Genomic DNA, 72,089 nt, shown 5'->3' with positions numbered 1-72,089 from the left:
ATAACTTTAGACAGATGAAGGTCGCTTATTCTTAAATTGTATTTTTAATTATATCTGTAAAACAACTTAAAATTCATACGAAAATAAATGCGGTTCCAGGGCTGATACTAATAGTAATGATGGAGTCAAATGTGAGTGAGTCACACACATGATTGTGATCAGTAAACATAAATGCTAAAATAATTAGAAAAATAAATTCCTGTTCTTAATAAAACAGAAAAAAGAAAAACCTTAATCACGTATGTTAAAATTAAGTAAATACATTTTTAATGGAGTGAAAAACAATTGACTAAAATAAAGTAGATAATAACAGTAAGAGAGTACGTCTGGTAGAGAAAGCAAGCAGATTTTAATTTATTTTTATTTATCTCTACTAAAGGTAGTGCACAAAGTATCCAACTTGTGTTTCTGATATCCGTGCTAAGGCTCCAAAACAAATACCTCAAGGCTTGGGATTGGGAATTTCTTGCTGCTTTATCTCCTGATTGTTCTAAACTTACATAAAATATGGCTTTAATTAATATTTGCTTATACTTTTTCTTTCTTTATATAGGAATTAGATATAGTGCTCCTGTCAGCTAATTTCTAAGTTATTATCTGCAAAAATACTAGCATTTTCAGGTGCCTAAGTAGCCCTGGAATCACAGTTAAAGTTGCCCCCCCCCCCATTACCAAAATCTGAAATGGCACTCCTGGTCTTTGGGAGCAAGTAATTAGTAGACAATGGGTCTCTCCCCAGGGCATAGCTTCATCAGGCCTTCCAAATACCTTCTAGAAAACCCACTTCACACATATTGTCCCAGGCAGTTCCTTGATGTTCTTAACATTTACATTAGTCACATTCCTAGAAAAGTTACCTACAATTCTACAATAATACATAAACAATTGCATTTTTAATACAATAGACCCCAAAGGTATTAAACCTAATTCAATAAGGTTTTAGTCCAAGAACATTAATCTTAATCCTGTAAGGTTATTGAGGGATATTGTCAGTCTGTCACAAGGAGTTATGGCTGCAGCCCCCAGTATCAATTTAGTAGTATGGGTGGACCACCGGACCTACATAAATGCAGGCCTGGGACTACCTGCATGAGTAACACCATCATTATTTATACGGTAGTAGGACCTAAAAGCCCCAGTCATAGACCAGGATCCCATTGTGCTAGGGGTTTGTAGGGATCCCTGTCAGTCTCAGAGGGAGGCCAGGCCCCCTCACTACCGCATAGCTATAAAGGAAAAGCTCAATGGGAAATTTGCAGTCTCAGGGCTCTGGCCCTCTGGGCAGGGCAGAGCATAAGAACATAAGAACATAAGAAAGGCCGTACTGGGTCAGACCAAAGGTCCATCTAGCCCAGTATCTGTCTACCGACAGTGGCCAATGCCAGGTGCCCCAGAGGGAGTGAACCTAACAGGCAATGATCAAGTGATCTCTCTCCTGCCATCCATCTCCATCCTCTGACGAACAGAGGCTAGGGACACCATTCTTACCCATCCTGGCTAATAGCCATTTATGGACTTAGCCACCATGAATTTATCCAGTCCCCTTTTAAACATTGTTATAGTCCTAGCCTTCACAACCTCCTCAGGTAAGGAGTTCCACAAGTTGACTGTGCGCTGCGTGAAGAAGAACTTCCTTTTATTTGTTTTAAACCTGCTGCCTATTAATTTCATTTGGTGACCCCTAGTTCTTGTATTATGGGAATAAGTAAATAACTTTTCCTTATCCACTTTCTCAACATCACTCATGATTTTATATACCTCTATCATGTCCCCCCTTAGTCTTCTCTTTTCCAAACTGAAGAGTCCTAGCCTCTTTAATCTTTCCTCATATGGGACCCTCTCTAAACCCTTAATCATTTTAGTTGCTCTTTTCTGAACCTTTTCTAGTGCTAGAATATCTTTTTTGAGGTGAGGAGACCACATCTGTACACAGTATTCGAGATGTGGGCGTACCATGGATTTATATAAGGGCAATAATATATTCTCAGTCTTATTCTCTATCCCCTTTTTAATGATTCCTAACATCCTGTTTGCTTTTTTGACCGCCTCTGCACACTGCGTGGACATCTTTAGAGAACTATCCACGATGACGCCAAGATCTTTTTCCTGACTCGTTGTAGCTAAATTAGCCCCCATCATGTTGTATGTATAGTTGGGGTTATTTTTTCCAATGTGCATTACTTTACATTTATCCACATTAAATTTCATTTGCCATTTTGTTGCCCAATCACTTAGTTTTGTGAGATCTTTTTGAAGTTCTTCACAATCTGCTTTGGTCTTAACTATCTTGAGTAGTTTAGTATCATCTGCAAACTTTGCCACCTCACTGTTTACCCCTTTCTCCAGATCATTTATGAATAAATTGAATAGGATAGGTCCTAGGACTGACCCTTGGGGAACACCACTAGTTACCCCTCTCCATTCTGAGAATTTACCATTAATTCCTACCCTTTGTTCCCTGTCCTTTAACCAGTTCTCAATCCATGAAAGGACCTTCCCTTTTATCCCATGACAGCTTAATTTACGTAAGAGCCTTTGGTGAGGGACCTTGTCAAAGGCTTTCTGGAAATCTAAGTACACTATGTCCACCGGATCCCCCTTGTCCACATGTTTGTTGACCCCTTCAAAGAACTCTAATAGATTAGTAAGACACGATTTCCCTTTACAGAAACCATGTTGACTATTGCTCAAGAGTTTATGTTTTTCTATGTGTCTGACAATTTTGTTCTTTACTATTGTTTCAACTAATTTGCCCGGTACCGACGTTAGACTTACCGGTCTGTAATTGCCGGGATCACCCCTAGAGCCCTTTTTAAATATTGGCGTTACATTAGCTAACTTCCAGTCATTGGGTACCGAAGCCGATTTAAAGGACAGGTTACAAACCTTAGTTAATAGTTCCGCAACTTCACATTTGAGTTCTTTCAGAACTCTTGGGTGAATGCCATCTGGTCCCGGTGACTTGTTAATGTTGAGTTTATCAATTAATTCCAAAACCTCCTCTAGTGATACTTCAATCTGTGACAGTTCCTCAGATTTGTCACCTACAAAAGCCAGCTCAGGTTTGGGAATCTCCCTAACATCCTCAGCCGTGAAGACTGAAGCAAAGAATCCATTTAGTTTCTCCGCAATGACTTTATCATCTTTAAGCGCTCCTTTTGTATTTTCATCGTCAAGGGGCCCCACTGGTTGTTTAGCAGGCTTCCTGCTTCTGATGTACTTAAAAAACATTTTGTTATTACCTTTGGAGTTTTTGGCTAGCCGTTCTTCAAACTCCTCTTTGGCTTTTCTTATTACACTCTTGCACTTAAGTTGGCAGTGTTTGTGCTCCTTTCTATTTGCCTCACTAGGATTTGACTTCCACTTTTTAAAGGAAGTCTTTTTATCTCTCACTGCTTCTTTTACATGGTTGTTAAGCCACGGTGGCTCTTTTTTAGTTCTTTTACTGTTTTTCTTAATTTGGGGTATACATTGAAGTTGAGCCTCTATTATGGTGTCTTTAAAAAGGGCTCACGCAACTTGCAGGGATTTCACTTTAGTCACTGAACCTTTTAACTGTTGTCTAACTAACCCCCTCATTTTTGTATAGTTCCCCCTTTTGAAATTAAAGGCCACAGTGTTGGGCAGTTGAGGTGTTCTTCCCACCACAGGGATCTTGAATGCTATTGTATTATGGTCACTATTTCCAAGCGGTCCCGCTATAGTTACCTCTTGGACCAGCTCCTGCGCTCCACTCAGGATTAAATCTAGAGTCGCCTCTCCCCTTGTGGGTTCCCATACCAGCTGCTCCATGAAGCAGTCATTTAAAGTATCGAGAAATTTTATCTCTGCATTTCGTCCTGAAGTGAAATGTTCCCAGTCAATATGGGGATAATTGAAATCCCCCACTATTATTGGGTTCTTAATTTTGATAGCCTCTCTAATTTCCCTTAGCATTTCATCATCACTATTACTGTCCTGGTCAGGTGGTCGATAATAGCAACAAGGAGTTTGAAGGGCTCTGGTCTTCTGGGCAGGGCAGAACAGTAAGCAGTCTGAGAGCTCTGACCTTCTGAGCAGGACAAAGCAATAAGAAGTCTATTGCCTAGCCTCCTGGCTCAGGCAGACAGCAGACAGATGAAGGCCTCTTGGCCTAAGGTGGGTAGGTAGCCACCCCAGGGGTGGGGCGGCCACAGGGGGTAGAGTAGGGTGTCCAGATGTCCCGATTTTATAGGGACAGTCCCAATTTTTGGGTCTTTTTCTTATATAGGCTCCTATTACCCCCTCCCCATCCTGATTTTTCACATTTGCTGTCTGGTCACCCTAGGGTAGAGGGACCCAGGCCCACCCTACTCCATCAGATCCCAGCCCAGGGCGCTAACAGTGGCGTATGGTTCCACCACTGGGTCAGCGGGGATCGCACCAATACACGCTGGCCAGAATTCTGGCAATACAACTGGACTATTGTGTGGTGTCCCTGGGCTACTTCCTACTACCCCTCTGTTTCCTGGTCATCCTACATCTGCCTGGGATACATGGCCAGCGGCAGTCCCAGTAGCTCCTCTGGGTACTGGTCAGTCAGCAGTCCCAGCACCTCCTCTGGCTCCTGGATGCTGTAGAGCTCCATCTTGGGCACAGAGCTTGGCAGTGAGCTACAGACATCTGCTTCCTTCTCTGGCTCTTGCACAACTGAGCTGCAGAGCCCGGCTTTTAAATTTCCTATTCCTCCCCTCTGCTTCTGGTAGGGGCGTGGCTTTTGTGGCTCCACCCACCAGGGGGTGGAGAGTGGTTCCTCCCCATGAGTCTCAGAGGGAGGCCACACCTCCTCCCTACAGAGTTCTACAAACCCAGAACAAAGTTACATGTGGCAGAATGTTGCTAGGTTGCTGGGGGTGTGATGATGAGGGGCATTATTATGACTTGGACATTAACTGAATGGCGAGAAGAACACTGAGGTTGGCATGATGGAAAAGAGCTACATTGTCTCAAATTACAATCTAAGTAGCTTTGTTGATACTATGCATGCTGGAGTAAAGGTGAATAAGGCAATTCCCTGGGATTTTTAAGTTTGCACTGATTCATGAGAAAGAGTAAAGACAAAATTCAAAATCAGTGTGATCTTAAAAAAAATCGCAACTGGGATTTTTTTAAAAAATTGGACTATATTAAATAATGTAAGTTACATCACCAAGTTTATGTGGGGCAGCTCTCTGTCTCCCTCTAATGGCTGGCCCACAGAGTTGTTCTGAGTCTACAGCCTTTGAGTTAACCGAGTTGTTGACTAATTCAAGCAGTACAGACTCATGCTTTTAGGTCCAGAGTTTCATCCCCACTGCTAACTTATCCAGAGGCCTCGCACTGCCTAAAACAGACACTATTAAATAAATCCTAACTGAACAAAAGATTTAAACTTGCTAAAAATATATTCAACTCTCAAAGTTGTGCAATGAGGTTGTTACATTTTCTGTCCACATAATCAACATTGTTTAGATCAGTACATTTAAAAAAACTCACCCCCCCCCACAAATCATAGGCTTGACAGTTCGAAGCTGGAATGTGAATGACATCTTCATTCAGGAGGCAGACTAATGACTCCATGCTGGAAAAACAAAGCTGTCAGTGAAATATTACTGAGAATATGTTGCCAAACCAAGCATCACATGCAGTGTATTGTACGGGCATATGAAATACTAATGTCCTACTGCTAAATATTTCTCTCTAACAGAACACTCTGGTTTAATGTTGGACGGGCCAGATACTCAGCTGATATAAACGGATGTAGCTCCATCTCTCTGTCTTTCCTGATGAAGCTGTTCCACTGTGTATAAATAATTAACTATTCATCAGAGCAAAGGACTTGAACTCAGCTCTGCTACATTACAGGTGCGGGGGCTTAACACCTGGACTACAGAGTCATTCTGATACATAGAGCCTGACCCAATGACTATTTATACACAGTGGATCAGCTTCTCCAGGCAAAATTGAAAGAGCTCCACATTAGATGACCCTATAGCTCAGTGGATAGAACCCTTGCACCAGATGTGGGGTCAAATCACTGTTCCACATCAGGCAAAGGCGGGAACGGAATCCCTCTCTCTCCCATACTTGGTGAGTGCTCTAACCACTGACTAAAGTTTATAAAAAGGGCTCCTCCTCTGGCAATTTTTTTCACAAGAAATAGCTTAGAGGCCTAACTCCAAGAGAAGGTTCACAGCTGTGAATCCCAAATGGAGATAGGCACCTAAGTCCCTTGAAGGGGCGGGGCCTAGGACCCCCCCCCCAGTATCTCCCATTGGCTTGCTTAGGCACCTCGCTTCCACCTGCCCTTAACGTGAGGAAGCCTGCTGGGGGTCACCTCTCCAACTCTTGTCAAAGGCAACAGAAGTACTGCCCTCATGAAGGCCCTGCTCTCTCTCAACTGGTTAGCAATAGGCACATTTCAACCCCCCAAGACCTCTGAGCATCCCCCGGGACGGGAGTGTCCAGCCCCTGATCCACTGGATATTCACAGTGTTCCCAGATTTGCTGCCCTCAAAGAAGCAGCACACCCCAACTTACCAGTTCCACCTCAGGTCACTGCTCCGCTTCACACACAGCACTTAGACACGTTTATAGTGAAAACAAGCTAAAGTTTATATAACCAAGAGAAGAGATTTCAATGGCAGCAAGTAGCAGTATTGGAAACGAATGGATGCATGTGTTATAAAATCATAACACACATTCTAGAACCTAGACTTATTTAACTGGACACTTCCTTGTCCTGTAGAGCAAAGCTCACCTCAAAGTCCTTCCAGCATTTCAGCCAGGCCTGGCTGTGATCTTCCATTAATGAGACAAATCGCACTGCCAACTTGCCTACTCGGTGAAAGATGCCAAATGTACCTCTCCACTCTCAGATATACCTCAGCAATCCATTGTCTTTACTCCTAAACAGGACCCCCGCCTGCTGTTTATTTTTTCCTGTACGTTTCCTCACGTGAAGAGTTTGCAATCTCTTGATTAGCATTCGGTTCAGTACACCAACAGGCATCCACTAGGAGAGCGAATGGCCAGTACACACATGACTAGAGAGAGAAATAAGTGTTTGTTACCTCTTGTTTGGAAGGGATCTGTCGGAGACACATTATACCTGCCTTAAGAACATCATTTTCAGTACAGACACATAACTCCTTAAATATTATCTGCACACACATTTCACAGTGATTGCGATGTCCAGTGAGCTACTGGCTCTTGGTAGAGACCTCACATGCCACCTTTTAGTGAATTATTAGGCATGTATCTGACCCAGGGGATCTCTGTAAAGCTCTGTGCATCCCCGGGCCCTCCACCAGCTGGCAACAAGGCATACCCAAGTCACACCTATCTCTCCCCTTGCATTATATAGGGGGCGAAGCATCTAACTCAGGGATGTGAATTTCATTAGGGGGCAGGGCACCTAACATTAGGTGCTGCAGTGCTCAATCTAAGTCCCCATTTGTAGGTCTAGCCCCTAATCACTCTGTGCCTTAGTTTTCCATCTGTAAAATGTGTATAAAAGTGCTGCCTTAACTCACAGTGGGGATTGGATGGGGCTAGAAGGACAAACACATTACAGAATGTGATGTGCTCCCATACGGTGGCAATAGAAGTACTTAACATAGAGGCAGACATAGCTTTCTTGCCTAGTGTCACACAGGAACTTTGTAGCAGAGCTACAAGTTGAACCCACATCTCTTGCCTTATAACCCAGAGTCTTTAACCACAGGACCACCCTTCCTCTCAAAGCACAGCACCTATTGTCAAATGTGACTAAAGCCAAAATAAGAAAGGACGACCTATTGTTAGCCCTCTGCGTTCCATTCATCAAATGTTCTGATCTCTTTGTGTTCTGGCAGTGCCCACAGTGCGTTGGGCACTCTCCACACACATATTCAGTCCAACTAAGACCCAGTCTGGCACTGGGCATGTTCAGCTTGCCAGGCTCACTCTGTGTTATCCCAAGAAAAGCAGGACAGAATGTTAATGAGAACAGGGGTTGTTTAAATCAGATTCTCTTCTGTTTATTAACATCCTAGAGGCTTAGTGGAGGCACGGAGGATATGCAGTGGTCCTTTAATTAATCTGTGTGCATAAAAAGGGAATTTATAAGTGATCAGCAGGCGTGGGTGGGTGTTTCGGAGACAATGCAGCAGCGTGAGTTGTGAATATGTGATTAATTAAGGGCACAGCAGGATGGACTATATGGCCCTGGGTTTTGGATTTGTCTTTGGTCCCACCAAACAAGGGAAATTACCTACAGGGTCCTGGCTGTGGAGAAAAAACTCCAGAGGGACTTTCCGAAGAGTGGCCTGGAAGCAGATGAGCCAGGGTAAAGAAGTGGAGGAAGAGACTTCGAGTCGGTAACCAGGGGAGAGCGGTAGGATTTGACAACTGAGTGGAAAAGAGTAAAGGGAATAAAGTGTTGAGTGGCAGGGAGCCAAGAGCCATGGATGGATTGGAGGTCACTGAAGCAACTGGGACATGGAGTGGTGGGGACGTACTGAAGATAAGGAGGTAGTTGTCAAAAAGAAGGAATGCAGAAAGGGGGGACTAGTGAGGAAGCAGTGGTTAGTGGAGTGAATGGTCATTTTGGTGAATGTGAGTGCTGATCCCAGGTTCAATGTCAAATAGGGAGGTGGGGATGATGATGAGGGGGGCAGCTGGTTATAAATGAATGCCATAACATCTGTACCACTATCAGCTCCTTTACTACTGAGAGGGGCTGAAGCTCAGGGTATTCAGACAAGGGGTGTTGCTTTGAACGATTATAGACATAAGGACCAGCTGCCAGGTTCGAATCAGATCCGAACTTTACCAAGGTGCAGGCGAGGATGGGGGCAGGATCTGAGATTTTGGTCTGGGCCCATCACTGCTTTCTCCCTCGGTGTGTGCCAAATGTCAAAGCGCTGTCTTATTTTTCCAATTCCCTTCCCCAAAGTCACCAGTCATAGTGTCGTTCAGAAAAGGGCAGGACGTGGCTCACTGGTCTAGGCTGGGGCTTATATTGTCCAGAAGTGTGACTAGAGAGCAATATGAGGCCATCCCAGACTGCCTACAGGAGTTGATGGTGCTGTATATACAGCACTCCCAGGTGCTGCTGGTCTAGGAACAAGGGAATTATGTGAGGTTTATATAGACATATATAAGGCCAAATCCTGATAGGTGATGTGATTATATGGGTAGGTGCACTATTGATAAAGCTATAGAATCATAGAATCATAGGACTGGAAGGGACCTTAAATGGTCATCTAGTCCAGTCCCTTGCACTCAAAGCAGAACTAAGTATTATCTAGACCGTCCCTGACAGGTGTCTGTTTATAGACATAGCCATGGAGATAGCACAAGCAACACCAATACTAAAAGTCCCCCCCTCCCCCGGCCCTGGGGGATCACATATGCAGTGGAGAGTCACCCAGTATTCATGCCCATTCAGTCCTTCCGCTGCTTTGATGAGACACCCAACTGGAGCGATATCGAGGTTCTTGTCCGTGGACTGAGTCTCATTTCCCATAATGACAGGTTTCAGAGTAGCAGCTGTGTTAGTCTGTATCCGCAAAAAGAACAGGAGTACTTGTGGCTGTAGCCCACGAAAACTTATGCTCAAATAAATGTGTTAGTCTCTAAGCTGCCACAAGTACTCCTGTTCATTTCCTATAGGCTGTGTTCAGAAGGCAATTGCAAAATGACCCCACCACACTCTCCCAGTCCTCACTTATCACCATGCTTGGGTGGATTTTAAGGTATCTAAAGACTATTTGGGGACAGGTGCTGAATAAACACAAGACAGTTATTAATCATTCTTATGGATACTAAGGATAACAAAACAACAAGACCCAGAGAAACCTTCTGAAAACTTCTTTCAGCGATAGCACCAGAAAAATATTAGATGATCACAAGTGTAGGCCTGTATGTATTTGTTTAGAAAGTAGCACCATGGACAGGGACAATCTTCTTGGTAGAATGGCCCAGCGTTCCCAGGAACTCCATTGTCATTATTAGCTTGCAGATTCGTATAAAAGATTAACACAACCTCGGACGTTAGGTTCTAGTGATGCTCTGTACTTACCTCACCCTTTATCTGAGGGTTTGAGTGATCTTTCAAAACCCTGGTGAGTATGGAGCCACAGTCCGGGAGGCGGGGCATGCTCATTACTATTTCACAAAGGAGGGACTTGAAATAAAGGCCCAGTCCTGCAAAATGCCAAAGTCGCTGGGAAATGAGCTCCCTCCATGAAGGATCAAGCCCCAAAAGGCTGTCACAGTGGCAGTGTAACAAAAGAACCCAGCAGTCACAATTCCCAGCCCACAGCTCTAACCACTCGATTACACCCTCCCTCCCCCACCATCCCACTACTCTGATTCTGTGACTGGAGTCGGGAAACAGGGTTTCAGGACCGGATCTATAGCTGGCGTAAATCAGCATAGCTCCATGGAAGGCCCTTTCCCAAGGTCACAGTGAGAAGCAGTGGTGCAGCTGGAAAGCAAACCCCAGGAGTCAGGCCAAGAGTTGGCTGAAATGGTTCAAAATTCTGATTAAAATGTGCATCAAAAACGTATTTTTTATAGCAAAAAAAATATCATGAGATGTTTTCTCCCGTGTTTCAACCAGCTTTTGTTATAACTCCCAGTCCCTAACTCTAACCACTAGATTATTATGCTCCTTTAAGTCCCATAAATCAGCCATTTGGTCATCTTTGATTTCTAATCAGAAGGCCCCATTTTGCTAATTAGTCCTGCCAAACAGATGGATGGAGGACTCTGTCCCTGCTTGTATTTTGCACAGGAAATATCCTCTGTCTCTCTATGCACACATAGATTGACCACCCCCATGACAATTAGTCTTTTATCTCTAGCCCAATGGCTCTTTATCTTCTTAATGCAACCAAGATCTTTAAAGAGCCCAGGTCATGCACAGAGCTATTTCTGCTAATGGAAACTGCATTCATTTATATGATGATTAATATGAACTTCTGTGGGTTACTTAAGATAATGCAGGTTTTACAGTTCTGCCAGCTGATTAAAGTTTCCTTTGCACTGGGAAGTTTATAGGGTTTTTTTGGGGGGGGGGGGAGTTTCTGATAGTTTAAGAAACAGGGGGGTGAAATTTAAAGAGAAGTCTAAGTAACTCTTTAAGAAAATGTACTAGTGTAAAAAGGCATTGACATACTAGAGACTGAAATACAATTTCTCTGGGGTACTTATTTGGCTGTTATTACCATAGTATCTGAGTACCTCAGACCACCCCTGTGAGGTACAGCAGTGCTACTGTTGCTGTTTTACAGATGGGAAACTGAGGCATAGAGCAACTAGCCTAATGTTACAAGGAAAATCCACAGGAGAAGACAGGCATGAACCAGTCTCCCACATCCCAGGCTAACACCCTAACCACTGGGCCAATGCTTTCCAGCTGCCTCTAATCAATATTCTGGATCTGGGTTCCAAAGATTAATGTCCTTGTCACGTGGGAGAGCCCAAGCCAATATTTACTTCCTCCTTTTGCTACAAGAGGGAGAATGAATAGATGCATTTTACACCTTCCCCCCACAGCTGGGACTGCCTTTAACCAGGGCTGAATACATAACCATCCTGTCTCAGGGCAGTGAGGAGGTGAGCAGGATGTTACTGCAATGCAAACATATTAACTCCTCTGTGCATTTTGGTAAAAAAATCTGACGCTGCTTCTTTTTGCACAAGTCACTGAAGGGCAGATTTTCCTATGTATAATTCTCCTGTCTCCAATTTCACCCAGAGTGAAATAAACCCCAGTGCTGAGGATCTGCGCAATGCCCTATGCACTGCTTAAGATCCCTAACATGGGGGCTTAATTGTCACCTAGAGCCTTGTGTGAGCCCTCTGCACTGGGATACATTTGAATAAAATAATGCCACTGGAGTTGTTTGCCTGTATAGTGCAAGTGTGGAGTTAATTAACAGCGAGACCACAGGTCAAATGGCTGGCTTAGATTAATATACCTCTCCTCTGATGTATGTTGCATCTCCCTTTCGTATCAGATTAGGTTGACCTCAAATTCAGCTGTTCACCCTTTTAGCTTGGCACTAGCTTTTCTTTGTACATAGAGGATGATGAACTGCAGAGGAGCTGTGATCCGGCCAGGTAAAGAAGGAGTAAGAGGTTCCTCCAGCTGATTACTGCAGATGGGAAGCCAGATGAGCAAAACAGACCGGGTTAAAGACTGGCTACTGGAAGAGAAATGCCGATGTTTCAAGAGACAATGTGGGTGAGGTAATATCTTTTTTTTGGACAAACTTTATGAGAAACCTGTGGATCACCACACATATCTTCACAGATCCAGTAACCACCCCGTAATCTACAGCCAGGCACTCAGATACCACAGAATATGCTCTGAGGAGAAAGTCTGGGATATACTCCTTAAAACCACTTTCACCACACAAGGACACTCCACTAGAGCAGAGGCGGATTTACAGTGAAACGCAGGGTGCCCTGGCACGGGGCCCCCCAACAACAGGGGACCCCAGGGCCGGGCAGCTGCAGGGGCAGAAGCTTGGTCCTGCCGGCTCCTGGGGCTCCTGCTACAGGCTCTGCACCCACCGGCAGCCAAGCTTCCCCCTCCCCCACCTCCTCCCCCGAGCGTGCCGGGTTCCCGTCTCTCCCCCTCCCAGCGCTTCCCCCGCTGCCAAACAGCTGTTTGCCAGCACTCCAGGCGCTCGGGCAGGAGCGGGGATGCAGTGCGCTCGGGGGAGGAGGTGGAGAAGAGACGGGGGCAGGGGTGGGGCCTTGGGGAAGGGGATGGAATTGGGGCAGGGCAGAGCAAAGGCGGGGCCCCCACCCTCCTCCTACACATACCCCCCCCCCCGACCTCTGCTGCGAGCCGCTTAGGGCAGGGGGATGGGGTGGGATGGGGTGGGGCAGAGGGCTGGGAGAACCCCCATGACTCCAGCCTACAACCCCAACCCCCTGCCTTGACTCATGAGCCCCGCCAAGCTCATCATCACAAGCAAGCTCCCCACAGACCAGGACCCACAACTCAAAGCTGCACCAGACACTTCCATAACAACAGATGCAAAACCTGCAGGCATGCCTCCACCGTTACGATGATCAGCACCCCCCACAACACACCGTTCAAGGTCCACGAGTCCTACACATGCCTAACACAACGCGGTGTACCTCATCTAGTACACTAAATGCCCTAGCGAGGTAGGTAAAACCAGACAATCACTACGCCCTCAAATGAACTCACGCAGAAAAATAATAAAAAGAAAAAAACACACTGTCACCTGGGGCAAATACTTTTCACAAAATGATCGCTCCATATCTGACCTCTCAATCCCTGTCCGCAAAGGGAACCTGCACAACACCTTCAAAAGAGGAGCTTAAATTCATAACTTTCCTAGACATAAAAATGAGGGTCATAAATTCATAACTTTCCTAGACATAAAAATGAGGGTCATAATAAAGACACTGAATTTATGGCTTATTACCACAGTCCAACTCCCTCCCCCACTTTTTTTGTCCTATGACTGCAGAGGTCTTTGAATATGTGTTAACTACTTATGCTAAGCAATATGTTCCACCTCATTTTCACACTCTGAGGGTGTCTACTCAGCACCTAGACACCTGTGGCTGGCCTGTGCCAGCTGACTTGGGTTTGTGGGGCTTGGGCTGCGGGGCTGTTTCATTGCTGTGTAGACTTCCAGGCTTGGTCCTCTGAAACAGACCCACAGCCCAAGCCCCACGCACCTGAGGCAGCTGGCTCGGGCCAGCTGCCGGTGTGTAGTTGCTGTGTAGATATACCCAGAGTACCTTTCCCAGACTTTACTGTAACTGGAGGTTCTTCAAGATGTCGGTCCCTATCTGTATTCCACTACCCACCCTCCTTCCTCTCTGCTTCGGATCCTGTTGGATTGTGGTAAGAGGGAAATGGAGAGGGGTGTGTTGGTTAGAACAAGGGGTTTCCTGGCTCCCAACCCTCAGGCAGTGAACAATGAAGGCTCCCAGGTGACAGCAAAAAAGCACTGTCCTAAATTGCCATGGGGGAATGCTACATAAGCAGGTGAGGCTAGGTGATGTAGGTAGGTGGGCTTAGAGTTTGAACCCTGTAATCCTCACAGGGCTGGTGACTGTTTGCATGTGTTTTATTTTACTATTAGTTAAAGAGATATTTAAGCAAATGCATATTAGTTATGCAAATGACAGTAAGGGGTATGAAATTAGTGAGGTGCTATGAAGTACCCTGGTATATGGGACAGAGCTAATTGTGAGGGACAAACTATCTGAATACTTTTTATGGGAGTCTCATATTTGCATAGATAGCCAAGTGCAGAGGGTTGAATACAGGCTTATTGACTTTTCAAGCCATTTCAACCAGAGCAGGGGGTGATAACATCGTGCGGAACTGCCAGCTCTGTGTTTAATGACTAATCCCTAACGTTATCTAGTGGTATGAAAGAGTCGAGATAATAGGTCTTTTTTTAGCAGCCAGATATGAGAATTTGTTTGAGGCACATCATTAACAGGCTCTGAGGAGCAAAATAGTTAAACTTGGGTGGCTAAATTTAGGTCACCTAGGCCCAAAATTTGAAGCGTCTGTTCCTTTTGGGTGACTCAGTGTTTGGATGTCCAGGTTCATAGACTTTAAAGTCAGAAGGGACCATTGTGATCATCTAGTCTGACCCCCTGTATCCCTCAGGCCAAACAATCCCCTCCACTGATTCCTGGATGAGGCCCATCTTGAGAGCACTATGGCCTGTGTTTTCAGAGGTGCTGAATATCCTTTGTTCCCTCCGACTTGCCCCTACCTTTTCAAGAGTTGCCTCCCACTGAAGATTGAGACTCCCACAAGCAAGTCACCACTTTTAAAAATGTTAGTCCTGCTGCACATCCATATCTAAGGCACATGAATAAGTAGGTGGATTTTCAGAGGTGTCAAACCCCAGCAGCTCTCCTTTAGTTTATTTACCTAAATATGAATGTTGGTGTCTGACTTCAGGACCCATTTTGAAAGCGCCATTGTTAACCTCCATGCCTCAGTTTCCCTTGCTACAAAGCCCCTTGCCCCTTTCCCAATTGCCTCTCATTCTCAGGGCTGCAGCTAGAGCTTTGTGGTCTAGGATAGTTCAGCTTAGCTGGGTCCTGTGTGGAGCAGCCCGCATGGAACTTGGAGGGGGGAGCACATGTTCCAGGAGGGAAGAATTTGGAGGAGGCACCAGGAGGTCAGTCTGTGTGCACATGGCTTGAATGCTCATTGCAGCACCTAATGTAAATAGTTCTCTTAACAAAGAGCCAGTTTAGTTTTACAAGCATGGCGGCCGCTCATGTTATTACCCACCAGTCGGTATATGAAACAGTGTGCAAATCTCTTGTTTTCCCAGGGAGGTTGCATCCTCTGAGTTTCCCCTTGTGGGAGTGGGGGAGCCCACAGCTGCTGGCTGAATGTGCTGGGAGTGGAAGAGGACTGGGTGGAAGAAACATGCCACCATCCATTGAAGGATCCAGCTCTTGCCAGCCCTCCTAGCCCACCCACTCAGGAGTAGAGTGGTACTTCAATAGATCTCGGTGCAGCTTTTCAGATGCAGTGAACAGTTCCACCTGCAGGTGGCTCCCTTCCCAATGAAGTCAAGGGGGGGGGTATTCTGTTGATGGAAGTTCAGAGGATGCCCTGTGTACTGTTTACCTCCATACACACATGGAGGGAATATCTGCTTCCTGGGTAGTAGTGTCCCCACCTGTCCCCCTCCCCAGCTTTTCTGGACCCTGCATGTTGTCATCTGCTAACAACATGGCGAATCTGCAGGAAAGTGACTGCAGCCTGTGGAGCGCCCCAGTGTCCAGGGACCCCGTCTGGAGGGCAGGGGGAAAAGAGGCAGCTGGATACTGCAGTGATGGGCATGGTATAAAAACCTAGCTCAATTAAAGAGCAGGGGGTGGGAGAGGTCCTGTCAGTGCAGCTCCATTGAGCTGGAGGGACAGGGGAGGAGTTTAACTCCAGCAAATCCCCTCAGATATCAGGGGTCCCTGAACAACCTGCTTCTTTCACAGGGGGCAAAGCTCAGCCCTCCCACTGCAGAGTGTGAAGAAACTCCACGATGGGCAACCTCACTGATTGACCTGGCGCGACACACTTTTGTCTGCATCGGGCCCCTGTATGGGCCAAGAGACGGGATCTCAGGACTCGGGCCCAGTATAATGAACTGCCCTTAACAGCAGTGGTTTCTCCTGGTTGCAATGGTCATGGCCCATTCTTAAACCTTATGATTTCTCTCTCAGAGCTGGTCTGTCTCCTGAGATGGACAAGACGAGGTTTTAAAGTTCCACCGGGGCAGATCCTGAGCAGGTGTAAATCCGCAAAGGGAACTTCATCAATTTATTCCAGCTGAGATCTGGTCCCGGGTGCGTGTTCTTCCTATTGCAGTCCCCAATCACAGCCTGGAGAACAATCACATATGGGTATTTCTGCGGCTGGCTATTGTCCTGCTGAGGCTCCTGCTGTTTGCTGGAGCTCTGATGCCCTCTGTAGTGAATTACATAACACAGGATCTGTTGTGTGGGGAATATGATTTGATGCAAGCAGCAGGTGGGGACTCAAGTAAACATTTGTCCATTATTATTGCATGGGGGCTTTTTTCCCTTTCTAGTCCCATTATCTATTTAATCCCCTATACAAGGTTTCTCTGGTTATATTTCACAATGATTTTTTTGGCTGGCCCTTAGGTAATTTGTTATCCATGTCACAGCAGTGGCTCCTGAGTGAGGTTGGTATAACTATAATTATGGGCTGAACACCAATTTCCAAATTGCAGTGCCAGTAGGGAGCTGGCTAGAAGTATACCACTAGAAAGTTGCAGTCACCTTCAGACTATGTTGCGTATCACTGCGAGGGCCCACTGACTTATTTTGATGGCGGGCTACTGGCTCTCCATCTGGCTGATGACGATGCCATAAAATGGCTGGGCACATTGAGCATACGCTGATGACTAGAAAGCTCCTGGAAAAAGTTGAGGAGAGATTTTCCCCGTTCTTATGCCAGTGTAAATCAGGAGTAACTCCACTGAGTGACACTAGTGTGGAACCATTGTAAGTGGAGAATCTGGCCTGTTGACTTAAATGAAACTACTGTACTTAAGAATTACATCAAGTTCATGGTTATCGAGCAAAACTAGGGATAGCAAATCAGTTCAGATGTCCCCTCCCCATCACCCCGGAACCTTGGCTCAGATCTAGAAATGAACATTCTTGAAGGTTTGGAGACATTCATTTAGTTTCCCTCTTTCCCCCTCTCCCCAACAACCTTTCTGAGCCTTACAGGGATCAAAATGCCACGAGAGGGAAATGCTGGCAGTCTCACAGGAATGGCTTTTCCCTGTGGGAGTTCTAGCCCCACTTTTAAAGATTATCTTCAAAAATAGCATCTTTTGATGAACTTTTTTGGATGCTTCTTGGAGACAAACCCCAGAACTGAAGGTGACCCGTTGCTAGGCAAAAGCCACCTGCCACATAGAATGCAATAAAGGTACAACTCGCAAATGTTCTGTGGGTTAACATTTAGGACTGGCTGGTTTAAATCGCATGTCAGATGTCAAATCAATGCTTTTGGGGCCCGATCCAAAGCCAAGTGACGTCAGTAGAAGGACTCAGCTTGGAATTGGGCCCTTAAGGAGGAAGAATCTACAAGTAAATACTTTTATGTATTTATTTAGTTTAGCTTAAAAACCAAAGTGGGTCTAAGTTAGGGTGACCAGATAGCAAGTGTGAAAAATCGGGATGGGGTGGGGGGTAATAGGAGCCCATATAACAAAAAGCCCCAAATATCGCGACTGTCCCTATAAAATCGGGACATCTGGTCACCCTAGTCTAAGTACAAGTAACAATCATCAATTGCAAACAGACAGAAATCCACTCGGCGCCCGCATGGATAAGCAAAAGAGACTGATATCAACACAGCAGCCAAGGTAGTTAAGTGCCACACTACATGACTCTTTAGGTACATCTTCACTGCGATAAAAATCCTGCTGCACGAGTCTCAGAACCCAGGTCAGCTGACTCGGGCACATGGCATTGGGGCTATTAGGCTAAAAATGGCAGGATAGACATTCGAGCTCGGGCAGGACCCCGGGCTCCGAGACCCTCCCCACCATGGGGTCTCAGAGCCTGGGCTCCAGTCCCAGCCTTGGCCCGAACGCCTACACTGCTATTTTATATCCCACAGCCTGATCCCTGCAAGCTTGTATCAGCTGACCTGGGCCAGCCCTGGCCATGCTGTAGGTCTTTTATTACAGTGGAAACATATCCTTTATGGTCACTGTTGCTATTTGGTAGGTCACTTAAATGGGTACCTGCAGGCTAAATAAGAGCAGTAGGAACAGGGAGAAAAGAGAGAGGAGAAAAGCCGAGGAAGAGATATTAAAATAGAGAGCGGGAGAAGAGAGAAAGGTGGATAATGAGAAGCAAGTAAATTCTGAAGGTCAGGCTGTGTCTTCCCTGCAGTGTTAGCTTGTGTGAGCTCCTCTCGAGTTAGCCTAGCTGGAGTGAGAGTGCTCACCCTGCAATCCCCTTGAGCGGTGCCATGTTCCTATTAGCCGCAGAGAGAAGCTGCGTCCCCATGCCTTCACTAGCTCCAGCATCAGCAGCGCCTCTCCCCGCAGGTCAGCGAGCTGGAGTTTAAAGCACCTCTGAGCCCAGGAGTTGTCTGGGGGGGGGGCAATGTTCCCTCTAATTTTCCCATCCATGTGTGGAACGAATTTTGTTATGGGCACCAATATGGAGGTGATGGGTGGCGGGAGTGGGGCCAAGGGGTTTGGAGTGTGGGAGGGGGCTCTGGGCTGGGGGATTCAATATGTGGGAGGGGGCTGAGGGCTGGGGCAGAGGGTTGGGGTGCAGGGGAGGGGGAAGAGGAGGGCTCTGGCTGGGGGTGCAGGCTCTGGGGTGGGGATGGGGATGAGGGGTTTGGGGTGCGGGAGGGGGCTCAGGGCTGGGGCAGAGGGTTGGGGTGTGGGGGGGAGTGAGGGCTCTGGCTGCGGGTGCAGGCTCTGGGGTGGGGCTGGGGATGAGGGGTTTGGGGTGTGGGAGGGGGCTCAGGGCTGGGGCAGAGGGTTGGGGTTGGGGGGGAGGGTGAGGGCTTCGGCTGGGGTTGTGGGCTCTGGGATGGGGCCGAGAGCTTTGGAGTGTGTATGGGGGAATCAGGGCTGGAGCAGAGGGTTGGGGTGCCAGGGGTGAGGGCTCCAGCTAAGGATGTAGGCTCTGGGGTGGGGCCGGGATGAGGGATTTGGGGTGCAGGCTGCCCCAGGGCTGTGGTGGAGACAGAGGATTCCTCTCAGCCCTCTCTCGCCACAGCATCCCGGGCTGCGGGAGAGTGCCTCTCCCCGCTGCGACAGGTCCAGGGCTGGGACCAGGGCCAGGGGTGAGGTGCCTCTCCAGTCCAGGCCCCTGTGGCTGTGTGCCTGCCCGGCCCTTGATAGCCTGCTGCGCGGCCGCACAGCTTAGAGGGAACTTAGGTGGGGGGCAACACTCGAGTTTTCCCTCGAGCTAACACTGCAGTGAAGATGAGTCCTAAAACCATCCTAAGCCCAGTGGGAACCATAGAATATCATGCTCTTCCGTGGAAGAGGCAGGTTGGCTAGCTGGTGGGTAAGCCCAGAAGGCGCATCCCCTTGCCTCACAGCTAGAAGGCAGTTCTTGTCCCTTGGCATTACACTGAACATGTGTGCTTGTGCACACTTAGCTTAGAGGGGGCAGGGAGAAGTCGTCTTAAGTGCTTTCCGTTAGTGGCCCTTTATTGCCATTGGGTTCCCTTCCTGATATCATTAACTGGCAGAGATTTTAGGAACATGGAAAAATAAGTGGAAATAGCTTTTCCGTAGATTACAATATTGCAAATATAAGGTCTGCTATGCAAGCATGCCCCCTTGAAGGATGGCACGCCATTGCTGTTCCCTGCCTCACTTTCCCTTCAGATTATTGAAAATAATCCACCCACTGCCAAAACACTTTAAAAAACACGTATTTCCCCCTCTCTTGGGATCTAATTTATTCAACATTGTCCAGCTCCCAAAAGAGCCCCCCTTTTCACCCAGCACTAGGTATAGAGCCCCACAATCTTCCTTCCTGGGACTGGGTCATTCAAGTCCTGGCATCCCCAGCCTGAAAACTCATCCCTTTAGTCCAGGGTTTCCACAGCCCGCCTCCTGGGACAGTTTCCCCATCCATAAAAGGTGGTATGTCCATTGATTTCAGTGGAATTGAGAGAAGTGTCAGGCCCTGGGTATTTATAACATGGGAGCTATTTCTCTCCCACTCTGAGATAGTATTGCTCGTAAATCCTTCAGTTTTGTCTTTCTGTTGTATCCATGACGCAAAATCACAGGGAATTTGTCAAGGACAAAAGCTCAGTGGGACGGATTGTATACTTTAATTGGGAATTCCCCGTCAAAAGTGACCTGGAAGTGAGCATATATTCAGGAGTATAATCTAATGTGTCCACCCAATTGCAGTGTTTCCTGTTTCTAGCCCTCACTCTCAGCTCATTTTCCAGGTGCTCTTCAGAACAATAAAATCTCAACATGTTTATTGGAATGTAAACATTCTGGGTACACCATAAACCACATACACACTGCATATGCAGCCTGATAATATTAAAGGAATACTTCCTCCTCGAGGAGCCCTGGACTAATATCATGCCAGCAACAAAACACGGAGGAAGGGAGACAAAACATATTTCTCTTTCCTTTTTGAGAATCATGGTATCAGTTATTTATTTCAATGGATCTGGAACATGAAATAGTGCCTGTCCAGGGCTTTACTATTTTTGACACATATTAAAAATAAAAGCCAGCTAATACAGATAAAAGCAAATACCAGTGTGGGATATGCACCCCATCACAGGGTATAAAGATTAATTTTCGCAGCTGGAAAAGCTACTTCAAAGCTACACTTTCTCGCTTCCCATGAAATTTCATAGAGTTACTATTGTTTCTTTATTTTGCAGCAGTGCCTATCAACCACAGGCTAGGCTCAGGGCCCCATGGTGTTAGGTGCTGTACAGAGAAATAACACTGACAGTTTTGCCCCAGAAAGTTCCCAGTCTACACAATCCAGCAAAGCACTTAAGCATGGGCTTAACTTTAAGCAAGTGAGTTGCCCCATTGAAATCAAATTAAAGTTAAGCATGGGCTAAGTGTCTTGCTGGATCATGCCCCAGATGCATAAAACAGAGATATGGGGGTCTGGGCATAGGGGGACAGGGCAGGGGAACAGTAGAGACAGAATACGAAATGTTATTAGAATAACATAACTGTCCTTTAAGAAAAAGAAGCAACTGGAATATTTTACTAGTCACATCCATCTAACTTCATGTAATATTATTAACCGAAGTCAGCCATGGGGGAAACAAAATGCCTTCCACTGGGCTAGTAGTTCTTGCTTCTTATTATCTAGTTCACCGGACACTTACCTGTGAAGTCCTTTTGTATTGTGGAATGAGGCGTGCTCAGTCCACGATAGTAGATGCCAGGGTATTTACACATTGCTGCTCACACTGGGCTGGAGAGTAGCAGAGTGAACAGGGCCCTTCATCGCTAAGGGAAAGGACAGAGTCCCTGGAGCTAGTCACAGATCAGTTTCCTATGATGCTGCATCTCTCCTTCCCGCTCTCTGCCTCATCAGCAAATTTGTTTGATTGTTTCTCCTCCTCAGAATTGTCTTCAGTGCTCCAAACAAGGTTCAGTACTGAAGGAGCTCCACAATGAACTACAGGGCAGTCTCAGATGCATCCCACATGCAGCACCCGTCTCCACAAGGCGATTGCAGAACTAGAGGGGGTTCAGAGAAGAACAACATGAATGATCAAGGGCCCGGAAGAGGGATTGAAAAGACTGGGATTGTATACCGTAGACAGACAAATAAAATAAAGAAGGTGAGATTGGGCGTTTCTGTTCTCCCTGTCTCATACCACAGGAACAAGGGGGACGTTCCATGAAATTTAATGGTGGGAAATTCAAAACCAGTAAAAGGAAACACTTTGTCACAGATTATGCTGTATAGGGCAGGGACCATCTTTTTGTTCTCTGTTTGTACAGTGCCTAACACAATGGGGTCCTGGTCCGTGACTGGGGCTGTTAGGCATTACACTAATACGGATAATACATAACAATTAGACTGTGGAATTCATTGCCACAGGAAATCATTGAGGCCAAGAACTTAGAAGGTTTAAAAAGGGGACGGGACCTTTCTATGGATATTGTAACAGATGAGCGCCCCCTCGTGGCCAGCAGTCACTCTGCAGCACCCTGCCTCTGTATCCCCCTCTTCAGGGTCCCTTAAGAACTGCACAGGCCACAATATTTAAAACATTCCCCCTTTTAGGGTCCAGTTTATTCAGGCCCCAGGTGAACACACTAGCCCTCCAGGCTCTAACCCCCGTTCAGTGTGTCTCTCTCTCCCCCAGATAGGGAGTCCTCAGCTCTCCTTCCCAGAGCTGCGGCCTAATCCAGTCATTACTGCCAGGCGTTACCTGGCTGGAGCTCAGCCTTCAGGCTCCGGCTCCCTTCTCTCAAGGTCTTTTCTCACTCCCTGCAGTCTCTGACAGTTTCCTGAGCGTGCCTCTCTTTGCACCTTCCTGCTGATCTTTATAGAGAAATCACCTGATCTCTCTGAGGTGTCATTAGGGACAAGCCACCCTCTTATAGATATCAAAAATTCCCAAATTATCGTAATTAATTACAACACATTTTGGAAGGGATCGTAAGCCTTGTGCTTCAGGGCTTAAGCCAATCTCTAAGTATTAAAGATCAGGATGCGATTTAACGGATTATTCACATCTGTCCATTGCAGGATTCTTACCCCTTCCTCTGCGACAGCTGGGTCTGTCCACTGTCAGAGACAGGCTACTAGACTCAATGGACCATGCATCTGATCCAGTGGCAATTCCTGTGTTCCCGTTTTCCTACAGGGGGGATAAAATGCTGGCCTGAAAGAGAGAGGAAAATGCCAAGCTAAACAAAAAGTCATTTCAGCTAAAGAAAAAGTCAAGCATCCTCATCACAACTAATGTGATTTTCCATTGTATTGGCATAGCTTTTTCGTGAACATTAAACTGAAACTAGAAGGAGGTTGGAACATTCATTGAGGATGTGTCTCTCTTAAATTTGTATGTTATGTTTTGAATTAGAATTGATTTAACTCTAATAAAGTTTGATCCTTTTGTTTATCCCATCCACACAGCTGTGTTGATCAAACTTGAAGGCCCATGACGGTTTTATTTGCAGATGATTTCGCCTAATGCTAGTTATTCCTGACAGCATTTAGTTTGATTGAGTTTATTGCCCTTGATGTGATTACACTCAGGCTATGTGCAGCAGGAAAAAGGAGGGCATGGCGGGATAGCTCAGTGGTTTGAGCACTAGCCTGCTAAACCCAGGGTTGTTAGTTCAATCCTTGAGGGGGCCATTGAGGGATCTGGGGCAAAAATCTGTCTGGGGATTGGTCCTGCTTTGAGCAGGGGGTTGGACTAGCTGATCTCCTGAGGTCCCTTCCAACACTATGATTCTATTGTAAGGGGACTGTTGCCCACTTACTAACATTCAGTGGGGGTGTTTTGGTTGGCTAGCTCCCAGCCCTAAAAGGGGAAGGGTCAATGGGAAATCAGGAGCCTGAGCCTGAGACTGACAGTCCCCAGGAACAAGGGGGAGAGGCCAGTGCTCCAGATCAGCCTGATTGACAGGGCGGGCAGGCTAATCAGAGAGTCAGTAGGCTGGGGGGTCCTGTCCTCTGTGTGTGAACTGGAATTGCCTGAGTCAGACAAAGTGGGAGAGAGCAGGGGCCTGAGCTAAGCTGCTGGAAACAGAGCTGCAGCAACCAGGGCCAGAGAAGCAGCCCAGGGGGCTGAAGGCAGAGCAGCAGCAGCAGCCGTGCTGAGGCAGAGTGGAGCTGGAGCTGGGGCTGGAGCAGTCCGGAGCTGGGTGCGGTGAGCAGCTGGGGAGAGTGAGGGGGACCCTGGGCAGAGGGCCCAGCGCAGGGAGACGCCTCAGCCAAGAGGCTCTGCAGGCCAGACCTGGAGGGGGATCGTAACCCTGTCAGGGCGGGGGCGACGCTGGGAAGAAGGGTCCTGCCACCTAGCGCCTGAGAGAGTGTGGCCACCGCCAGAGCAAGTGGCCAACCCGCAGCGTCTCTGCAGCACAGCCAGGGCCTGAGAAGGAGGCCTGGGACCTACAAGGAACAGACTGTGACCTGCCCTGACGTGCCAGAGACACTGTTTGTGATGTTCCCTGCCACAGAGCAGGGTGATGTGTTTCCTTTATCCTTTCCCATTTGTCCTTATTCTTTTTCTAAAATTAATTGTGAATTAAACAACTTGTATTTGCTTTAAATTGTATGAAATGATCAGTGGGTCAGGGAGGTGCCCAGTGCAGAGAGAGTACCCCGGAGTGGGGACACCCTAGCCCCTGTCCTGGGTGACCTCAGCAGGGTTGGGGGGCGAGCCCCCCAGGAATCCTGGGCCCAGCCTTGTCGGGGTTACGAGGACTCTGCCAGACAGGAGAGTGGAAGTGGAGTCCTCAAGGGCAGGGAGGCCTCTGGGTAAAGGGAGTGGGAGCGAGGACTCAGATCTTTTCGCTAGCCCACTTCACCGGGGTAGTGCAGAAGCCAGGAAAGTTCCCCACAATAGCGGGACCATTCCCCCGCTTACATAATGACAATGCTAATGCCACCGCTGTTGAATACTGCAGGCTTTGCCTCATGCACACTCCCTATTCAGACTGACAGCCATCTAAGTGCATTGTGTTTATTAGTTTGCAATCAAGCCAAAGGAATGCAGAAAAAGGACAATAACGTTGGTGGGCCCATTGTATTAACCTATAAAAACTTGAATACAAACAGATATTTTATGGGGCATGGCCTCACAGGTTCCGCAGGACACAGCCCACCTCAACTCCATGGACCAAATTCTACTCATTGTTACACCACTCAACACAGAGTAACTCCACTGACTTCAGTGGATTTACTCCAGATTTACACCCATTTAAATTAGAGCAGAATTTATTTCCAATTCTCTAACTCTAGCAAATCTAATTTCCCACTTTTGAGGATCGCTATCACCATCTTATATTTTAAGGAATCATATTAACTCTGGAAAGACAAAGACACTTTGTATTTAATGTTCTTGCTATTCGCATCCATTCTGATGTTTCCTTGATGACACTTTCCTCTTTTCTATTGTTCAGATTGTCTACAGGGCTTACAGAATTAAGCGTACTGGCTCTTCATTGAATGTACCAGTCTCCTGTGCGGCACAGAGGGAGACAAGCAACACACACTAAGCCAACGTTTCTCAAATGCGGTCACTGTGGCTGAATGCAGCCACCAGGGGCTTTCCATGTAGCTGTGAAAGCCTCCTGGGCGGTGATGGGGGGAGGGGCAAAGCATCGGCCGCTCAGACGTCCTCCTTGTTGCTCCTGGATGCGCCGCCCTGCACCGCCTCTGGAGAGAGCTGGGGCACAACACTGCAGGAGCAAGGTGAGTTCTTGACCCACCTTGGGAGCAGGGGGGTTGGGTGGCAGGCTCCATCGGTGGGACTTCAGGAGCCTGGCCGTGCGGGGCAGTGGATACTGACCCCCCGCAGCTCTGGCCACATGGCCCTGGCCTCCAGCTGCTGGGTTTCAGCCTCCGGCCCCTGATTCCAGCTGTGTGGCAGCAGGCGCTGGCCCCAGGCTCCAGTCCCGAGCTCTGGCTGCGCAGTGGTGGGCATAGGCACCTACTCTGTGGGTGCTCTGGGGCTCGGGGAGCACCCACGGGACAAAAAATGGAGGGTGCTTAGAACCCACCAGCAGCCCCCCATCAATGCCTCTCCCTTCTCCCAGCACCTCCTGCCCACCGGCGGACTCCGCCGATCAGTGCCTCCCCCTCCCTCCCAGGGCCTGCCACCTGCCGCGGATCAGCTGTTTCACAGTGTCAGGAGGTGCTGGGGGGGGGGGGGGGGGGCGAGGAACAAGGTTGCAGTGCGCTCAGCGGGAAGAGGCAGGGTGGGGGTGGAGCAGGGGTGGGGCCTTGAGGGAAGGAGTGGAATGGGGGTGGGGCCTGGGCGGAGTCGGCGGAGAACTGCCCTCCGGCAGATTAGAAACTCGGTGCCTATAGTGGCTGGTGCTGGCCCCAGGGGCCGATGTCCCCCAGCCCCAGCTGCATGGCAGCAGGCACCAACTCACAGCTCTGTTCCCAGGCTCTGGCCACGTGGTGGTGGGAGCTGGCCGCAGGTGCTGACCCCTGGCCCTGGCTGTGCAGCAGCGAGCGCTGGCTCCACCCACGCAGCCCCGGGCTCCAGCACCCAGCTCCTGGGTCTGGGTATGGCGGCAGGCACTGGCCCCAGGTGCTGACCCACAGCTCTGGCTGCCTGGCAGCGGGCTCCTATCCCTGGCTCCGGCCACGCGTTTCCTGTCCCCAGCTCCAGGCTCTGGCCACAGGCACCAAGCCCCGGCCCTGGCCGCATGGCAGGCTCTGACCATGCGACTGTGGGACTCATCACTCGTCCCCATTGCCCCGGCCCCTGCTGCCACCTCCCACAGCCCCGCATCCATCCCCCACATTGCCCCAGGCCCCCGCTGCCTCTCCCGGCCTCGCATCCATCCCACCATCGCCTCTGGCCCCTGCTGCCTCCCCCTTTAGCTCCCCCACCCCCATCCAGGGCATAACGGGTCCTGGGGCTTGCTGAGAAAAGTGATATTAACAAACATGCAAGTATCACTTTTCATAGCAGACTTCCTAAGGATCTGTGAAAAGTGATACTTGTATGTTTGTTAAATCACTTTTCATAGCTTCCCAGGAAGCTACTAAGTGTGCTGTGATATTAACAAATATACAAATATCACTCCCAAAGGGGGAGGCCACATTATTTTTATTATTGAGTCTGCCAAAAAACCCTACAAATATAAATTACAACGATTGGATGTGTATCTGTGCATATTTAGTTGTTCATCCTAAAGTTAATTAAGTATTTTAGGACGAAGTGTCAGTGCGGCCACCAGTGAGAGTTGGTGGCCGCACTCTGAGGCCACCAAAAAATGTGTTGGGAGAACCCCTGCGCTAAGCAGTGGGTTGCCACTGCAAGGCCTATTGAAAATGAGTAATACGTGCTTTGTGCTTCTATGCGTTATTGCCTCTTGCATCTTAGGACCTCAAATCACTTTACAAACATCAGTGAAGTTAGCCTCGCAATGATGCTGTGAAGTAAGTACGGTCAATCACAATTTTATGGATGGAGGAAATGAGGCACAGGGAATTTAAGCCAAAATGGTCCTGAAACGTGATCCTACTTACCCAGCCCACTGATATTCTCCATGAGCTGCTCTTTGTTGCACAGAACATCTGCCCACATTGTCTCTTTCAGTTCTGAATTAAAATTGGTTTGATTACTTTATTTATTGTTTCTGCATACTTGTGCAGATCAAACGGGAAGAATCCGATGGTTTTATTTGTAGATGGTTTTGCCTGATGCTAGTTATCCCCTAGAGCATTTAGTTTGATTGTATTCATTTATTTTGAAATTGCTACATTTGTACTAGATATAACAGGGAAAACAACAAAGCTAATTATATATACATGAGCGGTGGGTATCATAGGCTGGGGGAGGCTGTGTCTCCCCAAATAGCCAGGCATGGCCCTGCCCACGCTCCGCCCCAAGGTTCCCCCCTCCTTCTTCCTGCTCCCCACGGCTGGTGTCCAGTCTCACTGTGGGGTGGCCCCGGCTCGGACTGCGCCGCTCGCCGTCCTGGTGCTCTGGGGCTGGGGGGATCTAGCCTGGGGTGGGGGCTGGCGGCTCCAGTGGGGGGATGCTCTGGGCTCCAGTGGGGGTGGGTATTGATGGGGTGTGGCCTTGGGTGCAATGGACGGTGCTGGGGGGTAGCTTCCCTGAGCTGGCGGTTCATGCACTGGCCATGTGTGTGTATACACATAGAGAATGAGAAGCAAATGGAGGGAGTTTGCCTGGGAGTTCACCTGGGAGGAGTTCCCACAGAGTTTGCCTTTCAGGCTTCTGTGAGCAGTAAATACAACATTTGAAGAGGCTCTTAGAAGGAAGACAATATGGATAGTGAGTGATTAGCTGTTGTGACCTGCACAGGATGTGCCATGTTTGTCTTTCTCTCAGAGAAAATGAAGGCTTTCTGGATAGAAGTCAGCATTTGGGACTGCAGGCACAGCATGCTGAAGAATCAGAGAGGGCAGTGCAGAACGGGGAAGAAAATTGGCAGCATGTGACCTCCAGAAGAAGGAACCCATGTTCCGCCAATACAGATAGAGGTAAGAAACTGTTTTCAGGCTCTCTGCACAGGTACTACGGTGGAAAATGGTTTGGAAGAGTCATCTGAGGGAAGGGATCAGAAGGAGACCCCATTGACTGGAAGGCATGGAATGCATTGTCCTAGGGATGGAGGTTCCACGACAACCACTCCCAAGAGGAGGAGATGGGTGGTGGTGGTTGGGGACTCCCTCCTAAAGGGGACAGATTCATCTATCTGCTGTCCAGCCCGGGAAACTCGAGAAATGTGCTGCTTGCCTGGAGCTAGAATTCAGGATGTGGTGGAATGTCTGCTGAGATCAAGCCCTTGGGCTGGTACCCCTTCCTACTTCTCCATGTGGACATCAATGATATTGCCAAGAATGACCTTGAGCAGGTCACTGCAGTCTGTGTGGCTCTGGGAAAAAGGATAAAGGAGTTTGAGTCGCAAGTCGTGTTCTCGTCTATCCTCCCTGTTGCAGGAAAAGGCCCATCGAATTGTGGAGGTAAATGCGTGGTTGCACAGGTGGTGTCGGAGAGAGGGCTTTGGATTCTTCAACCATGGGATGTTGTTCCAGGAAGAGATGGGATCCACCTAACAAAGACAGGGAAGAGCATCTTCGCAGGCAGGCTGGCTAACCTAGTAAGGAGGGTTTTAAAATAGGTTCGCCGGGGGATGGAGACCTAAGCTCTGAAGTGGGGAAGTGGGATACCAGGAGGAAACACAAGGAGGAGGGTGCAACAGGGGAGGCCTCCTGATTCATACTGAGAAAGTAGGGCAATTGGCTAATTATCTTAGGTACTTGTACATGAATGCAAGAAGCCTGGGAAACAAGCAGGAAGAATTGGAAGTCCTGGCACAGTCAAGGAACTATGATGTGATTGGAATAACAGAGACTTGGTCGGGTAACTCACATGACTGGAACACTGTCATGGATGGGTATAAACTGTTCAGGAAGGACAGGCAGGGGAGAAAAGGTGGAGGAGTTGCACTGTATGTAAGAGAGCAGTATGACTGCTCAGAGCTCCAGTATGAAACTGGAGAAAAGCCTGTTGAGAGTCTTTGGGTTAAGTTGAGAGGTGAGAGCAACAAGGATGATGTTGTGGTGGGCATCTGCTATAGACCATCAGACCAGCAGGATGAGGTAGACGAGGTTTTCTTCGGACAACTAACAGCAGTTTCCAGATCACAGGCCCTGGTTCTAATGGGGGGACTTCAATCAACCTGGCATCTGCTGGGAGAGCAATACAGCCGTGCACAGACAATCCAGGAAGTTTTTGGAAAGTGTAGGGGACAACTTCCTGGTGCAAGTGCTGGAGGAACCAACCAAGGGCCATGCTCCTCTTGACCTGCTGCTCACAAACAGGGAAGAATTGGTAGGGGAAGTAGAAGTGGGTGGTAACCTGAGCAGCAGTGACCATGAGATGGTCGAGTTCAGGATCCTGACAAAAAGAAAAAAGGAGAGTAGCAAAATATGGACCCTGGACTTCAGAAAAGCAGACTTTGACTCCCTCAGGGAACTGATGGACACGATCCCCTGGGAGGCTAATATGAGGGGAAAGGAGTCCAGGAGACCTGGCTGTACTTTAAAGAAGCCTTATTGAGGGCGCAGGAATGAACCATCCCAATGGCAGGTGACCAGCTTGGCTTAACAGATAAATCTTTGAGCTTAAACACAAAAAGGAAGCTTACAAGAAATGGAAACTTGGACAGATGACTGGGGAGGAGTATAAAAATATTGCTCGAGCATGCAGGGGTGTAATCAGGAAAGCCAAAGCACAATTGGAGTTGCAGTTAGTAAGGGATGTGAAGGGCAACAAGAAGAGTTTCTACAGGTATGCTAGCAACAAGAAGAAGGTCAGGGAAAGCGTGGGACTCTTACTGAATGGGGGAGGCCACATAGTGACAGATGATGTGGAAAAAGCTGAAGTACTCATGCTTTTTTTGCCTCAGTCTTCACAGACAAGGTCAGCTCCCAGACTACTGCATTGGGCAGCACAGTATGGGGAGGAGGTGAGCAGCCCACAGTGGTGAAAGAACAGGTTAAGGACTATTTAGAAAAGCTGGACATGCACAAGTCCATGGGGCCGGATGCACTGCATCCAAGGGTGCTGAGAGAGTTGGCTGATGTGATTGCAGAGCCATTAGCCATTATCTTGAAAATTCGTGGCGATCGGGGAGGTCCAGGACAATTGGAAAATATCAAATATAGTGCCCATCTTTAAAAAAGGGAAGAAGGAGAATCCAGGGAACTACAGACCGGAAGCACTTGCAAGAAAGGAAGATGATCAAGAACAGTCAGCATGGATTCACCAAGGGCAAGTCATGCCTGACCAACCTGATTGCCTTCTAGGATGAGATAACTGGCTCTGTGGATATGGGGAAAGCAGTGGACGTGATATACCTTGACTTTAGCAAAGCTTTTGATACGGTCTCCCACAGTATTCTTGCCAGCAAGTTAAAGAAGTATGGATTAGGTGAATGGACTATAAGGTGGATAGAAAGCTGGCTAGATTGTTGGGCTCAAGGGGTAGTGATCGATGGCTCGTTGTCTAGTTGGCAGCTGGTATCAAGTGGAGTACCCCAGGGGTCAGTCCTGGGGCTGGTTTTGTTCAACATCTTCATTAATGATCTGGATGATGGGATGGATTGCACCCTCAGCACGTTCACGGATGACACTTGGGGGGGAAAGGTAGATAAGCTGGAGGGTAGGGATAGGGTCCAGAGTGACCTAAATTGGAGGATTGGGCCAAAAGAAATCTGATGAGGTTCAACAAGGACAAGTGCAGAGTCCTGCACTTAGGACAGAAGACTCCCATGCACTGCTACAGGCTAGTGACTGACTGGCTAAGTGGCAGTTCTGCAGAAAAGGACCTGGGAATTACAGTGGATGGGAAGCTGGATATGAGTCAACAGTGTGCCCTTGTTGGCAATAAGGCTAATGGTATATTGGGCTGCATTAGTAGGAGCATTGCCAGCAGATAAAGGGACGTGATTATTCCCCTCTATTCGGCACTGGTGAGGCTACGTCTGGAGTATTGTGTCCAGTTTTGGGTCCCCCACTACAGAAAGGATGTGGACAAATTGGAGAGAGTCCAGTGGACAGCAACGAAAATTATTAGGGAGCTGGGGAACGTGACTTATGAGGAGAAGCTGAGGGAACTGGGTTTATTTAGTCTGCAGAAGAGAAGAGTGAAGGGGGATTTGATAGCAGCCTTCAACTACCTGAAGGGGGGCATCCAAAGAGGATGGAGCTCGGCTGTTCTCAGTGGTGGCAGATGACAAAACAAGGAGTAATAGTCTCAAGTTGCAGTGGGGGAGGTTTAGGTTGGATATTAGGAAACACTGTTTCACTAGGAGGGTGGTGAAGCACTGGAATGGGTTATCTAGGGAGATGGTGGAATCTCCATCCTTAGAGGTTTTTAAGGCCCAGCTTGACAAAGCCCTGCCTGGGATGATTTAGTTGGGGATTGGTCCTGCTTTGAGCAGGGGGTTAGACTAGATGACCTCCTGAGGTCTCTTCCAACCCTAATCTTCTATGATTCTATTATTCTAAGTTGTGGACTACAAACTGCGTCATGTTGGGAGAACTTCCTGGTTCCTGCCAGGATGTACCCTCTGCCCTCCAGCAGGAAGTATCAGCACTGACTGAAGCTGGGAGCTCCTAGCAGGCAAGCAGAGAGGAGGCTGCTGGACTGTAATCCTGTTCTATGTTCTTTACAGGTAGGACCAAAAAGGGCTCAAAGAGCAACCTGAGAGGAGTTTAAATGACACAAAAGGAGAACACGAGGTTGTTTGTTTTGGCATATAGTTATTGTGGGAGTTAGAACATGTTTGTAACTTGGGGGTTGTGTTACACAATGTACCCTCTGCCCTCCCAGCAGGAGGTCTCAGCACTGACTGACGCTGGGAGCACGTGGCAGGCAAGCAGAGAGGAGGCTGCTGGACTGACATGCTGTTCTATGTTTTACAGAATGAAGCCTTGTTCCTGGTGGTTTGTCTGAGTGGGTCTGGTCTGAGCACACAGAGGAGCCTCAGGCCCTGTTTCCCAAAGTTGTGTAAAAATTCCCAAGACACGCTTCCCCTCTCTGGGCCAGTGAACAGGAAGGGGGCTACATATATCAAATGATAAAATCACATTTCAGGACCTTTTGGATCTGGAGTTCTGATCTGAACCATTACGTAATTAGTTCACCAGTTGCAAGGTTCGGATTGAGATCCAGATCCAATTGCCCCCAACATTTAGGGATGTTTATAGCTAAGATTTGTGATACAAAATCATCTCTAGGTTGAACGTAAGTAGCAATTTATATCAGCATTTCTGCTACGAGGCAATGCTCATATAGGTCTTTCACTTACTAGCGACCTGACTCAGCAACATACTTAAGCATGTGCCTAACTTTAAGCAAAGTTAGTACCATACCACTGGAATCATTGGGGCTACTCGTATTGCAATGTACCGGTTTTGTGAACCAGCTCTCTAAAGGCTAGCAAAAGACAGGTGAAGGGACTCCGGGATGCCCAGTAGGTGAAACAGTTCTCCTTTAGCTCCAGTATTAGAGCCTTGTGTTTTTGGAACGGAAAACTAGGGTTCTAGTCCCTCTCCCTTTGTCACCTGTGTGTGATTTACATTGTTATTGTGTTTGTTGTCAGCAGCTCTGAGATTCATTACAAGGGAGGATTGTGGGGAAAGTATTATACTCTCGTGTGGGATTGGAGACAATCTGGGATGACATTTGTCAACTAATTGTGTGTATTTTTAATTTTCCTTTTGCAAATGCACTCGGTGATGGGCACATTTAATACATTGCTGAATTGTTTTGATATCTTGCAAGATGAGGCACTGTTCAAATATTACTTTCGTAGTACAGACATAGGAGAAATCCTGGCTCATAACTCACTGAAAACCCTCATGTGACGAGACAGAATATTTTTATTTCTTTCCTCCTCAGGCAATAACACTGATATATGGAACAAAGTCAATGAGTCAGATGGCATGCAATGGATATTTTGATGTAATATACCAGGTTAAAATAGAAGAAAACACTGGGTACTAAAGGGCTCTCTAATGTAGTGTAGACAGGCAGAACAAGAACCAATGACTGGATGTTAAAGCCAGGCAGATTCAAATTGGAAATAAGGCAGCCATTTTTAACAGAACGGTGATTAACCAGTGGGACACACTGCCAAGGAAAGTGGTAGATTCTCCATCATTTGATGTCTTCACGACTGGTTGCCTGCCTCGAAGTGGCTTCAGTCATACAGAAGTTATTGTGCTTAACGCAGGGGCAACTGGGTGAAATTCTACAGCCTGTGTTATACACGTGGTGAATTTAAAGGAATTTTCATTCTTGGGAATAAGAAAACTACTTTGCATTATTATTTCATCCAAGGATCTTAACATACTTTATGTGTATTAATTAATGAAGCCTCGAAATCCCTCTGCAAGGTTGGTAAGTGCTATTGTGCAGGGACTGGACCCAGATCTGAGGCCCAGTTTAGTGCCTTACCCTCACTCCCATCCTCCCTATCACAATTAAACACCCTGAACAGTCAAAGGGTTATCTCCCTAATGCCAGCAAATTAGGGTTGGCCTCATTTGAGTACATAAGGAACCTTGGTCCTTCCCCCATACAGCAACTGTCACAGGCCCTTGGGGAAGCAGACATAGCAAAATTGACTAGCAAAATCATGCTGATTAATTCCCTGCCACTCTGGAATATTTAGGATTAGTATTAAGCATCTAATCTCTCGATTTAGGCACTGGCAATTCTCAAGCAGCAAAGCCAGGCAAGAAGTTCTAGCCCTTAATGTAGATAATGGAGCAAATAATCAAGCAATCAATTTGCAAACATCTAGAAGATAATAAGGTGATACGTAACAGTCAGCATGGATTTGTCAAAAACAAATCATGTCAAACCAACCTGAAAGCTTTCTTTGATGGGGTAACAAGCCTTGTGGCTAGGGGGGAAGTGGTAGATGTGGTATATCTTGATTTTAGTAAAACTTCTGATACTGTCCTGCATGATCTTCTCATAAACAAACTAGGGAAATGCAACCCAGATGGAGCCACTATAAGGTGGGTACAAAACTGGTTGGAAAAACGTTCCCAGAGAATAGTTATCAGTGGTTCACAGTCATGCTGGAAGGGCATAACGAGTGGGGTTCCGTAGGGATCATTTCTGGTCCGGTTCTGTTCAATATCTTCATTGATGATTTAGATAATGGCAAAGAGAGTACACTTGTAAAGTTTGTGGACAATACCAAGCTGGGAGGGGTTGCAAGTGTTTTGGAGGGTAGGATTAAAATTCCAAATGATCTGGACAAACTGGAGAAATGGTCTGAAGTAAATAGGATGAAAGTCAATAAGGACAAATGCAAAGTACTCCACTTAGGAAGGAACAATCAGTTGCCCACATACAAAATGGGAAATGACTGTCTAGGAAGGAGTACTGCGGAAAAATTGTTTTTCTTAACCGCTGAGGATAGGACAAGAAGCAATGGGCTTAAATTGCAGCAAGGGAGGTTTAGGTTGGACATTAGGAAAAACTTCCTAACTGTCGGGCTGGTTAAGCACTGGAATAAATTGCCATGGGAGATTGTGGAGGCTGGAGATTTTTAAGAGCGGGTTAGACAAACACCTGTCAGGAATGGTCTAGATCATTAGTCCTGCCATGAGTGCAGGGGATTGGACTAGATGACTTCTCAAGGTCCCTTCTAGTTCTATGATTCTATGTACGTCCAAGCCCTTTTGATATCATGTTAGCCGCCAGTTCTGACTTTTATGTTTCAGTCACCCAGAAGGCACCGTCTAGGGCAAGCTCGCTCGGTCTGCAAACTCTGCTTCCAGGATGCTCAAACTCTCCCATAGTGATGAGCATCGTAATAGAGAGATTATATTATGTAGACCACCCCCCTCCATTCATTAGGGGGTGGACTCCTCACTCCATTCACCGTGGTGTGGAGTCAGACAGCCTTCCTTCCTGTTCCTCATCACAGAAGAGTCCCGTGGCAACCACAGCAATTGCCTCCCTGGAAAACTAACATTAGGAGAGGATTTAATGCATGTTAAGTGTATGTCTACACTGCACCTGTAAACCCAGGTCTGTGGGACCTGGGCTTGTGGACTTGGTATTTCCAAGCCTGTGCTTGAGCATCCACACTGCAGTGTAACCCAGGCTTACAATTGCTGGACCCGGGTCCCACAGCCATGCTAACACGTCCATACTACACTACACAGATCTGCTCACTGGGATCTGCAGTTGAGCTGCGTCCACACTGCAAAATGAGAGGGCATGGACCTGAGTCACACTGGGACTTGGGCTCTGACCCACCCCCTTACTGGAGTTCCAGGACCTGGGTGCTTGCTGACCCGAATCAGAGCATTTGTGTGCGGATGGAAGAGGGGCTTGGGCTCAAACCTGAGTCAGAGCTTGGGCTTTGTATGCAGGGTAGACATACCATAAATGGCCTTTTAATTAAATAGAACAGCTGGAAACAAGGAGGAGAAGCCAATCCTGGGTGACCAGCCGATTCTCCGTCCAACACCACTGCCATCAATGGTCCCTGCAACAGTTTGAGAGCTATGGGCTTCAGAGCGAGACAGCTTCACGCTAGCTGAGCATCCTGCACTGCGTCTCTGTTTTAAAGAGAAAGCAAACATCTGATCTGCAGGACAATAACACATGTATGATATGAGATTGTGTCCGGGAAGAACTTTTTCTGTCCCCCAGATAAACTGAGCTGGGATTAACCAAATCCCAATAATACTAGACATGGGGCTAGATCATGGTTGCTTAGCCGACAGCCAGCATTGGACACTGCTGAGTGCCTAGAAGCATTCGGGCTGATTCAGACTAATTAACGTGAGAAGCGTATTAAGGCCGTTTCCTGTCCAGATGCATTATGGGAAGAATGGCTTCTCTTCATTGTTTTGTCCCCCTACTCCCCAGCACACTTAGGGGCAGCTATCATTTGGTTCCATGTGACACACAGTGAGAATGTGACAGAGGCTGGAAACAGAATCTACATCTAGCAACTCCGGTCCTGTGCTTTACCCACTGGAGAAATCTGGCTGATCTGAAGACCACTGAAGTCAGTGAAAAGACTCCAATCGACTTTGGATCAGTCTCTTAGGTACCAGATTCTGTTCTCACTCATATTAATCTAAATCTGAATTAATGCCACTGAACACAATGGTGCTACTCTGTATTTAGTCTGGTGTAATCAAAGGCAGAGTCTCACCCTTGAAGACCTTGATGGCCTCTTGGAGTTCAGAAGAGAGAGCAGAGGTGACTTCAATGTCTAAGGCAGGAGATCAGAATTTATAGGCCATTTGCCAGAACTATTAACCTGCCCTGTATCACCTCTCCCTCATTCAGTTACACACTTACGCCCAGATCCACAAAAGGTATTTAGGCTCCTTCCTTCCATTAAATACCTTTGTGAATCTGGGCCTTAGCCTCTGTATATGCCTACAATACATTGGTGCGATAAAGAATGAAACAGTGTGTTTTTTGCCATAGGAAAAGCTAGTGCAGAATTTACAGAGAAAATGTTTCATGGCCCCTTACACTTCTCCACCACCACCACTCACCTCCCTGCACCCTGTGCCAGAAGAATCAGAACATTGTGGCAGAGAAGAAATCAGCTGCATTGTATTTCAGGCCTTTGCCAATTTTTTAATGTTCTCTCCAGATGTAATAGGCTGGCAAGGATTTGCATAGAGCAAAATAAACTAGACTAGAGAAGGAGCATTGCAAATTTCAGCCACCGCTCGCTTTACTGGTGCATTTACTCTTTGAAATGTTGCAGAACAAAAAGCCATTTCACTTATAGGCAGGGTCCACACCTCATCTCCACGTGTCAGTCTCATTGCCCAATGTTCCATTATCTGACATTTGCTGGCCATCGTCACTCCCAGCATTAAATACTACAGAGGTCTGTATTGATGTGGTCTTACTCATGGGATATTCGAAATACAGTGTTCCTGGTGAAATGTCACTGATGAGATGCTGTCTGAAGTGTGCAATGGATCTACTCAGTTATTGGGCAGTCAGAAACCTTTCCCATGATAACACCTTGAATGAGTTCACAACTGGATTCTGGCCAAGCCGTGAGACCTTGGTAAAATAGAGTGCCAAGGATCAATAAAGCATGACATACACCATTGTAGCTGCAGGCTGTTATGGTGAATATTCAGTGCCTTTGAATAGCAGAGTAAGGATCAGCCACAGTTTCCAATTGTTCAGCCTAGATTTCCAGCTCTCACTTTCTCTTTTAGGGCAATTGTTGTGCATGTCTATTTGGTTTTCCGGTTGAGGAGTCTCTCTCAATCTGGACATTGTTTTTGCTTGTGACTCAGCCCAATAATTTCTTGGCGCGGACTCTGAATGTGGAATGAGAGAGCTGCCATTTCTAGAAAATGTGCGATTCATGTCCCAAAACGAATCCATTTGTCTGAATGCTAATGGTTAGTGTGCTTGGTCTTAGTAAAGACCTCAGAAAACACATAATACGGCCTGTCAATATATATAGGACTTCCCTTGTATCACAGATCTTCACGAGCACCCCCTGCTGGCCACACACTAGGACTGCCTCTGTTGCTCTGGATCTCTGGGGGTGTGTTAAGCTTCTGAAGACCCAGCAGGCAGCATTAGTTCCTCCCTTGGCCTCTCCCGCACATTTTCTGGGCACTAACTCTCAGTCTGCTGCCCCTATTTGGAAATGGGGCTCTTCAGCCCACCTGCCCTAGGTCTCAGGTCCAGCGCCGACCCCCAAGATACCATGGTTACCTAATCACATCCCTCTCCTAGAAACCACCCAAAAGGTGTGACGCTTCTGGTTCACAGCTTAACTCTCTCAGGGCCATGCAGCAGTTATAAAGCATATCTACTCATTCTAGCACTAGAAAAGGTTCAGAAAAGAGCAACTAAAATGATTAAGGGTTTAGAGAGGGTCCCATATGAGGAAAGATTAAAGAGGCTAGGACTCTTCAGTTTGGAAAAGAGAAGACTAAGGGGGGACATGATAGAGGTATATAAAATCATGAGTGATGTTGAGAAAGTGGATAAGGAAAAGTTATTTACTTATTCCCATAATACAAGAACTAGGGGTCACCAAAAGAAATTAATAGGCAGCAGGTTTAAAACAAATAAAAGGAAGTTCTTCTTCACGCAGCGCACAGTCAACTTGTGGAACTCCTTACCTGAGGAGGTTGTGAAGGCTAGGACTATAACAATGTTTAAAAGGGGACTGGATAAATTCATGGTGGCTAAGTCCATAAATGGCTATTAGCCAGGATGGGTAAGAATGGTGTCCCTAGCCTCTTTTTGTCAGAGGATGGAGATGGATGGCAGGAGAGAGATCACTTGATCATTGCCTGTTAGGTTCACTCCCTCTGGGGCACCTGGCATTGGCCACTGTCGGTAGACAGATACTGGGCTAGATGGACCTTTGGTCTGACCCAGTACGGCCTTTCTTATGTTCTTATGTTCTTACTCACACTTTGCACAGTCTAACATCTTTACACTCTTCTATACTTAATCATGCAAAGCACAGGTGAACACAGATCCTACAAAGCAATAAACACTGACTGAATGTCCCTGCCTCAGTTTCCTCACCACTCCAAGGCATTCTTTAGCCTGGGGGGGTCTGAGACCGTTGTGATGTCCAGAGTCCTTGCAGTCATCTGAGCTCAGGCAGGAGGGCAGGGCCACCCTGCCCCATGAGGCTTCTACATGCTGGGTGACTTTTCCTCCTGGAGCCTCTCACACTGATTCTGTGACTTTGTGTCTCCTGTCCCACTCTCCTTGTCTCACTCCCCTTGTTCCTGGGTGTTTCTTTATTTAAACCCCTTCTGTCACCTGGCCTGTTTTGTTCTACTCCTGGTAAGTTTCCACTTCTCCTACCTTCCTTCCTCCCTCCAGAGGAATCAGTTAAACTGTTTTTTATAAGAATACAGCATCTTTTTGCATAACATTTGTGAGGTCGAAGTGCTGTAGTTAACCGTAAGTGTTTTCCTTTGTATATGTCTGGGGTATACCTGCTTTAGGATCTATCAGCAGTGGTGGATCCACATGCATATAAACACTCACAATACAGTAGTTTTTCACAGTACAGCTTCACAATACCAGTCAGAATTCCTAAGTTGTACAGATATAGCCCCCATTCATCACAACTTGCATTTGTGTTTTGGATATGCTCTCTGCTGAACATACACCATAAGTCGAAATTACCGTTTTAAACTTTAGCCTCATCATTAGCTGCTGGATGGGCACTGGAAAAAGCATTTGGAAATATCAGTTTGAATTCTAAAGTTCAACCATGTTTGTGCTCTTTATTATTCACTGTTTGCAACATCCAATCCCCCTTACAGATAAACTGCTGCATGTTTATCTGAAGCCACTGAACCATGTAAGGCAGGCTCCATGCAGCCTAGCAGCAAGTCAAAAACAAACTATGCTGTGTGAAACATGGAGGGGCAGTGGTGATTTCTGACATCTTATAACTCAGCCAAATCTGAATGGATTTTCATGCAGCAGCAAAAGGCACTTCCTTGACCCCAGGGCTATTCCTCTGCCAAATTTCAAAGTCCGGCTGCAAAAAATTGAGGTGTTAGAGGTCTTCAATAAAAAAAGATCATAATATTTTACAATTTTATGTAGCCTTCCATATAAAGATTCCCGTATAATGAGGAGACTCATTTCCCGTCATATTTGTTTGAAACACACAGAAAGGGGACTTCAGCTGTGCCCATTTTTGAACACTTTTCCATTATTGCGATTTCACTTTGACACCTCCCATAGCCTAAAGTCTGAGGGTGTCTCTGTGACACTCTGTACCTCAAAGCAGCACCCTGGAGCCCCCATATTCACCACTGTCATATGATTATGATCTGTTTTGTACAAAGTGTACCTTGTGAGGTATCATTTAAAAAGTCTTGATCTGCTGAACATTAATATCCTGTTGAGCTGTATGTACTATAATTGTATGTATGTATCCCAGCGCTCTAAAAAATCCACCTCCACGAGGGGCGTAGCTGGTGCACTGTCTACACTGGCGCTATACAGAGCTGAAATTTGCTGTGCTCGGGCGGAGGGGGGGTTCACATCCCTGAGCCAGAAAATTGCAGCGCTGTAAAATGCCAGTGTAGACAAGCCTTTCGTCTGTTTAAGTTAGAATTTAGACTGTGAATTTATTTTCATTTCTTAGGTAACCTACTTTGATCTTTATGTCTTCTGCTTATAATCACTTACAATCTAGCTTTCTGTAGTTAAGACATCTGTTTTATATGTTATCTAAAACAGTGTGGTTTTGGCTGAAGTGTTTGGGGAATCTTAGCTCAGAGTACAAGGCTGGTGCATATCCACTTTCCTATGAAGATGTGGCAAACTTATTAATGAGCTTACATTGCATAAGGGAGTCTTGAGCAGAGCTACATGGTATATTTCTGGGGTGCAAGGCTGGGGAGCTGGGGGGAATTGGCGGAACCCTTCCTATTGATGGGTCATGATTGGCTGGGAGATCTTTCATGTAACTCAGTTGGGTGTGTCCTTGCCTATGGATGGCTGTGTAAATACAATGCCTGTCAGAGGCTTGTAGCTTGTAGCATCACAGTGTGAAAGCCAGCCCAGGCTGGTGGTTTGGAGGGCTCAGTGGTCCCGCAGTCCAGGTTGCTCCCATGGGGACCCCGTCACAATGGCTATACTGCAATCCTGGTGTATGATTTCAACTTGTGTAGACATACCTGAATTAGTTTTAATGTAGCTAGCTTGGCTACTGGAGCCATGGAGCAGTGGCTGCATGGGTTTCAGTGCGGCCTAGCCCCATGAGTAATTACGTAGGGTTCCTGGTGGGCTTTTACAATCCATGGTGAAGCCAATGCTGTTACCGCTCCAATACCAGAGCTAGCTACATTAAAGCAAGGCATGGTATGTCTATACAAACTGCAGCCACTCTGTGATTGCAGTATAGACACCCCCTTCATGAATTACCTTGTTTTACTAAGGGGTTCTGTCTGTCTCTGTTAAATAGCTAATATTACTGTTCCTGACGCGATGATGAATTCACACAGTGCTAACCTATTGGCCCTGGGAGCAAGGATGGACTAACATGAATCATTGCCCAAAATGTGGCACTTTGAGCAGGAGCGTCAGACCCTAAGGGTTCCCGAGGTATCGCTTAGCATCGACATGACATGCATCAATACGTCCGGTTTATGCTGAATGAGCCAGATGAGCCTAAAAAATACAAGGCAGCTCTTGAGCATGCGCAAATTGCATTGATATCAATGGGAATCTAAGAATCTGAAGTTCTGGCTCACTGATTTCAAGGGGACTGATGGGTGCCCAGTAGGTGTAGTGCCTTTCTCAGGACATGCTCGGTGTCAACCGTTCTACCATAAGCCCCATTTTAAATACAGAGTAGAAATTTCTGGCTTGAGTTTTCCTGCCGCCAGTTTGACATCAGTCCTCCAATGGGCATGATGGGAAATTAACATCTGTTGAACATCTATAACTTTACAGTCATTTTGGTAGCAGGTTGGACCATCTGTGTCTAGTACTTTATTTACTTTTAAGAGGGAGAACATACCTCATCTACTTTTCAGAGCCAAGAAGGAACTAGAAAATACACCCTGATCGAATTGGCCCTCTCAACACTGGTTCTCCACTTGTGAGGTAACTCCCTTCTCTTGATGTGTCATAATATAATGCCTGCATCTGTAATTTTCACTCCATGCATCTGAAGAAGTGGGTTTTTTACCCACGAAAGCTTATGCCCAAATAAATCTGTTAGTCTTTAAGGTGCCACCGGATTCCTTGTTGTTTTTGTGGATACAGACTAACACGGCTACCCCCTGATACTAGAAAATACAGTTCCCTCATGTCATTGTATTCATGTCTTTGTGGTAGGCCTTTTTCAGTACCACAGGCCGTGAGGCAGCCGAAATCCTGGGGTGGGATTGAGAGAAGGGGAGGAGTGAAGTATTAACGTTGGAAGGCAGCATGGTCCAATGGATAGAACAGCAGATGGTGAGTCAGGGTATCGGGCTGATATTCCTAGCTTCTTGTTTCAAGAATCTCTTCCTTCCTCAAACACAGGAGGGGCATTGCAGTCCAATGAATAGTGATACTAGTGTGTAAGCCCAGAAGTATGGGTTCTATTCTCAGCTCTGCCACTGATCTGCTGTGTCACCTCAAGCAAGTCACTTCATCTTTCAGTGCTTCTGTTTCTCTTCCCACTTTCGGTCAGTCTGGTCTATTTAGACTGTAGATTGCAAACTCTTTGGCGCAGGGACTGTCTCTTACTATGGGCTTGTCTTCACTACTGGGGTAAGTCAATCTAAATTATGCTACTCCAGCTACGTTATTCAAGTAACTGGTGTAGATGTAGCTTAGGTTGACTTATTGGGGTGCTGCATTGATGGGAGACACTCTCCAGTCGACTTACCTTAATCTTCTTGGGGAGTTGGAGTACCGGGGTTGACCGGAAAGCGCTCTGCTGTCGTTTTAGTGGGTCTTCACTAGACCCGTTAAATCGACACCCGCTGCATCGATTGCAGCAGTGTCGATCTCCCCCGTAGTGAAGACACCCATAGTGTATGTACAGCACCTAATGCAATGGGACCTAAGTCTCAGTCAGGGCATCTAGGTGCTACTGTGATACAAATAAATAATATAACTAATAAATACAAAGATAAATCACAAAAGTCTGCCTGTCATACTCATTTAGCTATTTTGGCCCAATTTCAAATGGAGCTGAATTGATGTATGGTTTCAATCTGAAACTAGCTGGTTTGAACTGAGTTTCATTTTGTCTCACTTGGGACTCATTGGAATCTGAAACATAAAACAAAACGTGGCAGTGCAAACTACATGGTAACTGAAAACAAAGAAGTGATCCTATGTGACTCTAACCTGCTATTTTGCAAATAACTCCAAAGGTTCAGCTCTTCAGTTTAGTTGAGAGAAGCAGCCAAAGGTTTATATACTTGGCAAAGGCTAAATCCTAAAGTCTTTACTTAACAGTGTTTCTGGCAAAATGTCCTTTGAAATCAATGGGAATTTTATTTGAAAGTCAGGAGTAGAAAGTGCATGACATGGTCCCGGAAGTTTATCTGAACCTCTTTGACCTGAAATCTTTGGTCTGATCTCATGAGAAAAACCTCTGCCATGTTGGGAGTGAGCGAAGAAAGTTCCTGCTCTATCTCACAGTCCTTTTGCAAGCCTTATATAGGCAAAATTCCTGCTGGTTTCCTTGGGAATTTTGCCTGAAAGAGAGCTGAATAAGGACTGGAGGACTAGGCCCAAGATTAACTAAATATTTTCCAACCTCAGCAACAATTCTTGGGGGTGAATCTTGGCAGCTGGTCCGGTTAGTTCTGGTTTTATTCTACCCCAGCTCGGCCCATCCCTCATCTCAACATTGGTTAAGAAAAGAAATGTTAAAAGCTTTGTACCAAAATGAGTCGACAATGGAAGGATGAATTTTATTTCTGATGAGAAAGGAGTAACTGCCACGTTAACTAATGTGGTAGAACAGGAGAAAAAGGTCCATTGCTCCCAAGGGTGGAGAAAATATTTATGTTAAAAATAAAAGAGCTAAGTTAGAAATATGGGCTACATTGCATGCTCCCAAACAACTCATTACAAAGAACAGAACATCAGGAGGACGAAACAGGTGTGGAAACTAGCATAAATCTCATTTTGTAGAAGATAGCGACTTTGTAATGATGGAAAATTAAGCTCATCATTCAAATGTGCTATCCCCTAAGGATGGTGCCTTCCATTGTCTCACATAGCACATGCTGCACTCGTACTTGATTAACTGTTTAGGCAAAGAGACACAATTCATGCAAATAATTCCGTTTGCCTGTGAGGTGTAATGTTGAGGAAGGATACATTTCTGTGGGGCTATTTCTGGGTAATTTAAGCATCCTCGTGTCATGTGACACAAACTTGATCATCTCAGGTTTCATGCTCCAGCTAAGCAAGGTTCAAATAATCAGAGAACCCGAGTGTCCAGCCCCCAAATTATCTGTCGTGTTTTGTGCTAGTAAAAATTAGCCAGTGAAACCAGTTCTGCTAACAAAGAGAGTCTCACTGGACAGTGAAAAGAGGCTCGGTCTCATTTTTAGCTGAATCATATGCCTTTAAGACAGAATATCAAGAGCTCTGTGTTCTGTCCACATCCATTGAATATGAAACTTACAGGGAATTATCTATGCATCATTCCTGGTGTAAGGCAGAGAGCAATGCATGAGTGTTAACAGGCCAATACTTTCCCTCTGCATTTGAAAACATTTATTGAAAAATGCTTGATAGGGAAGATAAAGCATTGATGCTCTTGCTTATTTCAGAGGTGTTGCAACCCTGAAATACTTTACACCTGGAGAAGCCAGACGTATAAATAGGATGCCATTAAAAATCAGAATGGTCTGTGCTGCTGTATTTGCTGCACTGTGGAACTTGCAGTAGGGGAGATACCATGGAAAATGCAACGACTGTGGGTGGATCCTGTGGGCTTCTCTCACAAGCTGGAAGGATGATCTTATGGACTGTAACTTACAATCTGTCCTGCACAATGGGCAGCATGTGGCTGTACTTCCCCGGGAGAAGAGCAAGGAATAAATCGTGACTCCGAGAGTCACAACTCCTCTCCTGCTGCCCCAACTTACTTGGAATGCCGGTGGGGGGCCGAGTAAGATACTTCACTCTGTTTCCTGTACTAGTTCAGTCCCCTGTAGGCACCTGCCCAGCTTGACCAGTGACTCAGAGACCCTCCTTCTCCCCAGCCGCTCTCTGCACTTGCTGACCAGAGGAAGTACTGGGGAAAGAGTCCCTGCTCTCCCCACCACAGGCAGAGTCCCAGTCCAAGCAGGACCATGCAGGGAAATGAGAAGGGGAGTCTCACTGCTCATTATCGCCCTGGGGACCTAAGTCAGAGCTGTGACAATCTAGCCGCAGAGCCCTACAAGTGCAGGCCGAGCCGATAAACTCCCTTTCTCCACTAGGGCAAGCTGGGAAATTAAATCCCTTTCTGGACATGTTTGCCTTCTGTTGGCAGAAGGGGGCATCTGGCTGGTTCAGCTGCCGCCTATCAACTATTGTTCATTTAATTTAAAATTGTGTTTCATTTCTGGGCAGCACTCCTCATCCAGACAAAATTGACGAAGGCGTACCGCGCGGGAGTTTGCATGGCTGATGTGATCAGGTGGTTTCATCTTGACATCAAAATTAATGACTAAGAACAAATAGACACATTTCTGGAGGCAGGGGATGAAGAGGGAAATACTTGGCCTTAATGACTGATACTACATTTCATGCCTTTTAAGAGACAGAATGGCATATGCAGCCATCGCTGCACGAACACATCAGAAATGCACTGAATCTCAACAAGAGACAGCACTTGCCTTTAGCATGGTCTCGATCTACTTAAGAAAGGCCATTTGAATTGTAAGGTTGGTTGTACATAACTGTGCTCAGGAAAGCTCTATTTCAGCTCAAGCTTTCTCAGCAAAGTAAATCACATACATCTGGGTAATGCATACGCCTGTGAAGATTTTGCTCACCACAGAGTCAGTTTAAATTTAATGTGCTGTTCTCCTCTGAAAAGGGACCGTGAAAATAGCACCTTCTTATTCAACAGGAGTTGCTGCCTGTGTGTATAAATCAGCTGCTCCCTCTGTGCATAACATCAGTAATAGCAATATAAGTTTGAACTACTTTACAGGCTGGTTGGCATTAGGAAGAGAGGGCTGGATTGCTTTCCATCTCCAGAGATGTTTACTAATGGTGACATTTTCAAAAGCCTCTAAGTCACTAAGGAATCTAGGTCCCATTTTCAAAAGTGATTTGGGCACTTAGAAGCTGAAGTCTCATTGACTTTCAGTGAGACTTGGGCTGCTGCCACGTCCCTAACACCCAATTTTTGGAAGTGTGTTTAGGTGCCTCACTCCATGGGCTCCATACTTGTAAATGGTGCATATTTGGTGTGGAGACAGAGAGAGATAATAAACACGGGAAGTTTAGTGGCTGGGGAGGGAGTCAATTTTCCTGCTAGAGGACCATGGACCATGCAACGGTAGCTCTTGCTCTTATGCCATGAGCGGTGACACAACACTGAGCAAGAGGAGTAGCTCAGGAAGCTTGGCATGTCAGAGATGTGCCTCTGAGTCGCAGTTTCTTCCCTGCTTTATCCTCGCTCTGGTGGGTGAGCTAGTCATTTATGTTGGCCTATATCAACAGAAAATGATAGCAATTCCCACAGCTGTGTTGGCCAATGAGTCAGGGGAGGGTGGGAACGGGGAGAGCACAATATCTGCCTCTCGCAAATTCCACAGGCCCAGGTCCAAGAATTGGTAGCTTGTGTGAAGTGTAAAAAAGGGGGCTCTTACTCCTCCACACTCCCTTGCATGGATGTATCGCCTTCGAGCCATGAGATTTCATTAGATTTCTATTACTCAACATTCATTGCCACTGCTGGTTTGCTTATCTTACATACGCCTGAAGAGGTCATAATAAGCAGATTTGGTGCCAGGAGACTTTAATTGTTACCAGCCACAAACTAGCTCCCTGGGGATATGGACCACTAGAGAAGTAATCACCAAACCTATATAGGGGGCTCTAGATTTTTCAGAGGAGTTAAAAGTAGAGCTGACTGAATACTGTCTGTCAAAAAGTGTGTGTGCACGGGGGAGGGGGGAGTTGGAACTTACATTATGGTTGAAACAGAAATTCCCACCCTTACAGCTTTGCTCCTCTCGCAAGTGGGAGAATGAAACATGGGAACCTGGAAGAGGGTGCCCCAAATCTGGAATGTTCCAGACAGCCTGGGAGACTTAACAGCTCATGATCTCAGGTCAGATACAAAATATACAGTTGCTCTATGGGCCCTCCAACTTTCATAATGAACCAAGTGCCCAGGCAAAGAAAGAGAGTCAACTGATTCATCATCCATCAGGGCTAGCTGAGTCATCATCCATCCAGGACTTGGCGATCCAGGCAAGGTCAGGCATCACATCCATGAGTGATGGTGTCATTGCCCCCAGCTAACATTTGCACTGATCACCAGGGACTGAAGTCTGGAGTCACAACCCACCATTTCCACATATGGTCAGAACAACAGGCTATAAGGGCCTTACAGTCATGCCCGTGTAAATCAGAAGTAACTCTGTTGTAAAACTGGAGTCAGGGATAACAGAATCAGACCCCAATCAGCCAACCCCTGCTGACACCACTGCTGACAATATTGTCTCAGTGTTTCTTCGTGTTCTCCCATCTATCTGTATCCATCTGTTGGCTCTTGCCTTATACTTAGATTGTAAGCGCCAGCGGGCAGGGACCATCTTTTTGTTCTGAGTTTGTACAGCTCCTAGCCCAGTGGAGTTCTGGTCCATGAATGGGACTCCTAGACAGTATGGTAATACAATCAATCAATCAATAAATTGTTCTTGGTGTAAATAACAGCAAACAACTCAGCAGTGGAAACTATTGCTCCATTTTCCTGGTGGTCCCTCAAAAAACTAATGCCGACCCAAAAATGTTCAACAAAAAATGGCTTTTTGATCAAAATGAACATTTTTGTGTGGAAAACATCCACTTTAGTTCAGATGTTTCAGTTTTTCAATGAAAAATCAGAAACAAACAAACAAAATCAGTGATGTTTTCTGGGGTTTTGTCTCTCTCTCTCTCTCTCTCTCTCTCTCTCTCTCTCTCTTTTTTTTTTTTTGCTTTTTTTGGGAGGGGAGGTTTGTTAACAATTTTACCTGAAATTGAATTTTTTTTACTGAAGATATTTTTGAAAACTCAAAATATTTCAATGTTTGGTTCTCAAGCAAAAAACAACCCCCCCCCAATAAAATAAATAAAAAAACGAGTGGGAAATTTAGAAGAAAATTAAAAGATGATGAGCAATGTTCAGCTCTGTCAATAACTGACAGGAATGTTCCACCCATTCGGTGAAGTCAGTAGATGTCCGTGGCGCTGAGGACTTATTACATGAAATGCCCAGCACCTTGTACACTTTGGAAGTAGAAGATGGAATTTTTCATGGATGAAATGCCATAGCTTCTAGGCTTCTTCCTAACAGAGAGAAATTAACAAGGATCCATTAACCATTCTTAAACAACTAGCATTCTCAGAGCAATAGAGATAATGATGATTTGTGTGAACTGTGGGAACAGGTTTAATTTGTGAGAATGGAAACAACAAAAGCCCAAACAACTAACTGAAGCAATGGCGTGTGAGGATTTTGATATTTCTACCTTGGGATTTTCTTTCGTGAAGCTGAACCTCATAATAAGAAAACAACGTCTGGAAGAACTGAACTTAGTACTCCTTTCAAATTGTCTGCTCAGGTAGGATCTTGCAGTGTTTCAGGTGGTGGCTCTTTTTATGTGTCTTATTTCCCTTTTTCATCTGCTAAAAAATTTCATTTTTGTCACTCAAAGACAACAGGAAGTATTTTAATACAAAGCAGCTGAATCACAATCACATTAATCACTATTAGGAGGACAAAAAGAAGCAAGATCCTGATGTTGCTACATAATTGCAATGGGCAGTAGAAAGACTAAGGCCTGGTCTACACTAGGAGGTTATGTCGAATTTAGCAGCGTTAAATCGAATTAACCCTGCACCCGTCCACACAACGAAGCTATTTAGTTCGACATTGAGGTCTCCTAAATTCGATTTCTGTACTCCTCCCCAACAAGGGGAGTAGCGCTAAATTCGACATGGCCATGTCGAATTAGGGTAGGTGTGGATGGAATTCGACGCTAATAGCTCCGGGAGCTATCCCACAGTGCACCACTCTGTTGACGCTCTGGACAGCAGTCCGAGCTCGGATGCTCTGACCAGCCACACAGGAAAAGCCCCGGGAAAATTTGAATTCCTTTTCCTGTCTGGCCAGTTTGAATCTCATTTCCTGTTTGGACATCGTGGCGAGCTCAGCAGCACTGGCAACGATGCAGAGCTCTCCAGCAGAGGTGACCATGCAATCTCAGAATAGAAAGAGGGCCCTAGCATGGACTGATCGGGAAGTCTTGGATCTGATCGCTGTGTGGGGCGATGAGTCCGTGCTTTCCGAGCTGCGATCAAAAAGACGGAATGCAAAGTTCTACGAGAAGATCTCCAAAGCCATGACAGAGAGAGGATACAGCCAGGATGCAACGCAGTGCCGCGTGAAAATCAAGGAGCTGAGACAAGGGTACCAGAAGACCAAAGAGGCAAACGGACGCTCCGGATCCCAGCCCCAGACATGCCGTTTCTACGAGGCACTGCATTCCATTCTAGGTGCGGCCGCCACCACTACCCCACCACTGACCATGGACTCTGAGGATGGGATATTGTTGACGGCCGCTTCCTCGGAGATGTTAGCGGACGGGGAAGATGAGGAAGGAGATGAGGAGGACGAGGCAGTCGACAGCGCTTACAACGCTGATTTCCCCGACAGCCAGGATCTCTTCATCACCCTCACAGAGATCCCCTACCAACCGTCCCCAGGCGTTAACCCGGACCCTGAATCAGGGGAAGGATCAGTCGCTAAGTGTTTTAAACATGTAAGCATTTATTTTGAACAGAACAGGAACATTAACAATGGGTTTTTCATGATTGGTTTGCCCTAGGCGCTTAACGTTTAAGTCCTTGGCAGTGCAACTACTGCAAAAGAATCTAACAATGTCCGGTTTATCATGATTAGTTTGCCCTAGGCGCTCTACTTTTCAGTCCTTGCCAGTGCAGCTACTGGAAAATAAGGTCTATATGTCCGGGGATAGAGCTGAAATCCTCATGGGACATCTCCACAAAGCTCTCCTGGAGGTAATTGGAAAGCCTTTGCATGAGGTTCCTGGGGAGAGCGGCCTTATTGTGTCCTCCGTGGTAGGAAACTTTTCTGCGCCAGGCTATCATCAAGTACTCTGGGATCATTGCCTTGCAGAGCATGGCGGCATACGGCCCTGGTTTTTGCTGGCTTTCACGCAGCATGTGTTCTTTCTCTGTCTCAGAAATCCTCAGCAGAGTGATGTCGCTCATGGTGACCTGCTTAGAATTAGGGGAATGTTACTATTGGGACTGCTTGCCTGTTCCTTTACAGAACTGTAACCGGCGGTTTACAGCCACGCGGTGGAGGCGGGAGAGGGGCAGCATACAGGGATCTTTCCCAGGGACAGCCACAAGGGGGTGGGACAGGGGCAGAGTTCATGCTTGCCGGATTGCCGGCAGCAGGAACTGGCCAACGCTAGGAGCATTGCTTTGAACGTGAAAGGAGGGCACTGCTATAATTTAAGTTTTAAGCAGCCAAAAGTCTACGGCTTACCATGTCAGCCTGCTACCCGAATTCTGCTGTCCTGCCCCGCTTGTCTGATCTCCACTGCAAGACCCCAGGCACTGAATGCGCGAAGGCCGAAAATTCGACCTTGTCCTGAGTGCGCATGTGATAGGTGCTGTGCATGGTCTTGTTCACAGAGAAAGACTATGTTCATTGTTCACAAAAAAATATCTTTTTGAGGAATTCACTCCCTTTTTCCCATCCCACAGCTGCGACTGTCTCCCGACCTACCCTGGCATCCCCCTCCCAGAGGCTGGCGCAGATTAGGCGGAGAAAGAAAAGGACACGGGACGACATGTTCTCAGAACTTATGGGCTGCTCCCGAGCCGAGGCGGCCCAGCAGACCCAGTGGAGGGAGAACATGTCGCAATACCATCGATCAAACATTGAACGGGAGGAGAGGTGGCGGCAGGAAGACCAGCAGGCGACTCAAACGCTGCTTGGACTAATGAGGGAGCAAACGGACACGCTCCGGCGCCTTGTGGATGTTCTGCAGGACCGGAGGCAGGAGGACAGAGCCCCGCTGCAGTCTCTCTCTAACCGCCCTCCCCTGCCACAAAGTCCCATACCCCCCTCACCCAAAGTCCCAAGAAGGAGGGGCGGCAGGGGCCGTGAAAACTGTCACTCCACCCCTGCAGACTGCTCGAGTACCAGAAGGCTCTCATTCCCCAAAATTTGATAAGTCCTTTCCTTCCCGCCTCACCCAAGCCCCCGTCCCAGTTTCATCCCCTAACTGTGTAGTTGCTAATAAAAAATACGTTTCTGTTAATTACTGTTTCCATCATGTTCTTTTACAGGAGAGTGTGTTTGAAGGGTGGAAGGGGGTTGGTAATTGGAGAGGACAGTCACCTTTACCAGGGTACAGACACGGGGGCAGGTTCAGCAGCAGGTCACACACACATTGCAGTCACTAGGCACCCTGGTCAGTCTGGGAGGTGGTTTTCATGTTCTGTGTGGGGGTGGGCTATGTGACTTTGTGGCCGGGGAGGGCGGTTAGAGATCTTATGCAGCGGTCCTTATCCTGGATCACAGAGCCACGCAGCAGGGGATCTGTAACCGTCCTCCCCCTCCACAAAGTCACATAGCCCCCACACACAGTGTCCCGAAAAGGAGGGGTGGCAGGCTCCGTTGAAACAACCAGTCCACCACTGCAGACCCCTCTAGGAGCAGGAGCCTGTCATTCCTCGAGTTTAGAAGCGTCCTTTCCATCACTATGCCCGCTCGCCACCACAGTCTATTTCCCAGTTTCAACAGTTTACCGCGAAACCCGTAATAAAGAAAACGGGGTTCATTAACAAAGTTCCATTTATTTTATTTTTAAACGTGGGTTGGAAGGGGGGGGACGGGGTGAACGGGGTATGTAGCTGGAGAGGATAGTCAACATTAACCGGGTAAAGAAACGGGGGCAGGTTCAGCTTCTCTTTAAACAAACTTAAAAGTCACTGGTTACCCTGCTCATTGAGGAACCTAGCTTTCAAAGCCTCCCGGATGCACAGCACGTCCCGCTGGGGTCTTCTAATCGCACGTCTGTCTGGCTGGGCATAATCAGCAGCCAGGCTATTTGCATCAACCTCCCACCCCGCCATAAAGGTCTCCCCCTTGCTCTCACAGAGATTGTGGAGCACACAGCAAGCTGCAATAACAATGGGGATATTGGTTTCGCTGAGATCAGAGCGAGTCAGTAAGCTTCTCCATCTCCCCTTGAGACGTCCAAAAGCACACTCCACCACCATTCTGCACTTGCTCAGCCGGTAGTTGAAGAGTTCTTTTTCACTGTCCAGGGCGCCTGTATAGGGCTTCATGAGCCAGGGCATTAGCGGGTAGGCTGGGTCCCCGAGGATCACTATAGGCATCTCCACATCCCCAACAGTTATTTTGTGGTCCGGGAAGTAAATACCTTCCTGCAGCCGTCTAAACAGACCAGAGTTCCTGAAAACACGAGCGTCATGAACCTTGCCCGGCCATCCGACGTTGATGTTGGTAAAACGTCCCCTATGGTCCACCAGTGCTTGCAGCACCATTGAAAAGTAGCCCTAATGTACTGGCTGGCCTGGTGGTCCGGTCCCAGGATAGGGATGTGAGTTCCATCTATAGCCCCACCGCAGTTTGGGAATCCCATCGCGGCGAAGCCATCTATGATGACCTGCACATTTCCAAGGGTCACTACCTTTGACAGCAGTAGCTCAACGATTGCATTGGCTACATGCATCACAGCAACCCCCACGGTAGATTTGCCCACGCCAAAGTGGTTCACGACTGACCGGTAGCTGTCTGGCGTTGCAAGCTTCCAGAGGGCTATGGCCACTCGCTTCTGGACAGTCAGGGCTGCTCGCATCCGGGTGTCCTTGCGCTTCAGGGCAGGGGACAGCAACTCACAAAGTTCCAGGAAAGTTCCCTTCTGCATCCGAAAGTTTCGCAGCCACTGTGATTCATCCCAGACCTGCAGCACTATGCGGTCCCACCAGTCCGTGCTTGTTTCCCGGGCCCAGAATCGCCGTTCCACAGCATCAACATGACCCATTGCCACCATGATGTTCACGGCGCGGTGTCCCGTGCTTTGCGAGAGGTCTGTGCCCCTCTAAGACTTAATGTCCTCACCGTGCTGCCATAGCCTCCTCGCCCGATTTCTCAGCATCTGCCTCTGGAAAAGGTGTACGATAAGGTGCGAGGTGTTGACAACGGCCATAACTGCAGCGATGGTCGCAGCGGGCTCCATGCTCGCAGTGCTGTGGCATCCGCGCTGTCACTGACCAGAAAAGTGCGCGAACTGATTGCCCGCCGGCGCTTTCAGGGAGGGAGGGCAGGAGTGACGGTTGGATGACGACAGTTACCCAAAACCACCCTCGACACATTTTTTCCCCCAGCAGGCATTGGGGGCTCAACCCAGAATTCCAATGGGCAGCGGGGACTGCGGGAACTGTGGGATAGCTGCCCACAGTGCACCGCTTCCAATGTCGACGCTTGCCCCGTTAGTGTGGACTGACAAAGTCGAATTACTGTCCTTAGTGTGGACACACACGTTCGACTTTGTAATATCGATTCCACATATTCGATTTAAGTAAAATCGAACTACTCTCGTAGTGTAGACATACCCTAAGTCAAAGTACAGGAAAGGCACTATAAGTTACCCGTGTTCTAAACACAATTGACTGCATATATTGGGCTGAATCCTAACTGATGTAAATTGTAGTTCCATTGAAGTCAAAGAACTCTGATGATTCGTAGAAGCTGGGTGTCAGGCCCACTGAGCCTAAATATTCACTTTGCTGTAACTTGTGCCATCATTTTGTCTGTGCAAAGTGAGCACAGAATCATAGAATCATTGGACTGGAAGGGACCTCGAGAGGTCATCTAGTTGAGCCCCTTGCACTCATGACAGGACTAAGTATTATCTAGACCAGGGGTCGGCAACGTTCGGCACGCGGCTCGCCAGGGTAAGCACCCTGGCGGGCCGGGCCAGTTTATTTACCTGCTGACGCGGCAGGTTCGGCCGATTGCGGCCCCCACTGGCCGCGGTTCGCCATCCCGGGCCAATGGGGGCGGCGGGAAGCCGCGGCCAGCACATCCCTCGGCCCGCGCCGCTTCTCGCCGCCCCCATTTGCCCGGGACGGCGAACCGCGGCAAGTGGAGGCCGCGATCGGCTGAACCTGCCGCGTCAGCAGGTAAATAAACTGGCTCGGCCCGCCAGGGTGCTTACCCTGGCGAGCCACGTGCCGAACGTTGCCGACCCCTGATCTAGACCTTCCATGACAGGTGTTTGTCCAACCTGCTCTTAAAAATCCCCAATGATGGAGATTCCATAACCTCCCTAGGCAATTTATTCCAGTGCTTAACCACCCTGACAGGTAGTTTTTCCTAATGTCCAACCTAGACCTCCTTTGCTGCAATTCAAGCCCATTGCTTCTTGTCCTATCCTCAGAGGTTAAGAAGAACAATTCTTCTCCCTCTTCCTTGTAACAACCTTTGATGTACTTGAAAACTGTTATCATGTCCCCGCTCAGTCTTCTCATTTCCAGACTAAACAAACCCAATTTTTTCAATCTTCCCTCATAGGTCATGTTTTCTAGATCTTTAATCATTTTTGTTGCTCTTCTCTGGACTTTATCCAGTTTGTCCACATCTTTTCTGAAATGTGGCGCCCAGAAATGGACACAATACTCCAGTTGAGGCCTAATCAGTGCAGAGTAGAGTGGAAGAATTACTTCTCATGTCTTGCTTACAACACTTCTGCTAATACATCCCAGAATGATATTTGCTTTTTTTGCAACAATGTTACACTGTTGACTCATATTTAGCTTGTGATCCGCTATGACCCCCAGATCCCTTTCCGCAGTACTCCTTCCTAGGCAGTCATTTCCCATTTTGCATGTGGGAAACTGATTGTTCCTTCCTAAGTGGAGTACTTTGCATTTGTCCTTATTGACTTTCATCCTATTTACTTCAGACCATTTCTCCAGTTTGTCCAGATCATTTGGAATTTTAATCCTACCCTCCAAAACACTTGCAACCCCTCCCAGCTTGGTATTGTCCACAAACTTTACAAGTGTACTCTCTATACCATTATCTAAATCATTGATGACGATATTGAACAGAACTGGACCCAGAACCAATCTCTGTGGGACCCCACTCGTTATGCCCTTCCAGCATAACTGTGAACCATTGGTAACTACTCTCTGGGAAAGGTTTTCCAACCAGTTATGCACCCACCTTATAGTAGCTCAATCTAGGTAGCATTTCCCTAGTTTGTTAATGAGAAGGTCATGCGAGACAATATCAAAGCTTTACTAACGTGAAGCATAAAGCATGGTAGCATTTTACACCTGCTTTGGACAAATGTAAATGACCAAGTGCAAGGCTGTAGAGACTGAAAAATTGTAATTTACTAGGGTTATGACTCTTTCTCTTTCTGAGAGCCATGTCGGGATTATATTCAAGCATGGTAATTCGTCATGTAAAAATGCAGTCTGTGTAGAGAAATAACACCTCTCTGGAGTGGTTTTGTGGTAACATACACATCGCACTCAAGAGGAAGACTTATCCAAGTTGTAACAGAACTCATTACCTGCAGGAAAGTGGAGGACTGCCGGTTAGCATTGGGTTAACCATTTAATCAGAAATGTAAAATTGTGAGCCAAATCTTAGCTCGCTTGAGTTTAATTAGTTTAATTTGCTCCTCAATGAAGCCACCTTTATTTTTAATTTTTTTGTGGTTTAGTAGGTTGAAAAGGTGGGGTTTGCAAAGCATCCAATTCCCACTGACTTGAAGGCCTAGGTCAGCAGTTATCAACCTGCAGCCCACGGGCTGCGTGCAGCCCAATTAGCACACAGCTGCAGTCCAGCTGTGTGCTAAAAAAAGTTCAAAATTTGCCTATCTGGTCTGGCAGGGGGCGGAGCTGGCTGAGGAGGAGACAGCATCTTGCAGCCTGCACAAGTGCTCCTGCCAGTAGGGGGCTGGTGAGTGCCGTAGGGGGACAAGGGGAGTGTGGGTATGTGGGTCAGTTTGGGGCAGGGCTCTGGGCAGTTAGGGGGTGGGGGACACTGGGAGCTAGGGGTTTGGGAGGGGCTGCAGAACTCCCAGGTTTTAGGTGGGGCTCCACTCCTGGCCCCCCTTCTCAGGTCCTGGCTGTTGGCCCAGGCCAGGCGCTCCGCTTCTGGCCCAGTGCCGGAGGTCCTGGCTGCCCATCCCTGCGCGCCAGCACTCGGTGTCCGGATCTGGCTGCTGCCCAGCCACGTGCGGCGGGGTCTGACTTCGGCTGCCGGCTGGTGCCCAGCCTGGCATGGCGGGGTCCAGGTCCAGCTGCCGGCTCCTTCCCGGCCCCGCATGACGGGGTCCTGCAGTCCAGCTGCCCAGGCCGCGCCCAGGACTCCGTTCCTGGCATTGCTTTGGGCAGGGGTGCTGGGCACAGGGGACTGTGGGTGGTTTGGGGGGAGCACTGCGGCTCTCAACCTGTGGCCCACATAACACATTGTGGGCCACATATGCGACACACAATGATAAACAGGCTGAGAACCACTGGCCTAGGTCCCTAGAGAGGGAAGAGCATCTTCGCAAGCAGGCTGGCTAACCTAGTGAGGAGGGCTTTAAACTAGGTTCACCAGGGAAAGGAGACCAAAGCCCTGAGGTAAATTGGGAAGTGGGATACCAGGAGGAAGCATGAGCAGGAGAGCACAAGAGGGGAGGACTCCTGTCTCATACTGAGAAAGCAGGATGATCAGCGAGTTATCTTAAGTGCCTATACACAAATGCAAGAAGCCTGGGAAACAAGCAGGGAGAACTGGAAGTCCTGGCACAGTCAAGGAATTATGATGTGACTGGAATAACAGAGACTTGGTGGGATAACTCACATGACTGGAGTACTGTCATGGATGGATATAAACTGTTCAGGAAGGACAGACAGGGCAGAAAAGGTGGGGGAGTTGCGCTGTATGTAAGAGAGGAGTGTGACTGCTCAGAGCTCCGGTATGAAACTGCAGAAAAGCCTGAGAGTCTCTGGATTAAGTTTAGAAGTGTGAGCAACAAGGGTGATGTCATGGTGGGAGTCTGCTATAGACCACCAGACCAGGGGGATGAGGTGGACGAGGCTTTCTTCCGGCAACTAACAGAAGTTACTAGATCGCAGGCCCTGGTTCGTATGGGGGACTTCAATCACCCCGATATCTGCTGGGAAAGCAATACAGCAGTGCACAGACAATCTAGGAAGTTTTTGGAAAGTGTAGGGGACAATTTCCTGGTGCAAGTGCTGGAGGAACCAACTAGGGGCAGAGCTCTTCTTGACCTGCTGCTCACAAACAGGGAAGAATTAGGAGGGGAAGCAAAAGTGGATGGGAACCTGGGAGGCAGTGACCATGAGATGGTTGACTTCAGGGTCCTGACAAAAGAAAGAAAGGTGAGCAGCAGAATATGGACTCTGGACTTCAGACAAGCAGACTTTGACTCCCTCAGGGAACTGATGGGCAGGATCCCCTGGGAGAATAACATGAGGGGAAAAGGAGTCCAGGAGAGCTGGCTGCATTTTAAAGATTCCTTATTGAGGTTGCAGGAAATAAACATCCTGATGTGTAGAAAGAATAGTAAATATGGCAGGCGACCAGCTTGGCTAAACAGTGAAATCCTTGCTGATCTTAAACACAAAAAAGAAGCTTACAAGAAGTGGAAGATTGGACAAATGACCAGGGAGGAGTATAAAAATATTGCTCAGGCATGCAGGAGTGAAATCAGGAAGGCCAAATCACACCTGGAGTTGCAGCTAGCAAGAGATGTTAAGAGTAACAAGAAGGGTTTCTACAGGTATGTTAGCAATAAGAAGAAGGTCAAGGAAAGTGTGGGCCCCTTACTGAATGAGGGAGGCAACCTAGTGACAGAGGTTGTGGAAAAAGCTAATGTACTCAATGCTTTTTTTGCCTCTGTCTTTACGAACAAGGTCAGCTCCCAGACTACTGCACTGAGCAGCACAGCATGGGGAGGAGGTGACCAGCCCTCTGTGGAGAAAGAAGTGGTTCAGGACTATTTAGAAAAGCTGGACGAGCACAAATCCATGGGGCCGGATGCACTGCATCCGAGGGTGCTAAAGGAGTTGGCGGATGTGATTGCAGAGCCATTGGCCATTATCTTTGAAAACTCATGATGATTGGGGGAGGTCCCGGATGACTGGAAAAAGGCTAATGTAGTGCCCATCTTTAAAAAAGGGAAGAAGGAGGATCCAGTCAGCCTCACCTCAATCCCTGGAAAAATCATGGAGCAGGTCCTCAAGGAATCAATTATGAAGCACTTAGAGGAGAGGAAGGTGATGATCAGGAACAGTCAGCATGGATTCACCAAGGCAAGTCATGCCTGACTAACCTAATTGCCTTCTATGATGAGATAACTGGCTGTGTGGATGAGGGGAAAGCTGTGGATGTGTTATTCCTTGACTTTAGCAAAGCTTTTGATACAGTCTCCCACAGTATTCTTGCCAGCAAGTTAAAGAAGTATGGGCTGGATGAATGGATTATAAATCCTGCAAAACCTGCCACATGACCACATTAACACTTTGCAAGTTTAATCCCCAGAGTGCCACATGCACCTCTGCCTATCCCAATTGCACTTTCCTGTTGGAGTATGTACGTATAGTACGGTCCCACCATTTGTTTTGAGTTACAATGGCTTTAAGGACCCCTCATTGCCTATCTTACAAAAACATACAAAAAGCCATGAAACAGATTTTCATTTACTTGTAGCCAGATTTTGTTATTTGCTTGATCAGCTTGTCTGCAAGTGTCAGGTTCTTTCTCCTAGCTTTCTGGTTCTCCGTGGTTCTTGATAGAGATGCAAGGTTAATGGAAAGTAGATTTCATGACACTGGTTACCCCTGTGGGCTTAGCTGATGCTAAGGAGTGTGTGGTGAGGGAAACAGAGTTTTTCAATTGACAGTCAATGGGAAATCATTTATTTTCAATTGATATTAAACGTTCACATTTGTTATGAGTAGCATGGTGCAAATAACTGGTTTTTCATTGTGCTAGCTGTACCGGGGGCGGGAGATGGGAAGGGGGGAGAGAATCATTTAAATTGAGAATCAGGTTTAAGTTTTTGGTGAAATGAAAAATAAATTAACAAAAAAAAATTGGTTTGGGGTTCAATGAAACATTTAATTCAAAATAAAACAAAATATTTAGTTTCCTTTTTGAGTTTCTACATTTAAAAAAAAAATTAAATTAATTTGTAAAGAAACAACTAATTCAAATGAAAAAGTCAAATGTTTCATCTAGAAAATGTGTAAATAAAACATTTTTACTTTTTTGGAATTTTTTTTTGTCCAAAACAATTTGCCAAACTGAACACAAATTCACTAAACATTTTGGTCGACCCCAAATTTGCCTTTTTTGGCCAAAAAAGAAAATACAGTTTCAGGTGAAAAATTTGCCCAACTCTAGGTCTGAGTCCTTATGGAGGGATGAGTTGTCTCTCGCTAGTAAAGGTTGAAACTAGCTTCTCATTACACCTGAAATTTACCTCTGCTCAGTGAACCAACACAGGATCTGTACAGCCTGAAATTCCATTTAAACCCTACAAACAGGGCCTCAGCACAAAGTTGAATTTCACCCTTCAAGCCCAGTTTTTACCCCTCTACAGAGGGTGAACTTCTCCCAACATTTGCAAAATGAAACCAATGGGCATCAAACCTAATGTTGGCCCATTTCCTTACAAGGGAGAACTTCCCTAGAAAGTTTGGGACAAATCATGCAAGGAATCATCAAGCCATAGGATTTCAAAATCTTTGTCTATTTCAGTGTACAGGAAATTTGAGTGATTATAAAAATGCTTTTCCACAGTTCTATGTTCTTTCTGAAATAGAATTGTAGAACTAGAGGTCTTTCTTATTAATACTATTTTTTTCTTAGTGTAATTAACAACAGACTTTGCAGGCACTTATCTGACATAAGAACATCTGTGGCTATGCCCAATAGGCATAATTTAAGAGGCATTAAAATGTTTCTAAAACTATATTAAAGGTAAAATCAATTTACTTAGCAGCTGATGAGCCAAAAGACAGCAAGACATGAGCAAAAAGAGCTCACAGTGCGGAATTTATAGCAGTCAACACTTACCCACAGCTGTAGACTAGCATAATGGGCTTCTAGACTGCCCAAGGTATGTCATTTAAAAGGACTAAGTATGCTATTCATTCATTCTTAGAGTGGATGATTCTCAGTATTTTTCCTGACACTAATCAGTTTGCTAAGCCATGGAAGAAAACGTTCTCCACAATAACTCTATACATTATTTCTCCATTGGTTGCGTTGAAAAGACTTTAAAAAAAAAACTTAATGTAAAAAGCTTTTTTGAGAAGGAAACAACTTTGCTTCTTGTTTTCCATTATGAAGAGAGAAAGAGGGAGTCAGAAAAGATGTTAAAGTTATAGCAAGTAATCAAAGATGCCAACAAAGTGCTCTTGGAATGTGGATTAAATCGGGTGTATTGTGTGAGTGTCTTTGTGAAGGTGAACATACACAGGAATGTCAATTCCAGAAAATTAAGTCATCATGAAGAATGTGTCTTCTCTGATCCTCTTCTCCCTCAAAGATAATGAAACAGCACACGCTAGCAAGACAAATATTCTCTCTCCAAGCCCTAACGACTGCATTATCCTCCCATGTATCTGGGCATGCATCAGGTGTTAAAAACATCTATGGTGCACAGGTATACAAGCAGTACCTTTGAGTACACACTATTATCTTGGGAGAGCAGACTCTATCTCTAAGTGTGAAGTCCCCTGAAATCTTATTAGGAAAAAAAAAAATCTTTGCCAAGGGATTAATAAGTGGGCAAAGAAAATGGTGCAGCCTAAAGTTTGCAAACTTTTCACTTGCTCCAATCCAATCAAGTTTTTCCCACGTGCCCACTACTCTGCTTTCTGGACCCCAGGGTATAGATGGAGGATGTGTAGTGGAGTATCAAAGCTTGTGGTTACAGGTGCTTTCAATGCAAAACCAGGTTGAACTCTATGGGTTTAACTGAGTTTTTCTTTGCAGCAAAAGATTTGGGAGCTAGGGTTTGTGAAGCTAACCGAATTAACTCCCGGTAACAAGTATACACAAAGCCACAGAAACCAAAAGCATTGCATTCTCTTATCAAATTCATAATAATCATAATAAAGACGTAGCACTTCTAATCATTAGATCGACAAGTGCCTAACAAAAGGGAGCAAGTATCATTGTATCTTGCTCTAGATCAGGGGTGGGGAACCTTTTTTCTATCAGGGGCCATTGACCCAGAGGAAAAAATCAGTCGCGGGCCACACACAGCCCTGCGGGGAGGAGGGGGGCGGGGGCTCAGAGGCTCAATGCTTCCCTTAGGCTCTGGGGTGGGGCCAGAAATGAGGGGTTCAGGGTGCGGGAGGGAGCTCCGGGCTTTGGCTGGGGGTGCGGGCTCTGGGGTGGGGCTAGGGATGAGGGGTTTGGAGTGCGGGAGGGGGCTCAGGGCTGGGGCAGGGGGTTGGGGTGCAGGAGGAGGTTCGGAATGTAGGGTCCGGGAGGGAATTTGGGTGCAGGAGGGGGCTCAGAGCTGAGGCAGGGGGTTGGGGTGCAGGATCTGGGAGGGAGAGTGCGGGAGGGGGTTCCGACCTGGGGCAGGGGATTCGGGGTGCAGGCTCTGGCCGGGTGGCACTTACCTCAGGTGGCTCCCAGTCAGCAGTACAGCGGGGCTAAGGCAGGTTCCCTGCCTACCCTGGCTTCACGCTGCTCCCAGAAGCATCCGCCATGTCTGGCCCCTAGGCGGAGGGGCCACGGGGCGCTGTGCGGTGTGCGCTGCCCGCGCTCGCAGCTCCCATTGACAGCTGGCACTGGGGATGGGGGCAGCGCACAGAGCTTCCCTGATCGCCTCTGCTCCTAGGGGCCGGACATGCCGGTCGCTTCTGGGAGCTGGAGCTGACCCTAGCTTTCCCCTGCAGCAGGGCAAGCCGGTGCTCATGGCTCCAACCCCCCGGGTGTGTGTGTGTGTGTGTGTGTGCCAAGGCTCTGGGCTTCTGGCCTGCGGCGCGGAGACTTGCTGCGGGCCGCATGAAATGAAGCAGCAGGCCGGATCCAGCCCGTGGGCTGTAGGTTCCCCACCCCTGCTCTAGGTCACACAATCCTGGAGAGCGAGACCCTCAGGTGGTGTGAGTCAGTGTAGCTCTGTGCACCTACACCCATTTTTACCAGCTGTGGAGATGAGCAAAATAATTTAATAGGAATGAAAAGAGTAGTGTTCCATAGCCCTTATTCCATTCTAAAATCCCACTGGATTTAATAAAGAATTAAACCTTTTTTATGGTTCGTGTCTTTTTAAATCCTGATGTTTAATTCTATGGCAGGAATACCATTCTATATTAAATTCCAGGAAAAAATTAATAAAGCCTCTGTCACTATTGTAACCCTTCTGCCAGGGGGTGTTGGCAGCAACGGGGCCAGGTTCAATATCTCTTAGCAGTATAAAAGAGAACTGGCTCGAGCCTCCACCCAGTAATCTGGGAAAATTAAACATCACCTCTGGATGCCTCTGGGACGGAGGTTGGCACAGGCTTTAAACTAGGGATTTGGGGCAGACAGTTGGGAGATGCTCATGTAATCTCCATGCCTGATTCTAATATTGAATTTGAGGAAAATCAAGTAGGAGAGGAAGGATACAGAAATGGAGAAAGGAACAACAGAGGGTAGGAGAATGGACAATAAGAGGAAAGAAAGTGCAATACCAATGACAGTAACAGTCAAGCAGGCGATATTGGAAGTAAAATGATTGCACCTAATTGGGCAAGGAACCTGGGCAAAGCCAAGCAGAAACAACTAAGGTGTCTGTACACCAATGTAAGGAGCCTGGTTAACAAAACGGATGAGCTAGAATCACAGGAGCAGGAAGTGAAATCAGATATTATAGGGACAACAGAAACATGGTGGAATAGTAGTCATGACTGGAATACGGGTATTGAAGGGTCCATGCTACTCAGGAAAGACAGAAATAAAGGTAAATGTGGTGGAGTAGCATTGTATATTCATGATCAGGTAGAGTGTAAAGAAATTAGAAGTGATGGAATGTGTAAAGTGGAATCTGTTTGGAAAATCACTTTGGGGGTTCCACTGGGATAGTGCTTGGGGTCTGCGACAGAACCCCAGGATCTGATCTGCATATGGATAGAGACATCTTTAATATATTTAATGAAGTAAATACCACTGGGAATTGTGTGATTATGGGAGATTTTAATTTCCCAGATATAAATTGGAGGTCAAGTGCTACTAATAATGGTAGGTCTGCAACTAGGGTCCTTGATTTTAAAAGAGCAAACTTTAAAAAACGATGGGAATTAGTTAGGGGAAGTGGACTGGACTGAAGAACTCAAGGGCCAAATGTTGAGGAGGCTTGGAATTACTTTATGTCAAAGTTACAGATGCTATCTGAAGCCTGCATCCCAAGCAAGGGGAAAAAATCGTAGGGAAGGGTCGCAGACCAAAGTGGATGAACAAGCATCTCCAACAGGTCATTAAGAGAAAGCAGAAAGCCTGAAAGGAATGGAAGAAAGGATGGGTCAGAAAGGAAAGCTACCTCTTGGGGCCAGAAAGTGCAGGGGAAAAGTGGGAACTGCCAAAAGCCAAGCAGAGCTGGACCTGGCAAAGGAAATTAAAACCAATAGTAAAAGGTTCTTTAGCCATATAAATAAAAAGAAAACAAGGAGAGAAGAAATGGGACCACTAAGCACTGAGGATGGGGTTTTAATAAGGGTGATTAGGAGCTTGGGGACAGTGGGAGGGTGGCTAATGGGAACGAGGACATGGAAATAGAAATTACTTCATCTGATGTGGAAGCCAAACTCAAACAACTTAATTGGACCAAATCAGGGAGGGCTAGATAATCTCTATCCAAGAATATTAAAGATACTGGCACATGAAATTGCAAGCCCAAATGCAAGAATTTTTAATGAATCCATAAATTCAGGGGTCATATTCTATGACTGGAGAATTGCAAATATAGTACCTATATTTAAAAAAGGGAAAAAAACATGATTGGGGAAACTACAGGCCCGTTAGTTTGACCTCAATGATATGCAAGGTCTTTGAGCAAATTTTGAAAGAGAAAGTAATTAAGGTCATAGAGGTAAACAATAACTGGGATAAAATACAAAATGGTTTTACAGAAGGTAGATTGTGTCAGACCAACCCGATATCTTTCCGTTGGGTCTGAGATAGACACATATCTGTCTTTCCATTTAAAGGACAGTATAAATGGGAAACCATATTTGTATTTTACATTTGCCTTGTCTGAGAAGTATGGTTACCCAGTGCAGTTCCCATCATTTACTAAGGGTTGAGTTTTCCAGATCTGGGGAGATTTGTATGGCTTGGTTGAAAATCAGTGGTTCAGATCTCTTCCTCATTGATTTCAGGATCTTTCGCTGATCATGGTAGCAATGTAAATGGTTAATCCCATCTCTCGGTCTAGAGTCTATGCGGTGCTTGGGTAAAAGGGCAATCTTAGAATGAATGCCTTGCTGCCCATAGGTTGGAAAAGATTTCTTCCTTCAGTGTCCTCTGGAATACCTTTGGCTCTTAGATTGTTTCTACATTCCCTGTTCCCCATGTCCTCCAGTTTTAATTCTCTCTCTCCTTCTCTTTTTTTCAGTTCTTTGGAGTCTTTCACTGAGATAGGTAATACTATTTGATTGCTCATTTGATTCAGTTGCCACCTTTGTTGTTTTCTTATCAATCTCACTAATTTCACTTTTTATGTCCTTTATGTTGGCCCGGAGCTCTTCTTTCATTCTCCTTAATCATCTTCTTAGTTTCTGCTAGCAGATCCCTCAGCTCAACCTCAGTGATCAGTGCTTTTCTTTCTGCCTCCGTAGTTTATCTGCTGGAGGAGGCATTACCTTTTTTCATGGCGGGAAGGTCTCTAAGCAGGAAGATTTTCTTCCATTTCCAAACATCTAGCTACTATTAGATGTTAACCCATCAATGCCCTGGGGTTGCCTCCTCCTTGCTGGTCAGTCTCCTCACCAAATGGCCACCACCACACCTCTTCCCTGCTTGTCTGGCCCCTCTCAAGATGGCTGATAAACCATTTCCTCACTTATCCATCCCTTCACAAGATGGCTGCCACCACACTTCGTCCCCCCACCCATAATAGTGCTGTAGCAGGGCAGTTACCCCGCTCCTGAGAGAACAGGCTAGGCTGATTGAGGAAGCAGCCACAGCTGGGGCCACGCCGCAATCAGGCCACATCTGGCCCTGTTATAAGGGCTCAGGGAGGAGCTGGGTCAGTCTCTCTCTCTAGCGGTGGAGAGAGAAGGACCATAAATTGTTGGGCAAAAGTCAACATGGTTTCTGTAAAGGGAAATCATGTCTTACTAATCTATTAGAGTTCTTTGCAGGGGTCAACAAACATGTGGACAAGGATCAAGTGGACATAGTGTACTTAGATTTCCAGAAAGCCTTTGACAAGTTCCCTCACCAAAGGCTCGTACATAAATTAAGTTATCGTGGGATAAGAGGGAAGATCCTTTCATGGATTGAGAACTGGTTAAAAGACAGGGAACAAAGGGAAGGAATAAATGGTAAATGTTCAGAATGGAGAGGGGTAACTAGTGGTGTTCCCCAAGGGTCAGTCCTAGGACCAATCCTATTCAACTTATTCATAAATGATCTGGAGAAAGGGGTAAACAGTGAGGTGGCAAAGTTTGCAGATGATACTAAACTGCTCAAGATAGTTAAGACCAAAGCAGACTGTGAAGAACTTCAAAAAGATCTCACAAAACCAAGTGATTGGGCAACAAAATGGCAAATGAAATTTAATGTGGATAAATGTAAAGTAATGCACATTGGAAAAAATAACCCCTACTACACATACAATATGATGGGGGCTAATTTAGCTACAACTAATCAGGAAAGAGATCTTGGAGTCATCGTGGATAGTTCTTTGAAGACGTCCACGCAGTGTGCAGCGGCAGTCAAAAAAGCAAACAGGATGTTAGGAATCATTAAAAAAGGGATAGAGAATAAGATGGAGAATATCTTATTGCCCTTATATAAATCCATGGTACGCCTACAACTTGAATACTGCATACAGATGTGGTCTCCTCATCTCAAAAAAGGTATACTGGCATTAGAAAAGGTTGAGAGAAGGGCAACTAAAATGATTAGGGGTTTGGAACGGATCCCATATGAGGAGAGATTAAAGAGGCTAGGACTTTTCAACTTGGAAAAGAGGAGATTAAGGGGGGATATGATAGAGGTATATAAAATCATGAGTGGTGTGGAGAAAGCGAATAAGGAAAAGTTATTTACTTGTTCCCATAATATAAGAACTAGGGGCCACCAAATGAAATTAATGGGCAGCAGGTTTAAACCAAATAAAAGGAAGTTCTTCTTCACACAGCACACAGTCAACCCGTGGGACTCCTTGCCTGAAGAGGTTGCGAAAGCTAGGACTATATCAGGATTTAAAAGAGAACTAGATAAATTCATGGAGGTTAAGTCCATTAATGGCTATTAGCCAGGATGGGTAAGGAATGGTGTCCCTAGCCTCTGTTTGTCAGAGGGTGGAGATGGATGGCAGGAGAGAGATCACTTGATCATTACCTGTTCTGTTCATTCCCTCTGGGGCACCTGGCATTGGCCACTGTCGGAAGACAGGATACTGGGCTGGATGGATCTTTGGTTTGACCCAGTATGGCCGTTCTTATGTTCTTATCTTCTTAAGGACCTACCTGCCTGGGAGCAGGGTACCAGAGGTAGAGCAGTGCTGGGGGAAGGCAAGAGGAGCTGGGGAGCTCCAGCCTGGCAACTCCCCAGGCTTCAGGCCTTGTGCAAGGCCTAAAGAAGGTACTGGGGCTGCAGAGGTGCAGTCCGGGGTTAGGCAGAGGCAGCTGGTCCAAACCCCCTTGCCGATGATGAGTGACCATTACGGACTGCAGTTTGCCCCAGTGAAAGGGGGCTAGATGACAACTGGCAGTAGCCACTGAGGCAAGGTGAAGAAGAAGAAGGAGGATCCGGGGAACTACAGGCCAGTCAGCTTCACCTCAGTCCCTGGAAAAATCATGGAGCAGGTCCTCAAGGAATCAATTATGAAACACTTAGAGGAGAGGAAAGTGATCAGGAACAGTCAGCATGGATTCACCAAGGGGAAGTCATGCCTGACTAACCTAATTGCATTCTATGATGAGATAACTGGCTCTGTGGATGAGGGGAAAGCAGTGGATGTGTTATTCCTTGACTTTAGCAAAGCTTTTGATACGGTCTCCCACAGTATTCTTGCCAGCAAGTTAAAGAAGTATGGGCTGGATGAATGGACTGTAAGGTGGATAGAAAGCTGGCTAGATCGTCGGGCTCAACGGGTAGTGATCAATGGCTCCATGTCTAGTTGGCAGCCAGTTTCAAGCGGAGTGCCCCAAGGGTCGGTCCTGGGGCCGGTTTTGTTTAATATCTTCATTAATGATCTGGAGGATGGTGTGGACTGCACTCTCAGCAAGTTTGCCGATGACACTAAACTAGGAGGCGTGGTAGATACACTAGAGGGTAGGGATCGGATACAGAGGGACCTAGACAAATTAGAGGATTGGGCCAAAAGAAACCTGATGAGGTTCAACAAGGACAAGTGCAGAGTCCTGCACTTAGGACGGAAGAATCCCATGCACAGCTACAGACTAGGGACCGAATGGCTAGGTAGCAGTTCTGCAGAAAAGGACCTAGGGGTCACAGTGGACGAGAAGCTGGATATGAGTCAACAGTGTGCTCTTGTTGCCAAGAAGGCTAACGGCATTTTGGGCTGTATAAGTAGGGGCATTGCCAGCAGATCGAGGGACGTGATAGTTCCCCTTTATTTGACATTGGTGAGGCCTCATCTGGAGTACTGTGTCCAGTTTTGGGCCCCATACTACAAGAAGGATGTGGAAAAATTGGAAAGAGTCCAGCGGCGGGCAACAAAAATGATTAGGGGTCTGGAGCGCATGACTTATGAGGAGAGGCTGAGGGAACTGGGATTGTTTAGTCTGCAGAAGAGAAGAATGAGGGGGGATTTGATAGCAGCCTTCAACTACCTGAAGGGGGGTTCCAAAGAGGATGGAACTCGGCTGTTCTCAATGGTGGCAGATGACAGAACAAGGAGCAATGGTCTCAAGTTGCAGTGCGGGAGGTCTAGGTTGGATATTAGGAAACACTATTTCACTAGGAGGGTGGTGAAGCACTGGAATGCGTTACCTAGGGAGGTGGTGGAGTCTCCTTCCTTGGAGGTTTTTAAGGTCCGGCTTGACAAAGCCCTGGCTGGGATGATTTAGTTGGGAATTGGTCCTGCTTTGAGCAGGGGGTTGGACTAGATGACCTCCTGAGGTCCCTTCCAACCCTGATATTCTATGATTCTATGATTCTAAGGTGGGGACAGAGGGGTGGGGGTTCCCCTGGGAGGGGAAACCCGAAGTAAGGGGGTACTACTGGGGGCAGAACCCTGAGGAAAGGGGCACCGGGGTCCGGGAAGGACATGGGGGGCCTGAGGCAGGTGAGACACCGGCCAGTTGGAGGCGCTCTGTATGCTGGAGAGCTGAGTCCCGAGACGACCAGCAGGAGGCCTCGCACCGGTGTGTCTCGACTTCGCTACAAGTGCAGGTTAAAAATAATGTTTAGAATTTGTTGCCCTCACCCACTGTCTTTTTATGTGTTAGGGAGGGTTCAGTTCAGCATTTCCAGCCTTGTAGAGCCACTTTTAACTCGTTCTGCAGACTGATGGTACTGGAGTCTGTTACGAAACTTTCTGACCCAGAGGCTGCTCTGTGGGCCCTGGAATCTGCCAACATTTCTCCTGCCTCTTTTTTCCCTTTATATGCTTTAAAACTGTTTCTGCTCATGGAGGCTCAGCCTTAGGGCTTAGTTCTGTGGATTCAGACTGGTTTGGTCTTTTAAAAAAATCTTCTTACACCGTCTTCATTTACCCCTCCCCCGCACCTGTTGCAAAGGACAAGATTAAACCAGGGTTAAGTTTGCTGACTTAACCCTGCCCTGTAAATTCCTTCTTTTATTGGCACTTGCCACAAGGATTGTCCGGAAGCATCTGCCTTTGTTTAATGTCAGCTAATATGAATATGTCAACAGTTCTGTTTACCTTCAGCAATGAAACAGTTTTGTAACTAAACATTCCTTCCTTCAAAAATCCACCACAGCTGGTACAATTAGCATTTGGGACAAGTGCCCGAATCGAATCTAGAAAGCAAGAGGAAACAAGGTGAAGAAGGAAATCAGGTTCAATGACATGGACTCTGTCTCCAGTTGTCCTAAATATGGTTCAACTTATGGCACACAGTAGTGTCCTATATGTGAATGAAACCATGAATGGACTTTGATATGTTTTTTTTTAAATGTGGCCAAGGCTGGTTGATATGTCAACTGCATGTATTACCTTAATTATTAATTATTATTATTATTTATTTGTATTGCAGTAACACCTTGAGGTCCTAACCAAGATCAGGGTTGCATGGTGCTAGGTGCTGTACAAACACATAGCAAGAGACCATCCGTACCCCAAAGAGTTTAAAGCCAATATAGACAAAGGCTGGAAAGGAAAACAGAAACACAGATGTGAAAGAGAGGGTTAGTGGCACACCCAGGAATAGAACCCAAATGTCCTCACTCTCCGTTCACTCCCTCACCTATTTGAGGATGCACTGGAAATAAGAGTGCCAAAATAACACAAGTTGAAGATGATCTCATGGTATGTCCAGCCCATCTGGAAGCAAGGAGTATCAGAAATCTTTGGACAGAGGCTATTCCAAATAATTTCCAGACCAATTTTATGGTCCCTCCCTAGAGCACAATCTCTCATGGCTCACTGAACTGCCATGTATTGTCTCAGCTGCAGCAGAGTTCAGGCCAAATTCTGCTCTCGGTGACATGTCTTAGTTGGGGATTGGTCCTGCTTTGAGCAGGGGGTTGGACTAGATGACCTCCTGAGGTCCCTTCCAACCCTGATATTCTATGATTCTATGCCTGAGAACACATTGATTTCACTGGGGTTGCATGTGAGAGAAGAATTTGGTCTGGTAAATCCAGGAAGTGGTAGAAGACTTCAGTCACTTTTAGCACTGACCCCTATGTAGAAGGCTCAACATTCTGCTAGCTGTTGATATATTGAGTCACTTAATCATAACAGGTGGCTGGTTGCTGGAGCAGGGGCTGTCTCTTATGTGTGTCTTGAGATTGACCCAGCACTTCACTGGCATTGAATGAATAATACTATATTTCAGGTAATAGCATCTACATCCTTTGACAGACAGCTCCTCTGCTCTCCACTCTGATGCATATGTTTCATTTTTAACAAGAAACATTTTCTAAATCAGCTGCACATGCTAAACTTGCCACAGCTGCGCTGGGTGCAGTAAGTTTGGTTTGCATGCAGCGTCTTTAGTCCAAAGTATCCCAACCGGGACTTTCAGCGAGAGATAAAACGAGGTAACAGGACACCAGAATTAAGTAGAGTGACTCATGCAGATACCAAGGCAAACAAACCAAATCAAACACACCAACATACAGAGGTGGAACGGAGCAAATAGAAGAGGGAAAAAAAACCTGTCATTTAAAAGCTGGAAATGTAGGTTATCAGTTAAGGCCACCCTCTTTAGGAAGATATTATTCCCCCTTGGTATCATCTAACTCTGACCTCTACCGATTAACAAAAGAGCCATTTAGATGTGAAGAGGGGAGAAGCACACATCTGAAGGAAGATTTTACCTTTATTTTTCTTTCAGTCATTCAGTTGGCTTCAGATCAAATCCATAGATATTATAGACAGAAATGAGTTATTAGGTCAGCTAAGTCCATACTCCAGTCAATGCAGGATTGTTCCCTACAGTACCTGGTCTAGATTTTACTCCAGTCTAGTTTTAAATAGGAAGGCCGTGTGGTTCACAGGATAGGACCCTGAGCTGGGACTCAGGAACCATGGATTGCATTTTTAGCTCTTACACTCTTGCCGGGTGCCCTTGGGTAAGTTGCTTTGGCTGGGATTTGTAGGCCAGTGTCAGAGGGAGGAATAGACTAGAAAGTCAATGGGATTTGGGCATCGAATCTGACAGATGAGCCATACTTTATACATGATACGTTAGTAATAGTACTCATTGCAGTTTCTCTGTCAGGGATGGTCTAGATAATACTTAGTCCTGCCATGAGTGCAGGGGACTGGACTAGATGACCTCTTGAGGTCCCTTCCAGTCCTATGATTCTTTATGCTTTATTATTTTATTTCCTACACCATTTAACCTAATTGTTTTTTAAAATGGTGTTGTATTTAATGCAGGTTTGCAAGGATATCAGGAGAGAGAGGGCAAGGAATAGCAGCTGGATCTTGAAATAATCATGTGCTGGTGTTAGTTACATTTTATTGGCCTTCGATTTTTTTCCCCATACTTTAAATGAGATTCCACTTTTACCTTTAAAGGCTACCTCTTGTTGCACGTTAAGATTCCGTTTTATCAATTGTAATGCCCCAGCTCGGCTGTTTCTCTGCTGCATTTGTGTGTCTGAGGTTATTTATAGACTTTGCTTTTTAAATCGAAAAATGTAGAGTGTATTGTAAACTATGCCGTGTCTCTGCTATAACCGCATTTAAATTGCAACCATTGCAGTCCATTTGTTACATCATTTCCAAAGGTTACAAAAATTTATCGGCCATATTTATTTATTTTGCCCTGAGTTGTTGGAGTGATGGAGCATGTGGTGAAAAACTCATTTCTTCCAAGGAGACTGTGTTGGGGAAACAAATGTGAATTGACCCACACAATAAGCTATTTTTACAAATATGACATAAAGGGAGGAAAAACAGCATGAGGTTTCTGATATTCGTCTCTTCTATTTTTCCAAATCACGGCCAGATCCTGAACAGTAGTGCCAACTCTCACAATTGTATTGTGAGTCTCACAATATTTAGTGATTTTCTTAAACCCCCAGTTGCGCAAATCAAGTTTTTCAGCTTTCAAAATCTCTGCTTTCGATAAAAATGAAGTGTCTAGCTCGTATAGTGGTGGAGAAAAGTTTGAAAATGTGACC

This window comes from Emys orbicularis, chromosome 2 (genome assembly GCF_028017835.1).
Source record: "Emys orbicularis isolate rEmyOrb1 chromosome 2, rEmyOrb1.hap1, whole genome shotgun sequence".
NCBI lineage: Eukaryota > Metazoa > Chordata > Testudines > Emydidae > Emys > Emys orbicularis.
Note: the sequence above shows the minus strand (reverse complement) of the source record.